This window comes from Xiphophorus hellerii, chromosome 15 (genome assembly GCF_003331165.1).
Source record: "Xiphophorus hellerii strain 12219 chromosome 15, Xiphophorus_hellerii-4.1, whole genome shotgun sequence".
In the NCBI taxonomy this organism is placed as follows: Eukaryota; Metazoa; Chordata; class Actinopteri; order Cyprinodontiformes; family Poeciliidae; genus Xiphophorus; species Xiphophorus hellerii.
This window is the reverse complement of record NC_045686.1, coordinates 14445007-14514661: the sequence shown is the minus strand read 5'-3', so window position 1 is coordinate 14514661 and position 69655 is coordinate 14445007. Positions and strand designations below refer to the sequence as shown.

General features: G+C 39.2%; 6 protein-coding genes across 14 annotated transcripts; 3 read left to right on the top strand and 3 right to left on the bottom strand.

Moving 5' to 3' along the window:
- Nucleotides 1–9291: 9291 nt before the first annotated feature.
- stx7l (syntaxin 7-like) lies at nt 9292–17314 on the bottom strand. Of its 2 annotated transcripts, XM_032585734.1 has the most exons (10): nt 17216–17314; nt 15734–15826; nt 15559–15628; nt 15252–15342; nt 15037–15174; nt 13706–13746; nt 13517–13607; nt 13346–13418; nt 11295–11377; nt 9292–10481 (listed from the first exon to the last, which is right to left on the bottom strand). In XM_032585734.1, exons 2-10 carry the CDS (start codon nt 15816–15818, stop codon nt 10386–10388), a joined length of 768 nt encoding a protein of 255 aa, XP_032441625.1. In that variant the 5' UTR covers nt 15819–15826; nt 17216–17314; the 3' UTR covers nt 9292–10385. The 2 variants fall into 2 exon arrangements, with proteins under 2 accessions (XP_032441625.1, XP_032441624.1); XM_032585733.1 differs by lacking the exon at nt 17216–17314 and having other exon boundaries at nt 15734–16080.
- Nucleotides 17315–18676: 1362 nt separating this feature from the next.
- leg1.1 (liver-enriched gene 1, tandem duplicate 1) lies at nt 18677–21254 on the top strand. The gene is made up of 8 exons (XM_032584601.1): nt 18677–19060; nt 19162–19248; nt 19340–19413; nt 19503–19607; nt 20090–20208; nt 20481–20622; nt 20707–20803; nt 20894–21254. Exons 1-8 carry the CDS (start codon nt 18763–18765, stop codon nt 21043–21045), a joined length of 1074 nt encoding a protein of 357 aa, XP_032440492.1. The 5' UTR covers nt 18677–18762; the 3' UTR covers nt 21046–21254.
- Nucleotides 21255–23630: 2376 nt separating this feature from the next.
- dpf3 (double PHD fingers 3) lies at nt 23631–44508 on the bottom strand. Of its 2 annotated transcripts, XM_032584599.1 has the most exons (12): nt 44351–44508; nt 35552–35712; nt 34175–34282; nt 31787–31920; nt 31378–31473; nt 30373–30445; nt 29928–29969; nt 28928–29065; nt 28722–28850; nt 26224–26336; nt 26044–26125; nt 23631–25885 (listed from the first exon to the last, which is right to left on the bottom strand). In XM_032584599.1, exons 1-12 carry the CDS (start codon nt 44380–44382, stop codon nt 25818–25820), a joined length of 1176 nt encoding a protein of 391 aa, XP_032440490.1. In that variant the 5' UTR covers nt 44383–44508; the 3' UTR covers nt 23631–25817. The 2 variants fall into 2 exon arrangements, with proteins under 2 accessions (XP_032440490.1, XP_032440491.1); XM_032584600.1 differs by lacking the exon at nt 29928–29969 and having other exon boundaries at nt 44351–44507.
- A 1028-nt stretch (nt 44509–45536) lies between these two features.
- On the top strand, nt 45537–51807 carry wdr21 (WD repeat domain 21). Of its 3 annotated transcripts, none has more exons than XM_032584597.1 (13): nt 45537–46110; nt 46228–46343; nt 46966–47117; nt 47266–47348; nt 47669–47771; nt 48370–48516; nt 48667–48716; nt 48881–48960; nt 49110–49202; nt 49685–49782; nt 49864–50040; nt 50166–50280; nt 50364–51807. In XM_032584597.1, the coding sequence occupies exons 1-13, from the start codon at nt 46031–46033 to the stop codon at nt 50588–50590; spliced, it is 1521 nt and encodes a 506-aa protein (XP_032440488.1). In that variant the 5' UTR covers nt 45537–46030; the 3' UTR covers nt 50591–51807. The 3 variants fall into 3 exon arrangements, with proteins under 3 accessions (XP_032440488.1, XP_032440487.1, XP_032440486.1); XM_032584596.1 differs by having other exon boundaries at nt 45537–46113; nt 48370–48513; XM_032584595.1 differs by having other exon boundaries at nt 45537–46113.
- A 103-nt stretch (nt 51808–51910) lies between these two features.
- zfyve1 (zinc finger, FYVE domain containing 1) lies at nt 51911–60426 on the bottom strand. 5 transcript variants are annotated; one of them, XM_032584591.1, is made up of 13 exons: nt 60207–60426; nt 58643–59146; nt 57864–58107; nt 57512–57772; nt 56708–56922; nt 56523–56629; nt 56133–56241; nt 55948–56045; nt 55707–55824; nt 55382–55552; nt 55083–55263; nt 54336–54449; nt 51911–53386 (listed from the first exon to the last, which is right to left on the bottom strand). In XM_032584591.1, exons 2-13 carry the CDS (start codon nt 59120–59122, stop codon nt 53154–53156), a joined length of 2331 nt encoding a protein of 776 aa, XP_032440482.1. In that variant the 5' UTR covers nt 59123–59146; nt 60207–60426; the 3' UTR covers nt 51911–53153. The 5 variants fall into 5 exon arrangements, with proteins under 5 accessions (XP_032440482.1, XP_032440481.1, XP_032440484.1 ...); XM_032584590.1 differs by having other exon boundaries at nt 60240–60426; XM_032584593.1 differs by having other exon boundaries at nt 58643–59129; nt 60240–60426.
- An 805-nt stretch (nt 60427–61231) lies between these two features.
- pigh (phosphatidylinositol glycan anchor biosynthesis, class H) lies at nt 61232–64684 on the top strand. Its single transcript, XM_032586223.1, has 4 exons — nt 61232–61742; nt 62258–62467; nt 62790–62873; nt 62963–64684. The coding sequence occupies exons 1-4, from the start codon at nt 61566–61568 to the stop codon at nt 63035–63037; spliced, it is 546 nt and encodes a 181-aa protein (XP_032442114.1). The 5' UTR covers nt 61232–61565; the 3' UTR covers nt 63038–64684.
- The last annotated feature ends 4971 nt before the right edge of the window (nt 64685–69655 follow it).

The window sequence follows — 69655 nt, the reverse complement described above, 5'->3', positions numbered from 1 at the left end:
GCTGCGTTTTATTACATATGTGCACAAAACTAATGTACAAAAACACAATTTGCAATTGCGGTGTTTCCATTGGATAAGAAATACAGTTAAAATCCTCAAAAAATAAAAATGCACCATCATCCTTCTACCACTTCTCGTCACCTTCCATGTCTTTTTTACATGCTTTTGCACATGACAGAGGGATGCGAAAGAAGTGTTTCCATTGCAGTTTTGCAAAATAAACTGGTGCCAAAAGACTTTTTTCAAAACTGCCATGTTTTCATAAAACAAATTTATGTTCGTAATTCCAGTTTGTGCAACATTAAGGTCAATGGAAACACAGCTGCTGACATGAATATTTTTGCTGGGTATTTTAACCAGTGCTATAATATATATAATATATAATATATATAATAATAATATAATATATTGATTGATTGATTGATTTCAGTTTGTTCTGGGTCTAGTAAAAACAATATGAAATGACCGTCACCTCAAGATTCCCCATTTTGGAAAAGAATATTAGTGCAACCTGAACATAGCGTGCCCATGTACACCACTATGGCTTGTTAAATTGTTGCTGAATCAATATAACACATTGGTTCAGATTTAATTTACAGTAAGCTGCTTTTTACTAAGAAGCTTGATAGAAGATTGAGGCAGAGTTACAGATTTGTTATTCTGGTAAGTGAGTCTGACCTTCTCCCCTCCCCTTTTGCCTGTGAGCAATTTCTGAACATCAAAATTGCTCTGATGGAGCGGCCTGCCTGGCCGACAGTAAGAAGCTGTGGTCGCACTCGGCATCTGGCAGGTTTCGATGTGTGTTGACCTGCCCGTTTGAACGTGTGAAGTGGGGAGTTGATGAAAGAGAGCATGTGTTCCTGGCAAATATCCTCGAGATAAATTAAAGCAAAAACCAAAGGTCTTTTACAGGAGGTGGAAAAAGAAAATGTTTTAATGCGGTGACAGACGTGAACCTTTGAGGGTTGGATTGATCTGTCCGGAACAGAAACATGGGGTTAGACTGGTCTGGTTAGATCCTCTTTGGACAGTTGTGTCTTCTTCTCTAATGCTTGAAGATTGATCAACAAATAACTGAAATTGCAGATTGAAAAAAAAAACATTTAGCTGAAGAAATCAGCTATTATGGTTTGTCAGGAGTAAACATATCAGTGTGCATGTGCCCAGAGTCTGGGAAACAAAACAAGTTGATACATAAAATAAATAAAAATAAAACAAAAACAGGGAAGGTGAAGTATTTTTGAACTGGCTGGTAATCTTGAAAACTTGTCAGAAAACTTCTTTTTACTGATAATTTAATCCAACAATGCAAGTTTTAAAACCCATCAAACCACAGCTGGGATACTTGAACGCCAGTTTTCTTCACTCCTGACCTGAACAAGACTGATTCCCTCCTGCTAGTGATTAAGAAGATTTTCAGAATTGCCCAGGAGTCTTACAAGGTACAAAACATGAAATCTCAGAGACGGAAGCAACCACTGCACAACAAATCAACAGCCGATACGTTAGTAATGGATTTCCTTAGACATGTAAGTAAAAGCAGCAGAACAATGTAAAACCTGCAATATGTTACAAACCTGCATAATGTACAATGCGAACATGATGCTTTTTCTAATAACATTTTATATTGACGTAGAAAATTCCCGTCAATGTCCAGTGATGGTTTAAGTAAAGGAGTAGTGAAGATGCAGATTTTGTATGAAATCTTACATTTATTGAACAATGACCTAATGAGTTTTAATCACACAGATCATTAGCAGACTTACTGAAGACTGCACACCCTCATTAGTGGTGGTTTAATATTGGCATAATTTGGTACATCAGTTAACACATTGAGCTGGAACATTGAGCGTCTTTACCTCCAAGCTAAGTTATTGAAGCTGATTCAATAGCATGCAACCGTTTTTCATATCTCGTCGTTTTCTTTTAACTCTGTAACTTTTTGGTGCTCTATCTGTTGCTGCCTCTTGGCCAGGACTGCCTTTGCAGTTTTTGATCTCGATGGGATCCTATCCTGGTTAAGCGAAGGTTGAATAAAAAAGCAGAAATAAAATGCAAAACAAGAAAGAGGAATCACAAGTGGGGCCAACAGGCAGTATCCGAGCCATCTGACAGTCAGTCAAAACTGAAAGTGAAGGTCACATAATGGAGATCGACGAGGTCATGTGGGTTTGGTCGCATTGTACAACTTACAAAAGGTCCAATGTTGAAACCACTGAGTGCTTAATAAAGGATAAGAGTCCAAAAAACGTTGACATGTAGCTGTCGATCAAGACAACTCAAATCTCGCCCATGTTGTTGAGAAACAAACAGTCATAGGCGCAATCATGGACTCTGAAAACATGGCGTGGAGAGTTGTATGGTATATATGATTGACTGCACATAACTACTTTCCGTTCATGTGAGAGACGGCACCACACAGGAACATGACGAACATATCATGACATCGTGAATAAACCCGAGGGCCTCCCTCCTTCAACGTTTCTCCTTTTTTTCCAACTTCCCTCACTCTCGTCTTCCTGTCTTGCACACTCATCTTTTTTCTGTTGCTGTCCGTGTAGTTTGTGTGTTTGTGACGACAAACTGTGTTTGCTGACCGGCTTTCACCCAACCACCACAGCGTCCCACCCGTCATTGCCTCTCGACTTTTGACCCCAAAGGCCCCACCTGCTCACTCAAATATGCTTGAGCTCCTCCTCGCACCTCCTCTGCCGTTTGCTTTGTCTTCTTCTGACGTCAAACGCTTTCCACCGCTGCAAATTACAGGAATAAATCACTGAGTGCTCCTGACAAGGATATGTTAATAATAGCAGTGAAATCCTGTTTTCAATAAGCTGCATGTTTTTGCATTTTTACTTCATATAGTCACATTGAAGTTTAGATCTACTAAAAAGTTAAATTCTCGAGAGCGCCGATAGTCGAAAAACAGAAAATGATGTGGACCTGGCTGATTTACTGCCTCAAATTACACATTTTGAGTGGAGCGCTGCTTGGCACACTCTTCTGGTATGTTTTTCAACTCCCTCCAGAATCTCCAACTCTGGTTTAGCAGGAACTTCCTGCTCCAGGCCAAATCCCTCCAGTCCCACCAAGACATACACCCTCAATTTATTACCCACCATTACAGAAACCAAGAGTCAAATACCTAAACATACTTATCCAGAATGTAATTCCTCTGGTTGTCCACCACAAAGTTAAATCTTACTCCTGCACATCAATAAGAGTTGCAGTTAGACATGACCTTGCTACTACGACTGGGTTGAGCTGTGTGCGTGTGCGTGTGGGTGTGCTGGCGTGTGTAAGCGTGTGTGGCCTGACCAGTGCCCACATCCTTCCTGCACAACATCATGGCCACCTAGAAGACACTCGTCCTGCCTTTCTCTGTCTCCACCTCCTTCTGTCCTTCATTCCCCCCTATGGCGAGGTCATCACGTCTGTTGGGCAGAGCGACTTTAGCTTACTTTGTCTTCCTGCATTTTCCCCCCCTGCTGGTAACATTTGCTGTGCACATAGTGTTGTGTGTTTACTGGAGATGATTCAAGAGTTGAGCAAACGAGGATGGTATTTAAGTCTGCAATATGTGAAGAACAGCTGACTTTAATGGCAGAGTGCAAGAAAGTCTTTGTTAATGTTACCTGTGTGTAAACAAATAATATTGTCCACTTGACCAGTAGCTTGGAGATGCATGTATGCCTTATTTTATTACTTTAGAAATAAACTGGGCTTACCGAGAATCTTTTTGTAATCATGCCTGAAAACTGCAATTATTTAAAGCTCGTTGGAGTTTTAAACCTTTGCTTTTCTAAATTCCTGCGGCAGCTAGCTGAGCAGCGAAGCTGACTCTTCCTTGTGTGTGAGCCTGAACAACAAATGAAGATTCAGTTTCAGTTTTTTTTTTTATTCCTCTCAGTGTTTTATTATTGCATTAGATAACGTTGATGTTTCTGAAGCCAGTTACGTTGCTATGTCCTTCAACCACCACAAGGTGGGGCTACTCATTGGCCACTTTATTAGGTACACCTTTCTAGTGAGAAGATAAATCTTTAATGAGAAGTATCTCATTAAATAAGGTATTGGAGATATTACTGCCTGGTTGAATGATGATGTTAGTACTAAAATACACCATTAATACATCACAACTGCAAAGATTACATCAAGCTAGGGCAAATAGTGACTTAAATGCTACAAATGCTTGTTAAAAGTTGAATTTTGCAGCTTCTTTATGTTACGGATCATTTTAGTACATGCATCCTGGATATTCGTCAGTCATTCAGAAGTGAGTGAAGACATGAAATATATCTAACAAAAACTTAATTAAGAATGTGAATTGTTATTATTTTTTTGTTCTGAACTTAGAACCTATCCCTCCAATACAGATAAGGACTATTAGGCAGCTTTTATATGGAAGCAGAGCAAACACTGACTGTCCCACGAACAATTTCTCCCAAAATGTTTTTTATCTTTATGTCTGGTGGATTAACAGCCTCTGGGAACGTTTTATAGCGTTGGTATTTTAGAAGTTCACATGAGCTTCCTGTTCACTCCTTTCCTTAAGCTGCACCAAGTGCTGAATTTGGCTCTTTGTGATTTTTAGTGAACAGGGGCCTCTTTCTGAGTGACCTTCAACTACTCAAACTACAATGGCCAGGCCAAGACAGCTACAATGTGTTGAAGAAATGCTGCACATTTACTTAATTTCTTGCTCTACTTGCAAAATGGACCCAAACCAAACTGAATGAAAGTGCTTAAATGTACCAAGCAAACACAACAACAGGTGAGTGCAGCGGTGATAAATCATGCATAGAACATCCTGTCTCATGGCCGAAGGCTACTTCCTCCTCTTTAAAACATCAATATTTACCAGAATAAAAAGAAGCCTCCAAATCCAACCCCCCCCCCCCCCCCCCCCCCCCCCACAAAACAAACAAACAAAAAAAAAACCTGATGGCACATTTTTCTGTTGTGCTGCCAGGTGTCATACCATCAGTGCCAACTGTATCTCATCTTTATTTATGACTTTTCTCTAAATATTCATGCACCACACAGAGAGGACATTTTCGAAGCAAACAGTGCATTCCTCATGCTGCACTCCAAAATAAATGTCACATTCCTGCGTCTCAGGTAGGAATGCTGCCCTCTACAGCTCCGGACATCCCCGAGGATTACAAGTGGACGGATAACACATGTTGTCAACAACACACTTTACTTCGTCTAGAGCTTCTGATGAAAGAGCTTTTGTCCATGTGTGCATTGATGAATTAGAATATCCTTAAAACAATATTCTCGTTTATTCTGTTAACGCTACAGTGATTTTTTAAATTTTTCTGGTAAGAGAAAAATGTTTAAAAAAACAACTTTAGACTGCAAGATATGCAGGCTGATTCAGCATTGCAGGTGGAGATTGGAGGAGGGCAGAGAAGAGGAATATGGTTAAAAGTGCAATAAGTTTGTGCTCTTTTCTCCAGAAACTGATCATCAGTTTTAGCCTCAGAGCAGACTGAAAATCCCTGTCTTGATCCAGGAGCACAAGACAGGGACTATGAGGAGTGCCACAGTCTTAGCGGGTTTTGAGTCAGATCAAAGCTGATGAGCAGACGTGATAAAAACCCATTGGAGGGAAAAATCAAAGCTCTGACTGACGTGGTTCAATTATCGGAGGATTGTTTCAACCAACTGGGGGGTTTTTTCTCAGAAAGTGCGTAAAATACGTTTCTGCTCTATGCATACTGTTGGCCATCTGCACTGCAGTTATGCTGAGTGGCTGTTGTCGGGGAAATCTGTTCAGTGCTGGTTGCACCAAAACATTTAGCTGTGCTATTTTATCTGAAAACATTCAATGAACGTTCCCATAGGAGGTTATAAAACTAGCGAATCTGCAAGTGATGCCACACTGCCCTCTGGTGGCTGCATTTCTTTTTTATTAGACACTGGCGCAAAACAATTCCTGTTTTTTTTTTGTTGTTTGTTTTTTTCAAGAAATGTTCACGTAAACAATACAAGTCTTCTATAAAAAGGTATTTATTTTTAATTATCTGCCGGGAACAAAACAAGGACCATGATAAATCATTTAATAACCTATTCTGTGCAAATTACCTGAAAAAAATATTTAGGAGAGAAAATGTAAATGTGAAATAATCTGGTTGCCTACGTATCCAAACCCTCAAATAAAGAATTTGGTACAGCATTTTTTGTTTCGGCTTCAGTGTTTAGTCACACCAGACGTCAAATATTGATTAATCTTTGTGAATATAGTCGCTAAACTAAAGTAAAGTTTAACTATCTTAGTAGGATTTGTCATTTGCATCCTTAAGGTCAGGGTCAGAAAACACACCCCACACTCACAGTGTGACATCATACTTTCCTTTCTTCAGATTAAATAGTTATTTCTTTTTTTCAGGTTTTTATTCCTAAACTTTCAGATGTCTGTCTAGAAAGTTAAAGCACACACCCAAATGAACAAAAAGCAGGAGTTTATCAGAAGAATCGTTTCAGCATGACTTCATCATATTCCATGACTCTATTAGACAGAAAATACTGCTGTGTCAGAAAAATGTAGGATGCTGATAGACTCCAAAGAAAAGAAGAAAATTATACTTCATTAAAGCATCAGTTTAAAAAGTGTGTACATATTGTATATTTTTAAGATCAGATTTTTATTTATGGTGTTTTTTTTTTTACATAACAAAAAATAGTATTTTAACAAGATTATATTCACTTCTTTGTACTGTATATCAAGAACACCTCTACCACTGCGCAGTCCTTAAGAATGAAGCGGGTTTGCCAGGTTCATGATTAGATGGAAATAATGTTTAATGCATTTAAGCCTTAATAAGTCATAGAGGAGAAATACCTTTTCATTCAACATAAAAAACCTTTGGACAGACATGGGTGTTTTAAGTTTCCAAGAAAACATTTAGGACTTTATAATTATGAAGAACATTTTCTATATTTGACTTTAAATACTGCCATCGCGCCAATTGCAAATTAAAGTCTCCTCTTTCTTGATTGTTTACATGGAAAAGAGTCACCTTCCATTAAACTGATGTTGCAGGAAAAAGCGTGTTGCAGCTTCCCTGTGGAAAGGAAAACTAGGAGCAGCTTGCCATTTCAACAATCACGTAAATTCAAGCCTGATGTCAGTGAGCTCAGTGTTTGTGCAGATGAGTTACTTCTGCTATTCATCACAAAAGATGACTTCAGACTTCAGGTAATTCTGCTTTGTCTGGGGTTAGTCCAGCTCCTGGGATTGTTTGTGGTTCCCCAGGGCATTTTGGAAAGACAGTAATTTATCACACTACCAAAAATAAACATCTGTTGATTCCAGTCCTACCCTCCACTTTTAACCTTTTTTAACACATTATCCGGTAAAATAAACATGAGAAAATTGTGTCAGTGACTCTGAACTCCTTAAAAGCTTTCCTGAGTTTCCACAGCTGCGAAAGTTTGGTTGGAAAGGAAAATCCTGCTCAGCTCTTCACGGCAACCTGCAACTTTCTAAGTTTGACCCCGAAAATATTCCCTGTCTTACCGACGCCAAACTGTATTTACAAACTCAAGATCCAAATCTGCCTCGTCTCTCATCCTGCCAAGGAAAGTTCTCCTCCTGCGTCACGGCAGCCTGCTACTTCCATATCCGAGTCCAACTCCAACACTGTCTGCTCTGACATGCATGAGGTAACTCCAGGCTGCTCCCTCACCCTGTGCTCTGTTGGCCATTACTTCATTCAGTTCATGCAATAAACAACGAAAGGACATAACGTACCGTGTGGTTTCCAACTCTTTGAAGCCCAAAAGAATAAGCGGGAATAATTATTAGCAGCTTCGTTTCAAGACCTTGTACAAAAATGTAAATTTCCTTCAACTTTAATTATTGAGCTGAACTCGTTCACTACAGATACCTTTCCTTCCTGGTTAATGTGTCTCTGAGGACATTTTTCTATTTTTTTCTCAGACGCTTCACCCTTCCTCTAGAGAGAAAGTATTTGTTATCTCCCCTTGTCTACATGCCTCATTATTTATACACTGCACATTATGTTAAACAACATCAGATACAAAGTGTGGACAGAAAGAAAATGTCAAAGTTTAAAGATCCTTCAAGGAGACTAAAGAGCAGCTGATCAAAACGTCTGCTTGTACAAAAAAATGAGGCTTGAAAGTAGTTTAAGAGGTTTTTGCGCGATGCAATATGAGTAAGTATTGCACCAGGAGATAAATCTCAAATCTGTTAGCATGTGTACAGCTTGTGACCAATGTCTGACATTAGAAAACATAGAGCCTCTCTGTGCTTGAGATCGTGTTTGGTGTGTACGTTCTTCTGTCGTTATTTGTGCAGTAGAGTAGTTATGGACATTGCTAAAATAGTTATTAAAAAGATTCATTTTAAGGGAGAAGTAACATTTGACAGGCCACAGATAGTTACCACACTTTGTGCAAAGTCATCTCACAGGATCAGCACAGATGTTCAGAAAAAATAATCCATCCAGTCAAAATATTTCTCCTCCAAAATGATAGGGAACAAATTAATTTGCTGCACAGAAAGTTACCTAAAGTCCAGATGCAGGTTTTGGACAGGTCCAGTTTAGCAAGGACTGTCTGTGCTTAAAAAAATAGCCCAAGATCAAAATCAGTGAAGCAAAAGGACGTTTCTTATATCTAGAGTTTATTTGCTTTAACGTCATGTACAACTGTGCTGATGTCAAAGTCCAACAGTCCGGCCATAGAGATGCTGCAGCTGAGGAAAAAGAGTGTTTAATGGCAAAAATCAAAAAGGTTTAGAAGATGGAGGTGGTTATGAAACCGCGGCAACACCATATTGGTTTTACAACTGTTTAAATGATATACAAGATCTGAGCTACAATCAAATATAAATACAATCAAATGTAAATAGCAGACAATGTTACTGTAGAGTATCATCTCTGCCACATTGAGCTGTTGGCCGTCATACAGCAACAGTCAGAGGCTTTTTCAGATTCATTGCAAGACTGACTGCAACTGGAGATCCTTCACCAAGAAGATTCCTCTAGATATGAATCGATGACATTTAATATCCTTTTTGGATGCAGCAGTTTTTCTATGCATCTCCACCAAGTTTCATCAACCACACAGACCAACATTTTCATTATCTGAACAAAAACAGCATTAAAATATTTCACTCCATGGGTGATGAATCTACTGCATGTGATTTTCACCATCTGAAATGAGTGATAACTATCAAACCTTTTCACAATATACTTAATTTCTGAGATGTCTATCTGTATGCAGTTTTTCTATCCAGTGACAGGGAATCTGCACTCAATTTGTTCTGTAATTTATTGAGAATTACAATCACATCTTAAACCTCCATATTATCATACATTGGAAAAAGATTTTACAAAGGCATTGGAACATTTCTGAAACTGTGGCATTAATGTCTGTCTTTTATTACAAGACTGTACATATAATATCAGGCCTTCATGGGCTTTGGCTTACGTTTGGGATTGGTCATGTACAGTATATGATACAACGAATAATAGGTAGTAGTCCAATTAATGGTCATCACACAGTTTCTACTGAACTACAGTACCGTAATTGGATATTTTCTTTTACAAATGAATATGAGATCAAATCAACCAAAAAAAAACAAACAATTATTGTAAAGGTGCACAGGAGTGTCAAATGTCAGTGGGTTAAAATAAACCACACACATATAAAATAAAATAAAAGGGGAAAAAAAAAATTCTCAGAATTGCTCAGCCCTCACCAGGTGAATTATGTACAGGATGGACAGTATATACATTATTTGACCAAGAAAAACTTGTTTAAATATCTATTTTTGATTAGAAATAAAGAACCTAAGGAACAAATCTTACCTCTATTGTCTGGAATGTTAGACAGCTTTATATTTTAATTTTAATTTAATGTGTTAAATATAGCTCAAACTGCTAAATGTGCATTCTCAAAATCATTTCAATTGCTGTACACATTCCTAACTTAAAGCATAGCAGGTATTGGGTGAATCTGGTTTGTCTGAAATTGTCATTTATAACCTGACAGGAAGAAGGATGATCAATACTTACCTCCATATTAATTCCAAGACTATACCAAGACGCTATCTATAATCTATATAATCATTCAATTCAAAAGAAAGACTCGGAAAATAATTGTGGCATCACTTATTAAATGAAGCAATAAAAAGGAAAAAAATATATATATCAACACTGTATCATCTAAATCAAATGATTCACTTAAGGCCACCTTTCACAATAAATCTACCATCATTGTCAAAAACAAGGCAAACAAATTTTGTAATAGGCCGACGAGGGTAAGATAGACAGACAACTTAGGATAAGAGGGATTGTGTTTCATATTTTGTCACAGCTGACAACATCAACAATAAGAGGAAGGTCTTATTTTCTGAGAGAGCCCCAAATAATAAGTCCTATTACGACACCAGCAACGGCCAGGACTATCAGCAGGATGCAAATCTTCTTCCGGGAGCTCCGCTGAAAAAAAGGAAGCAAGAAAATTAAAGTTTCTTGGGGATTATATGGATCAAAACTAGTTTTTTTGTTGTTGTTTCTTAAATTAAAATGCATGATACACATTTTACCCTTTATTTTGAAATTCCACATTTTTAACATCTGCTTTTAAAATCTGCGCCCGATTCAACAGTGTGGCAAAGAGCTGATTTGTTTTGTTTTCGACATCCTGACAAAGCTGGCAATAACTTTGGAGCCATCACATTTAGAAAACTGGTTCATTTGAGTTTAAATCCAAAGATCTTTAAATCACTTTGTGCTAAATGATATTACAATGTCACAAGATCAGGTCGAAATTTCAAATCCTTTATCCAAGAACTTTACGTCCAATTTAAAATCCAGAACTGAAATGATCAAGAGGCTAAAAAAGGCAATGAAATTCCCTGTTTGTATTCATGAATGTGTCTACAGCTTTCAGTAACTTAAAAAAAAAAACCCCAATATGATTAATAAGTAGAACACAAACAAAAAGAACATTTCAAATTTTACCCAAATGTCTTGAAAACAAAAGTCTAATTTTGTAGCTTTAAGACTGTTTAAGAATCCTGCAGATGGATGATCCACAATACTTAGTAGTGAGCGAGCTTCCTTTTTTCTGTGCCGTTATTTATGAAATCACAGTGACTAATGTTGTTGCTTCACAAGTCTCCCTCTTATGGGAGGGAGAGGTGATCCTACACTCTGCTTCATCATGATTAAACTGATGTTTTTAATATTAAAAGCTACTTCTGAGCTATTCATCTCAGTTATGTATGTTCTTTTTGTTTTATACTTTACCTGATATTCTGCAGCTCTTGCAAGTTGCTGTTGGCCAGACTGGACATGGGTATCTGCACTCTCCACGTTGGCTTCTATACTGTCTGCAAAACACAAAACATGCACACATACAGTATTTACACCATTTTCACATCATATTAGTTACTAGAGCTGAACATAATCCTAAACCATAAACCAGCTTTATTAACTCCAAATTTCCTAGACTCATTGTAGAGAAAACAAGTGAGCTGACAACTCAAAATCAGCTTTACCAACTTTTGCCAACACATCAGCAACGACACAGACTTAGTCTTCTTTGCATTTTTGTCAGTTGGAGTTGTACAATATATTGAATCCTAATTTCAGTGTGTGCAAAATTGAAATCTCAGGACATCTTGGATGCAACATTTCACATTTTGTTTGCTGATAATATATTTGACGAGTTGGATGAACTTTCAACTGTTACGTTTTTTTCCCCCCACAGCTGATATACAGTACAGACCAAAAGTTTGGACACACCTTTTAATTCAATGGGTTTCCTTTATTTTCATGACTATTGACATTGTAGATTCACACTGAAGGCATCAAAACTATGAATAACACATGTGGAAATATGCACTAAACAAAAAAGTGTAAAACAACTGAAAATACCCCTTATATTCTAGTTTCTTCAAAGTAGCAACCTTTTGCTGTGATTACTGCTTTGCACACACTCTGCATTTTCTTGATGAGCTTCAAGAGGTAGTCACCTGAAATGGTTTTCACTTCATAGGTGTGCCCTGTCAGGTTAATAAGTGGGATTTATTGCCTTATATATAGTCATGAAAATAAAGAAAGGTGTGTCCAAACTTTTGGTCTGTACTGTAGATCTTAGTGATCGAGATGCTCAAGCAATAGGAGAGTGGTGGAGAACAATAAGATAGTAACTTTATGTGTCCCTTCAATCATGGAGCCTTTGTTTAGATCAGGGGCCTGAACAGAAATAAAAAGGATGCCATTATTGTTGGGAATATTCTCTTTATGACGTAATTTTTGTCCGTTGGGTGCAATCTATGTGCGTTTTTAACAATGTTTTCCATTTAAAAAAAAAAAGAACAGTCAAATGAAGAAAATGTATTAATTCTCTTTGTGTAAAAGTTTGATAATTTTCTTAATATTTAAGCTAAATACAAAAATAAATGTGTTTTTTAACTTAAAAAAATCTTATGATTTTTAGTGTAAAAATAAGCTAATTTGTATTATGTTGCCTTTTTGGTTATCAACTAATTTTGTTCAGCTGGATAGAAGACAAAAATAGCTTTCAGGGTTTTAAAGGTTGCTGACACCTGGTCTACATGAAATTTGAGAATTTTTTATATTTAAAAAATCCTATATGAAGAAGGAAGTTTTAAAATTAGCAGAGCCAAACATACTGACACTCCTAACAATCTCTTTAAAAATGTAAGTGAAGCTTTTCTGATTTATATTTTACATTTTGAGTTGATCAGAGTTTCCAGCATTGTCTAACTAGTAATCCATAATGTTCTGTTTCTTTGTGTACAAACACACAAAGACCTGTTTTTAAGCCACAGGTCACTACGGTGAAGGACCCATATTTTATTTTGCCAGCTATCAACAATGGGCATGATGGAAATGGAGGAGTTTATTTTTCCAAACATCACTGTTAGACAACTGCAGCAAAGAGTGTCAGCTTCGGGTCAACAAATCTTAATAACGAGCTTTGCTAAGCTCTACTGGGATTTTAGCTGGAAACATTGAAATTTTCAGGTACAAAAATTCCAGATGGGATTGGCAGGAAGCAAAGGATTAAAAAGTGGGATTGTGTTTCTACTTATAGGTATAGCCATATGTGGGTTGCGCTTTTACCCCTGTGCCACCACAACACCTGGAAAATTACTATTATCCATGGGACTAGGTTATGGTACGTATTTTTAACTTATTCTATGTAATTTGCCAAATTTTATTACATTTTTTGGGAGTAAACAACCAACAAAGGGGCTCTTATTTCTTGTTCTTCTGTAGTTTAGCCTTACAACAGAAGAAAAATGACACCAAAAATAACTGATACTCACCTATCATGTCTCCCTGCTCATGAACCATCATGCCCAGATCCTTAAAGATGTCATTTATGTCTGTGATGTCGGACTAAATTCAAAGAACACAAGGCATGAGGTGCTGCTCGCATCTTTGGCTGCTAACACACAGAGCTGAGGAGTCACGCTCGCTTCATGTGTGAATCCTACCTCCAGCTGCCTGATGGCCGACTCCCGCTCCTGGATCAGCCTCAGGTCTTCTTCGGTGATGATCTCCGCTTGTGATTGCACCTGGGAGTAACTGCGTGGATGCATGCACAGAAATGTTTACTTTAAACTTTTACTACAATGGCAGCAGCAGAAGGAATATGAATCATTATTAAAAGCTTCTGACTCAACCTTGGAGGTGCATTTCCAAAGCTGTCGTCAGGCTGACCTCCCTGTTAAAAAAATAAAAATACATATTTAAGTGCCTTATTTTGAAAGTTTGATCAGAGAGCAGTTTCCTTAAGCCAAACATTGATTCAGTAAGCATAAAGTGTAATCTCTATAAAGTGCTTCATCAAATGTACCCTCATGTGGCATCAGCACTGCAATTCCTAAGGCGCTACGTAAAGCAGAAAGTCACTGATCCTGCTTATTAAAATGAAAAATGTCGGTACAGAGACTTCTCTGTCTGGTGAGATAAGCGAAGAGGGAAGAGAGTTGCCAAGCAAGTTGGCTCCCCCAAAGGAATCCAAGTCTAAACACAGTACTGCATGAGGGAAAGGGAACATGAGAGCCGCTTATAAAACTGAACTTCTCATACATCTGGTGTTATATAAGATTGTTACAAATGCTTTTTAGGGATGTAAGACGAGCCAAGTTATTTTTGTTTCAAAGATGACAGGAGTCCAGTTAGATGTCAAGTCCAATTTCCACATTTCAGCTAAATCTTCTGTGAGATGGTTGAGAAGTTAGGTGATTTTATTCAAGATGAGTTTGCACTTTGTCAGGCCCCAATTCACAGTGTGCCAGCAGCAAAAAGCAAATAGACATCTACTTGTAGCTTTCTTGGCCGTCCGATCACATTGGCATGGCGACAACTACATCTGCATTAAGCCGTTTCCATAGAATATGAGGAGAGTTCCCAGACATCAGTGATTTGTTTCTGAGCCTCAACCAGCAGTTCCAGAGCTTACTGTGGAGGAGGACACAAATTCACTGTATCGTCAAGTATACATTTTGCATGAGTTTACCCGTGTTCAGCATTATATCAACAGCTAGAGGGTCTGAAACTGAAAACACTCGTGCTGCAGAGCTCAAAGTAGTTTTTTATGAGTTGTGTTGCAATTTTTGTAAAATTATATTATAAACCTCAAGAGTTTTCTGCTCCTGTTTTGTTCTCACTTCTGAAGAAAGCACCATATACAAAGACACTGTTTCTACTTGACAGTGTGAAATACATGCAAGTAAACTGCAGTATAAAAATCTCCCAACTTCCTCTGATTATTTTTTTGGTAACTATAATGTACAAAAGGGCACAAGTCATGAAGAAAACAACTTTGCTGCTGAAACAATGTTCACAACAGTAAAATAAGACCAAATCTATTATTTGTACCATTACAAATGAGCTAAAAATGTCCTTTTGAACATTTAAAACAATGGAATCTCTACAGGAACACTAAAAGCTGCTCAGAAGCTCTTAAACTTTGACGGTCATCCATCCAGTGAGGAGGCCTCTTACTCACCGACAGTCTTGAGCTGGCTCGGACCCGAGCCACAAACTCCCGCTCTTTGTCGGCCGCCTGCCGCTGCGTCTTCTGCAGGCTGTTCAGAGCAGTGGAGAAGTCGTTCAGCAGCCGATCTTTCTGTAGCTTCCTTTGCCGCTAAAGCCACCAAAACAGAGTAAAAAATTACTATTATGATTTCTCACAGGTCAAAACAGCCATTTAAAAATGTGTACCTGATCTGGGCCAATAGGAAGGGAAGTGAAGACTTTCATCAGTTTGTCGGTGTCTTTTGCCAGCTGGTTGCCTTGCTGTTGTTTTTGTTGACTATTGTAGAAAAAAAGTATTTATTTATTATTTGAAAAAAAAAAAATCCTATTGTGGTTCTAAGTTAGAAGGATTTATTTTATCTACATAAACATGTGTGGGTAGGATTTTCCGTGGTACCTCAATGTACTTTTAGTCAAATAATTTTACATTAAAAAAAAAGAAAAAGAAAAAAAACAGACAAGCAACATCTCCAACTAAGCCTAAATTACTCACAGCGTCTGTCTGAGCTGGTTGCTGTCCTGGTCAGTTCCCAGCAGGAATACCGCTCTCTGCAACTCCGAGGCTGAGCAAGAAGGGAGAAATAAACATCACAATCTCAATTCTGTGATTCAGAAAAGTGGTTGTAACCTCAATAAGGGCGCCGCTGATGATAATGTGTCTGCATTACTCAGCACAGTGATCCTCTGGATGTTGGAGCTGATGTTCTGGACCAAAACATTGGGATCCTCCGGAATCCCAGCGTGGTACGCCATGGCGAAAGCTGCGCTGACACACGGCAACACAATCAGAGCTCATTCATGAAGTCACGCTGAGATCTCATTACCATAGCTACTGCGCTCTGCTGCTCTCGTGACTAACACATGACAGTAGCTTTTAGCATGTAGCCTTCATCTGTGGGAATATACACGGGAGTTTTCAGTGTCTACTGTGGTGTAATACCAGCTATAACTTCAGATGTATGTGGATCATCTTAAGAAACAGTTAAGAAACAATTTCATTGTTTTTTTTTGTGGTGACACCAATTGATTATGTTCTGTGGTTTATCTTCATTTTGAATATATTTATTTTAATGTATAAAGGTCCCAAACACCTTCAATGTTCCAATCTTATTTTGAACAATAACTGTGAAACACTAAAAACTTGGTTAAACTGCAAACTGCTTTTGGTCATTTTGTTCCAAACTGTCTATTTTTAAAACAATAACCTGTCTACAACACAACATTTTACTTTTCTTTTAAACTAGATAAAACCAGAATGAGAATGTTGGACTTAAAAAAAAATTGATTTCAGTACCAGCCAGTAAAAGGCTGATTGGTGCATATCACTTTTTTTTTTTTTTTTTTACAACGGACTTTAAACACAACAGCAATGGTGACCAATGTGCAATAAAAGCCGGTCAAAATGTACCATAAAAGTTATTCAAAATCAGCAGTCAGACCAACTACGTTTTACAATAACACAACATGAGTTTACACAAGGGAATGTGTAAGATGCAAACAACTGATTAAAGCACACAGACTCAGTGGCGCCCACCCACAGAAAGAGACTGCTTGAATTAAAACAAGTAAGGATTAGTTTGGTTTCAAGGATTTATCTGCTACAGTGTAGCCGGGTTGGGCCAGAGGAATCACAATGTGGGTCAGCCATGCACACTTCCTGTAACTTAAGGGAAGTGAGCCAGGCCTGCTGGGAACCAGCTGTTAACCTGTCGCATCCACCTTAGACAACCTTTCTGCTTCTTAGTTGCGTAATATTTCTCCCCTGACGTCATTTACGTCTCATTTTGTGTCATTTTTTGCAATGTCGGCGTGTCCCATTGGGAGCACAAGCAATGCGGAAATCACTCGAGGGATTTAAATCTCAGGAAAACGGGACAAATTCAAACGACTTTACCTCGCATGTCAAAAACGAATAGTTATTTTAGATGTAGAAACTATTAGTAGCAAACGCCACCAGCTGACACGAACATGGAGAGTATAAAAGTGAGTAATAAAGTGCATACTGCATTCCGTTTACCGAAGCCTCCATATTAACTTTCGTTTTGCTGCTAAATAATAAAGCGGCGATGTAAAAGTGAGTTCTAGTCCTAATATGTGGGCTCTGTCACTGCCAGATTCGGCTCGGTTCTGGAGAAGTTTTAGGACTTTACCTTCGTTGAGACTCGCAGCGGTGGTGTGTGTTTCCTGATTTGGAGCCACTCCCCTGTCACATGACGCCGTCTGCGCTCAGCCGTCACATCACCGGCTGGTCTTTAATATATATAGGCACAAAAACTCTCAGAAGCAGCAAAAAGAAAAAAGAAAAAAATTGGTCATAAAATGAAGCCCCATTCTAAAAGCTTATCAATGTAAAATAAGCAAAATAGGACATTTAACGAAATCCCACGTTGATTTCTGTCAAAAAAATATATATATATATTTTTAGAACGGACTTTAAAAAATATATACATATTTTTTTTAATTTAAAAAATTGAGGGAATGAACTAACGTTTTAAAATGTATACAAGAGACTTGGGAATCCATGCTTTCCTGTTTCGCCGCGCAACAAATATAACGTGACACAGAGGACTTTCCACTCTACAAAATGGGAAAGATAAGAGCACATTCCATTCAACTAAGATGAACTTGTGACATTTAAACAAACAAACAAAAAAAATAAATAAATAAATAAAAACAAACAAAAAAGTTGTTTATAGCATGCAGTGTAAAGGATACGAGGAGAAGTGAAAAAAAATCCCAGAAACTCCATGTAGTTAAAGTCTTTTTTTATATATATTGGAACTCATTTAAAATATTTGTTTTAAATATTACATTATTTCTGAAACATTAAATCTCGGGGGGGGGGGGGGGGGGGGGGGGGCTTAGCTTTTAGCCATAATCATTGAAATAACAAAACATATTTGAAGGTATTACTTTGACCTACCTAAACAACATTTGCTTTACAACCCTGTGTAACCGCTGGCTGTTTTGTGAGGGTTTTTTTTTTTTACAATCTCAGACTCTGCAGGAACATTCTGAGCACTGGTACTTTGGAATTAGTGTTGACATGCTCTTTAAAATACATTAGATAACACCACCTGTTCTTACATGCCGTTACGAGCAGACAGGTGCAGTGTTAGCACATCACAGTTTAGTAAGTTTAAGCAATCAATGGATCAGTCTGTCATTAATCATTACATAACCTCTGACAGACTATGATCACCTAAATGCAAACAAAATGTGGTCCTGACAGGTTGTATCGGCCCGACAGATCATCCTTTTATGTGACGATGCTGGCAGATCTGGTGTGGGTTTTAAAAGTTCCAAATCATGGAGGCGTTTTTGTTTTCTGTCTTTCTCTATGGAACCAAATGGTTTCAAAAGCCAGGGTTCTTCATTGTTTTTCTTTTGCTAAAATGTGTATTTTAAATGCTCAAAGAGACATAACGTGGCTAGTTGTACTTTGCACCATGCTGTGTCTGGGTATTTGGACAGTATTGAGCTGTGTGCACTCGAATCCGCTTATCTTTTTGTCTGCAAGGGTCCGTTGACCCGCGGGTCACCAGGCTGTAGCATTAAATTGTGTGTGTTTGCTTTTCATGTTAGTTAGAGTGTAGAAATGTGAACAGCGAGAGTACATAAACCCTGCTAGCTCAAACAGTAGTCAGTCCTGAGTGCACACTCTCAGCTCACTTGTTCTCCATCACCCAGGACAATCATGTTGCGCTTCACGGCCCTTGGGCTCCTCCTCGCTTCGGCGGTGACTTTAAGCAGCTCTGCTGTTGTTCTGGAAAATGGCCTGCCGAACCTTTGGTCTCAAACCGCCAGCCAAGCGACTGAACTACCTACGCAAGATGGGATTCTGACTCCCAATCCTTGGAATTACCTAAACCGCCAGAGTTTATATCGTCTGATGATTGCAGGTACAGACCCTTACCTGACCTACATGGGGACAACCCAGACTGAGAATCCCTTTTGGGGGCTGGCACTGCAGCTTGGATGGATGCAAACCTCAGGTAAGACAGTCTTTTGTTTCTTCTTAGATTGTGTTTTTATTATTTACCAAATGCCCCCAAACACCGGAAAATGTCATAATGTAAATCTGCTGCTTCTGTAGGTCGCCTTGCCGACCCGTCCGGTTCAACAACCTGTGGTCTACAAACAGGAGACGCCATGTGTATTTCACCCGAGAGTTTTTGGGGCTGTAAGTGTAACAAACGAAATCTGAACACAAAGCACTCACAGAAATCACTGCCCATCTCTGCATTCTTTCTTTCTTTTTTTTTTCTTTTCAGGTATGAACTACTTCACCTCAACATTCCCCTTCCTGTCTGCTGCACAACAGGGTTTTCTGGGAGAAAACATTCAGGTTTTGGGGCGAGGGGAGGGTTGTCACCATACAAGATGCAAACTGAATATTGATAATGGTGGATACAATGACTCTTGTTATGTTTCCAGCTCAAGCTGCAGGTGCCTGCAGGTGTAGAGGGCTTTTGTACTACCTACACTGAATGTTCAGCTAGCTACTCTGATGCCATTACCAAGTGGGATGCTTTCTTCCAGGTATTAAAATGACTCCGGAAATGTACTGACTGTTGTTTGTGTACCTTAAACTACCAACACTTTCCTTTTACTAAGCTTTCCAATAATATGCAGTATTATGCGAAGACACATTTGGGCGTAACCTTTGCTGTCTTACCTGGCTTGTGGAGGGTTTCCACGACAACATTAAAGCTGTCTTCCCATGAGTTTGAAGGCCGCAATATGGCAATAACAACATTTCCATTTTGAAAATCCCTTTTTTAATTGGCATAATGTAACATTCAAATGTTTTTAGCTATAAGTTTAAATTATGTGGATGTAATGATAATCAAAAATAACAGAAAGAAATGCTTGAAATAAATCACTCTGTGTGGCATGAATGTATATTATGTGCATTTCTCATTTTTTTATTTGAGTGACCTAAACACTTTCCATATTTGATGATGTTCCAAGTTATGGAGCTGTACCTGTATGACTTTAATGATCAACACGTGTCTTTTAAGGCTCTTAAGCCAACATCGGAGTCAACTCTACCTGACAACGAGAAGAAAGACTCCATCCTTGGTCTCTACTGGACAGCTCAAATGGCTACGACTTACTCCTCTTCAACATGCAGTGTCAAGTAATCCATCCATCCATGAATTTGGATGTTGGCCTTTCCATGGAATTTGCATGTTACACGATTTAGTGGATGTTCAAAAATTTTAACAATTCAGTGAATACCACTTATGATATTCGTTTTTACTCAGTTTACTAATTGCAGTTGTCTATCTCTGAAAAAAAAGAAAAACTTAATAGAAAATCACATTAATCACATGCTAAAATATCTTCAGCCTGAATATTTCCAAATATTTTATCTTTCCTTGTGTCATCTCCTGACTTTTGTTCCTTCAGGAAGAGCCACTACTCCGCTGAGGAGCGGTCATTTGCAGACAGCTGGTTGGACTCTGCAGAGTATGTTGCGGCAGCTCATTTCCACTCTAACCTGGAAAAGTCTGTGCTGTTCCTGAATCCTCTGCCAAGCCGAATTTTAAGGGTACTTACATCGTCACTGACGTATTTATTTCAACGTCTCCATTTTGCTGATTATTCATCTATTGTTTTTCACTCCCGTCTACAGGCGGGAGATGCATCTCCAAACATTGCTGATCTGACTGAAGAGGAGAACTACTCACTGACCATTTTCTCCTGGATGAAAAACATCAATACCATTCTTGGTAGGACACACAATCACAAACAAAATGGAAAACATCTCCAATTTGGATCACTAAGTCCCAAAGGTTGATAATGATCTCATCTTCTACCAGGTGGATCAATGGTTCGCATGTGGAAAGGGGCGATGTGTTCGGTGACTACCAGAGAGAAAGGCAAAGAGCTGTTGGAGCAACTTCTAACAAATCCCAGCTTCCCCACAGCCACTTTCCTGTCCTTCATCACAGAGATGACTACCGCCTGCTGAGATGAACACAAAAATACAAAATCAGGAAAAACTGTGACATCAATATGATCACAGTTCCTTTAGCGCCTAAAATTTTGTTTTTTTTCATGAAATCAGGAGGAAAACCTTCACTACAGGATGTTGAGCTGCTCTGGATCAGAGCAGATGTTCTTCATGTAAGCCGTGTCAGTTTATGTAAACCCTTAAAACATAAACAAGTGAATACTTTGTCTTTATTTGATTATTTTGGAATGTTGTCTAGAAAGTCAATACTGGAAAGGGATGTCCTGGTTAATGTTAAAAAATAAATTTAGTTTAGTTTATTTAGGTAGTGCTGATTCACAACACGTTGTCTCAAGACACTTTAAGAAAATTATTTTTACAACCGACATGTTCACAAAAGGACCGTTCAGAAATACAGAGTAACCTTTTTTTGTGTTGCAATTGTCATGAGATTTTACATGCAAGGCAGCCATATTGGATTTTAGGGCAACAGTCGTAATTTCAAAACGTTGTACTTCCTAATGTGCTGCTTATTTTAAATGTTTTGAGAACCACTGACATAGAGATCTTCAGTAGCTCATTACTGACCTCTGGTGGTAATGTACAAAAAATAACACCATGTATCTCTTCAAGGAAAATTATGTGTATTTTAGGGAAAGTATGATGTATATATGATATATTTAATACATACGGACATAAATCCTTCATTGACCACTAACAACATTTCTAACAGGAGTTATGGAGAAGTCTTTATTCAGACACAAATTTAACAATTTACATTAACAAAATGCTGCACAAAATTTCATTTAGTGAAATTATTATACAAAAGAACACATTGACTTATTTTTTTTTAAAAACACAGATTTTATTAGCCATAAGAAATCTTTCGTTGTTATTAATATACTAATTCTATGCTACAGTTTGATTGTCCGTGGAAAGCAGTATCAAAAACAAACACACAATAACGAGACACAAATACAATATTTATTTTTTTCCTTTTTTTCTTCCTTTTTTGGTGCTTATTGGACAGACTTATTTTTAGACAAGCATTAGCTTTGTCACCAGTTTAGCTCAGTAGAAAAACAAAATTTCGGCCGAAGAGTTTTAAACGTCTAGTGAAGCATTTCACGTACAACTAGAGCAAATGTTGTTATTTTAAACAGACAGAAATGCATTAAGAAGAAACTTTTTTTTTTTTTGAGAGCCTGAGGTTAAAATGTATACTTCCACATTGATTAATTTAAAGCAGTGGCATCAATAAAGTAAAAAACAATCCAGAAAAAGGATCTAAAATTATAATAAACTTTCTAAAGGTGTAACATCTTACATAACTGTTCACACACAGACATGTCAATATATGGGCAGTGGGTATTGAGCACATGTCTTGTTAAGCATGTTGAAATGCTGGATTTGTGAATTTTGGTCTTCAAAAGACTAAACAGAAGACTGCAGTTAAAAAGCGAAATATTCCAGATAGTTGCTTGATCCACACATCCCTTCAAACTCACTGCATCCTCTCTTTAGAGTGTTTGAAGGTTTTTCAAATAGATCCATCTTTTGTTTATCTTGGCATCGTCTCAGATAATATAATATTAACAATGATGGAAGTCTGAGTCTATATATTTAGCAGGAGAGGAAATCCCACGTCAAAGTAAATCAAGCAATCCACAGAGGTGGGTAAGAACTAGTTATGTTTACTTGAGTAACTTTTTGGAAAACAATTACTTTTAGGAGTAGTTTTACTATGCCACGCTTTTTACTTCTGCTTAAATAATACTAATATGAAGTACCACTATTCTTACTTGAGTAAAATTTTTGCATACTCTACCCAGTGTGAGTAACTTCACAGAATAAAGAACAAACATATGTCAACCAAAAATATTTGAGACACAGAGACAAACCTAGGGTAGATGTCGAAGTGATACCTCTTGTTTGTACAAAAGCTTTGTTTTAAGGTTATTTTCCGTCTGCCGAGCCTGTTGTGCCATTTGTAGGTTAAAAAAGATACAGTAAACACTATTGTCACTGGAAGTACTTACATATATATACATTTTGTACTGTAAACATTAGCTTAATAAGTTTTATATTTAAAAAAGATTATTTTGAAATGTGTTTCTTTTGTCATAATTTCTCATGATCAGTTACTCAGTATTTAAATAGCCGTGTTACCAAATACATGAGTACTTTCTTGGGGAAATACTTTTTATTTTTACTTCATCCATCCATCCATCCATCCATTTTCTGTTCACCCTTGTCCCTAATGGGGTCGGGAGGGTTGCTGGTGCCCATCTCCAGCTACGTTCCAGGCGGGAGGCGGGGTACACCCTGGACAGGTCGCCAGTCTGTCGCAGGGCAACACAAAGACATACAGGACAAACAACCATCCACACACACTCTCACACCTAGGGAGAATTTAGAGAGACCAATTAACCTGACAGTCATGTTTTTGGACTGTGGGAGGAAGCCGGAGTACCCGGAGAGAACCCACGCATGCACAGGGAGAACATGCAAAACTCCATGCAGAAATTCCCGGCCGGGAATCGAACCCAGGACCTTCTTGCTGCAAGGCAACAGTGCTACCAACTGCGCCACTGTGCAGCCCCTTTACTTCCACTTAAAAAAAAACATATTAAAGTGGAAGATCTGTGATGTTGTGGGCCTGACTCTCTGATTCCCTGATTATTATTTTAAAAAATCTGGTAGACTCTGTCTGAACTGAAACTCAACTCAATATTCACTGATATTATGATATAAATAGTAGACAAATAAACCCAGAAATGCTTAAAGCAACCATTGTCTGTAGCTGCCTTTGGTTTTCTAAGCGAAAAATAATAAAAATAAAACTAATAACAGACATACCAATTATTGTGGCACCAATGATTGTGTCAACAAGAATGATTTCTTAATGTCTTTTTTCTGACTGAATATATTCAAAGTCAAGATTTTTCTTTTCCAAACTTTCAGCATGAGTTTCTACTTCTGCTAAAAAAAAAAAAAAAATGTGTAGAGATGGATAATTTCTATTCATCATTGCCTGAGGGTTTTGGTTTTTTTAAGCTGCATATTCCAGCAGCTTTTGCTCCTTTTAACCAAGAAGTCTTGCTTAAATCTCAGTTGCTATGAGAGTTTATAATGAAGAACACATTTTTTCAGAACTGGAGTTTAGTTCGCTGTATCGCTATGGTTCCCACCATAAAAATTGGGAATTAGCGTTAATTAAGGAGGCGTCATCTTTGGGCTTAACAGAATCCAGCATTACGTGTAAAATTAAACGATTTGACAGAGTAAAGCTTTAACTTAGTGATGACACAGCTGATGAGTCATATTTACAGTTTGTCTTTATTCATTTATGCTGTGGACATAATCTAAGCAATATTTTCTTGTAAATTGAACAAAATGGTATAATTTATCTGTAAAAGATGACGCAGTTGTGTTATAAATAGTATTTTGTTGAGATGGGAACAGTAAAAGTTTGGGAATTTGTGACTTAGAGTAAATGAGGTCATTGACAGCATGACTTAGCGATTATCAGCAATATATAAACAATTATAAAGAAAGGTGAAATCATCTGTTTGCTGAGCACCAGAAATAACACTAACTCTAAGGATACAGAAGACAGACGTTGATTACAAAGAAACAAAACAAACGATAGTCGAAGCGTTTTCAATCCCTTCATTTCCTTTTGGCTCTGGACGTAAATTTCCAAGGTTTGACACGACCCGGTGAAAAACTGGGAAGACTAGTGCAGAGTCTTCCCAGATATAAGCCAGGAATGTCACTGCAGAGTCTAAACATCGGAGCGGAGCTGGAGGGAGCACTTTAAACAGAAATCAGTCAAACTAACTCAGCTTTCTCCTGGCTGGACACCACAGAGCAGCAGAGGAAAAGAAGTGATCCGCCGTAGCAGACACCTTCTAAACACTTATCACGTATGTCCTAAGTAAACCGAAACACAACAGCGGGTTATCGGTTCTGACTTGGCTCCACTGGGTGGTGAGGTAGAGATGTGCTTGAACGGTAGACCTGCTGTTCGCTGACCTGCGGTCGAGGTTGCACGCTGATGACATGTGCATCTGTTGAGTGTTGCTTGGCTACATGAGAGGTAAGAGGTTTTGTCTTCTTAAACAGGAAGCTGCTAATGTACTGGAATGTGTGCATGAGGGGGGTTTTCAAGAGCTGTTTGCGATCTCTGTGTGGGTTTTAAATTCTGTCTAGAAAGTTTGAAAAAATGGCATAAAGGTTTCCACATCAGGCCAAAGTAATGGCCTCACTTAAAGTCTTTTTTTTTTTTGATTGGCCAACACATAGTAGTGCATAAATGCAGTGGGAGGAAAAGCAAATGTGTTGTTTGTTTGTTTTTTCAAAATAAAAGGTTGTATTGTGTGGAATGCATTTGTATTATGAAACCCCCTTTACTTTGATATTGCTAAATAAAATCCAGTGCAGCAGATTCTCCTTCCAAAGTCAGCTACCTTTCAAATATCACTAAGGTCGAGATAGAAAAAGATCACAAAAACATAACCAGTCGGCAATGGCGGTGCTGAGGGCTGCCCACCTAGAGGCGAGAATGTTAAATTTGTTGATAGAAAAGCCACCAGAAGATGCCACAGATGAATGGTGTCATCAAAAGACTTGAGTGTGGACTTGGCTAACCAAGAAGTGAAAAGAGTCAAACTAAAGTTTGGATTTGGGGCATGCCACACTTTTCAAGGTTTTCTAAAGGGGTGTCTGAAGGGGTAGCATTGCTTTTCCATGGTGCTGTGTGTATGTGAATAATCCGATGGTTTCTATTATGCTTCTATGTGAGCCGAGGCCTTGTCTTTTAACAGGTCCAGACACAGGTGACAGCTCCAGCTCCCTGGAAAGACACAGTGAAAAATCATCTTTCCTCTCTTTTTCCTTATATAGCCTTATCCTGAAGCCTCTCTCAAACATAAAGCACATGACCTATATACATAGTCCACTGATGTCTTTGGTAGACAAAACAAAAAAACCCCTTCAAAAACAGGCTCTCACCTTCAGGAGGTTGGGTCATCGGAGGCTTCAGGCAGTACATGTGATATCCCCGATCGCAGTCATCGCAGAACAGCAACTGGTCCTGAATGGAAACACACACACACACACTCGACATCATGAGAAGAAAGAGATTTTCTGTGACGGGTCCGACACGACGAGCCTTAGCGTGACGATGCTCACATCGTTCTCGGAGGTTCCGCACAGACTGCAGGACTTGCACTCGATGCACTGCCACTGATACGTCCTGACCGCCTGCATCATGTTTTCTGTGAACTGCAGACATGTGGGGTGACCTTTGGAGGGGAAGCAAGGTAAAAAAAAAAAAAAAAACACAAGGAGAGACATTATTGGACATATTTTACAAGATGTTTCCACCTTAAGTGATGTTTATCCTCTAGTTTATAAAAATACTTTCTGTCGTTCGGGTTTTTGAAGCCATTTACAAATTAATACAACTCTTATTTCACCTGTGTGAACATGTCTATGCACCCTTGTGTAAGTAATTTGTGTAAAGCATCCCTACAATCACAATTCACTGTACCGGTAGTGCATTCAGACGAACATCAAATTTAGTGTGTTGCATGGTCAGAAAGGCTTTTTTAAAATCTGACCACATCTCTTTCTGCAGGCTTGAGAAGGCTTAATACCAATAATTTTTTATGTAATAAATAAAACTTCTCCCATTATTTTAAAACAATGTATCCCTGTCCATCTACTTTGTGATTATTTAACTGTTTGTATTGGTTTATCACATACAATCTTAACAAAATAAATTGATGTTTGTGGTTCTAACTTGACTAATGTGAAGATATTAATGTGGTCTTCCAGCCAAAATGGAAACCTCAGCGTCGGAGGAACACAGGCAACGTCACACTGGCTCGCTGTTCTCCTGTCCTGACAAAGCTCATTCGCTCAAATGCATTTTTTCGCCTTCTCTCAGCAGGTGATCTGAGATACGATTTGCAGGGATGAACAAAGCAGAGAGGGGGAGGGGGTGACGTGGAAGAAAGAGATGCAGACAGCTGCGGCATCATAATGCACGAAGCTGAAGAAAACAAACAGTGATGGCATGTCATCTAAAAGCAGAAATCCTTGCAGAGGGATGGAGCCAGAAGAGGCATACAGAACGGAACCAAGCAGCAGATATTAAAAATGGAGAATATCAGTTTTTCAGCTGTTCAGTCTCACTTATTGAGGTCATTGATAACCCAGAAAAATAGAAATGCTTGTTTTGTGGCAACTTTGAAATTGATCTTGATAGGCACTTTTCTTCTAACCTGACTGAGCTTTATTTATTTATTTATTTATTTATTTATTTATTTATTTATTTATTTATTTATTTATCTTAAATGTCTTAATATTCAAGCTAATATTCCCCAAAAACCTGTAGCTAAAGATTATTCTATAGGTTGTTGACTCAACATGGCTAAATACGAATGCACAAATAACTAATAATACGTGACATCACTACCTCAACTTGTATTTCTCTATAACATGAACACTCCACAATGTACACTGACATTCAAGCAGAGCTTAATGGATGCTAAAACATTTAGGGTGGGTAAACAGTCAGGGCTTCTCTAAAGGGATGAAAGCCTCTTTAAAGTTCAGACATTGTCAAATCTATGATAAATCTTTACATTTTTCATAAATCTTTTGAATCTTTTGTAGTGTAACTTTAAATTGTTTCACACACACACATGCCCACGCCCACCCCCACACGCACACAAAATGGGTTTACTATTTTAGAAACAAAAATAATTAATCCAATACGCCATCTACACCCACTTGTCCTTGAATGGTCACAGGGGGGCTGGTACCTGTTTCCAGCAGCCATTGGTCAAGAGGTGGGGTACACGCTGGACAGGTTTCCATTCTGTCACAAGCCATCAAAGAGAGACAAAGGACAAACAACCATGCACACACACACACATACCTAAAGGCAATTTAGAGTAATTAATTAACCTAACTTTCTTTGTGGGAGGAAGCTGGAGTACTGGAGACAATCCACACATGCATGGTAGAGGCATTAATCCAGGTCTTTTGTTGTGTATTAAGATAATCCATTATTAATGTTGCTACCTTATGTGTAAAACTGTTTGGTTCTCTTACATAGTTCTTCTGTTTTCCTTTTTCTGTCACAATTATTCCAAAAACTGCATCCAAACCAACCTGGCCCAAGATGCAGAAAATAATTGCCCTCATTGTTAAAATGCGATTAACCACATTTTTTATTTACCACATCCAGACCTAATTATTGCCAGATCTGTAGAGTCAAGACATTACTTAAACAGAAGCTGTCTGACAACAGCAAGTATTCAAAAAGAGCAGCATGTCGCAAGCTACAGCGCAATGACTTGTTTCGAGCCAAAATTCCTCTGAACCGACGTAAATCCGCATTTAAAAAGAATCATAGAAGGAAGATCACATTTTGTGTTTACTCCGGTTATGTTTTTCTAGCATTAAAATGTATTTGACACTGAAACATTCACAATTTTCACAAAATCTGCGAGGAGGCAAATACTTTCAAGCGTTATATCGGTTGTGCTCGTCAACTCATCTCAAATTCTAACGGTTCTGGCACCTTCTGGGGTTTGCTTGTTTTTGTTGTCTTGCTTTAAAATGTGTAACTCTTTCAACGTTCTGGGGAGCAAAGGAATCCTGGGCGACACACTCACCAGAGCGACCGCAGTCGGAGCAGGACACCAGCTCCTCTGCCTGCCCCGTTTTCCTGTTGGCGTCCTGGTCTCCCAAGCAGAAGTCACAGTAGTCGTTGGGAATGATGCTTCCATCAGAGCCCTTCTGAGCTGTCCAGAGGAACAGGAAAACATCATAAAGGAATATTTTGATAGAGATGAAGTCAGATGTGAGAGCTGCGTCTTACGTTTGTGGTTATCCGAGCTGTGAGGCGACGGTGGAGCCGTCTCTGTGTCCTTCTCCTCTTCTCCTTCCTCCTCGGCCAGGTGAGTGTGGGTGTAGTGGTAGCTCAGGCCCGGACGGTTCTTGTAGCGCTTCCCACAGACTGCGGATGAAACGTGACATGTCCGTTAGCAATTCACCAGCCGCGGTGTGTATTGGCTCAATGAAGGAGGATGTAAAAACAAAGCCACAGCAAACCGAAAAGTTAAAAACTACCTTTGGATGTATTGGTAGTTTATCTGGTTCAATTTTTGGTTTTATTAATATGAGCATGAAAACATGAACTCGTTAGACTGTTTGATGATTTTTCTTTTTTTATACCCGCATCCAATTGTGTTGAACCCATTAATCAAAAATAAAAAATAAAAAAAAAAACAATAATGGAATCATTTCTATGCCAAAAATATTGAAAGCTTGCCGGATTGCCTTGAATTCTTAAATTAGCACATTGATCCTCAATTAATTTCAATTTTCAAACAGCTATTTGGTGTGGCGTAGAAAAGCATAAAGGAGTTTCAACTCATCAAATCACATCACCACACCTCCACCACCGTGCTTAGCAATTGCAATGTGGTGTGTGTGAAGCAGCCAATTCTGTAGAAGATGTAGTTTTTCCCCACCCAAAAGAAAAAAAGATTTCTTGATTTGAAAGCACAATTCAACTTTCATAAAGTTCACAAAGCAGTAAATAATCGCACCCAGTGGAAACACTTCCTCAGCGGTTTTAGAGAAACCGACGCAACATGCATCTGTCGGTGAAGTCACACCAGAACTTGCAACCGGTAGCGACAGAAGCTCATGGCAAAGCGTTAGTGTCATGCATCGTTTGCACTGAATCCACAAAGAGAAGTCCAAGCATACAGCATCAGAGGTTTTCTCTCAGACATTCCTGCGCTGTTAGCAAAAAGGCTGATCACTGCGGTATAACATGGAGCTGGGAGAAAGAAAAGTTCAAATTCAGATACCTTCTTCAGCCTTTTTTGAGTTATGCTTTTGTTTGTACCTATCTGGAACAGAGGAGACACAGAAGCAAACCATGATGGAAAGAGAATGAAACAAAAATGGAAATGAAACCGATTCGCATGAGTTTCAGTGCACAAACAACCCGACTCCTGGAGGGGGGGGAGGATTTCGTCCAGGTACAGAAAGGGGGCATGCTGGTCAATTCTGCATAAACATCAGAGTCCCTTTACATGCTTATTTTAGGAACAGGAAAAAAAAGGAGGGATGACATTAAGAGACTTGAGAAGCTACATCTGCTCTTCATCAACTTGTATTTTCTCTTTGAGCAGACATTTTAGATCTTTTTTTTGTCATGGGAACTTCTGCAGGAAGAGGGCGGGGGGTGTAATAACAGCGGGATGACAGGGTAAATGATAAACTGAGGAGACATGTTTTGCATCTTCTTACTGTCACAGATGTAAGGTTTATCCAGGTCTTCTGCATTAACAGACTCTGTCCTTCTGCGAGTTGATCCTCTGCTCTGCAAGGAAACGACAAATGTTAATCACACGTGCAACCCTGTTACGCTTACAGGTTAAAGCAACAATTATAGCAGCTTAGTTCATGTTATTACTCTCATTTATAGAACTCTATATATGATGTTCCTGTGAAAAAATATATTATTTCAGGCTTTTATTGATTTATTTCCACCTTTCTTCCACACATTGTCAAAATTGTACATAATAGCAGCAACCGGTGTCTCTGCAGCTGCCTGAGGCTTGTTGGACTTTCTGCAATGGCTCTTAATAGCTTTGGTTAAAAATTAAAAGGAATCAGTTAATGCTTTTTTAAAATACAGATGTAATAACAAATACAGGTTTTTAACCAGTTTTCAAAATTTCCCTGCACTGAATTTGTACTAAATTTTAACAACGAATGTCATTAAAAGTACCAGTAATATGTTTTAATCATTAAGTTGGAGTCTGTGTGCCTTTTAAAATAAATATGTATATCCTCTTTTATGTTTATCTTTATTTTAAACCATAAAAATAGAAAATAAAATGCTGGTTATATAAAAATAAGAAATTTCCTAAAGCAGATATTTGTCTGAAAAGTTGTTTTTTTTTTTGTTTTTTTTTTTCATGCGACATTTGCAGCTCCAAACGAGTTTCATTTGGCTGTCCTGAGAGCAAAACGGCTCTTTGGGTTGTAAAGGCTGCAGAACAATGATAAGAACAAACCGGTTAGCACCTTTCTAACCACTCGTCTTAACAGAAATGCCAGAGCTCATTTAAATTGGTTGTTTTTCTGGACATAGAGCCCATTTAAATCATCTCTACTAATTCTGATGAGAAGGATGATCAAATGCCCAGCTTGGGAAAAAAAGCCAAGTGTTTTAGTCATAATGAAAAAAAGCACGTGAATATTTAAGCAATGTAACTGAATGACATATTTTTGGCTTTTGTTACCCACTTTGCCTCTATTCCTGTTCTTTTTCTTTGGCGTATCCGCTTCAAACTCTTCATCTTCGTGAAAACTGTCCCCGTTTTCCTCTGCCTCCAGAACTCTCTACAAAAAAAAAAAAAAAAAGCAAACACACCCCTAGTAGGTTCAAATAAAACAAGACGAGGAAAAACAAGCTAAAAATAAAAATACAGAACAGAGGTTTGTGTAGACTTAAAACACATCATGGTTGCAAGGCACTATTTATTTTATTTTTTTTTCACATTTTGAATGGGTTTTACAGATTTTGTCATGCAGGAACAGCAGAAACGTTACTTTCACAACTGACAGTCATTCGTCAGGCACGTAAAACCAGGCAGATCCCACAAAGGTGAGAAAGAAAGTCATTCATTTAAATGCTGGGTTGGTTTAAAGTTACCTGTATTTCCAGAAGCGTCTCCTCATCTTTACTGACGTTGTTTTTTTTCTCCAAAGCGTTGTCCCCCCTCAACAGTGCCTCCAAGGCGGTGGCCTCCCCCGGAGGCCCCTCGCGTTTGGGCGCCAGATCAGCTTCTGTGGAGGAAGGGTGAAGGACGAAGAGCAACAGAAAGAAAAGATTTGGTTTCAGTATGTGTTTCCGTATGTCACAAACCATTGTTTGATTTGTGTTACATGATAAGCCAGGGCAACTGTTCTTCCAATACCAAAATATAAACTCAGTTCCAGTTGCACTTCAAAGACCAGGTAAGCGGCACATCATCAGCTCCGTCACTCCTTACTTATTCTTTCCTGTGAAGGTGGATTTGTGAAAGCCCAAACTCACTACATCACCCCTCTTTGAACTTTAAAAGCGGAATGAAAATAGGATGAAAGCAGAGATGTGTGTTTAAAGTTTCCTTGTGTTTAGCATGCGATACACCCTTAAACCTTTAGTCTATTTGGTATCTGACGACTTCAGGGAAAGACTTGCAGGGCATTTTCTTTATCTGCTAACCCCCACCTCACCTCCAGCAGCAGCATAAACATGTCTAACCTTTATTGCTTTTCACCTGTGGGAACTTCCATCAAATACCTCAAGTCTTATGTCTTATGTTTTCCTCTATCGTCAACCCTTAACGTTGAACTCTAGTGAGAGGGAAGGCGGTCATGTGAAGGCTTGTGAAGTTCTAGAAGCTTCTCAAGCTTGACTCAGAATCCATCAATTTATTTAAAAATTGCTTTTGTAGTAATTCAAGTTGTATTTAATGCACTAGATCGAGCAAACTTTTGCAAAAATTATTTTGTTTTTCCTTAATCGGGGTTGGGCTAAGAGGAGACTCATTCAGAATATCTCTGTAAGGTAGAGATTTTTCTATCAGCAAAGATAGAACAGATCCACTGCATTGCTCTGTTGCAAAGCAAAACTTTTGTAGCAAGTTCTACAGGGAGTGTTTTTTTTTTTTTATTATTATTATTATCTTCTGTTGCAACAATTTTCACTGTTTTGAAATTCCCCAGCACAAACTTGCTCTGTCAGTCGGGCCAATTGTATTTCCCTGCTCATGTGTTGGAGACACCAACTCTTCACTGTCTGCACATGCAAAAAAGTTGTGACCATGCACCCCCTTCCTCATGCCGCCCTGGGCAACCGCTCATGTTGTATGTCAAAAACTGGCTCTGACAGCGAAATAGAATCGGTAAGCTTAATATTTAAGATTTCTCTCATACAACTAATTATTCTCAAGTACACTGCTATAGTCTCGTGCATTTTCCTGGGCCTGAAAACAGCAAATTGGTTCCAGACTCTTTAAGATGAGCTCCGATAACACAGTGCAGCAAATGTACATAAAGAAGGACTGAGAAATCACCATTATACATCCATTCCTAAGGAGATCCTCTGTGTACCACTGCATATAGACAACCCTTCATTCAGAAGGTATTAATGAAACGAAGCACTTGATAAAACTCTGGAGGAACAAATTCACATTCCTCTGTCGTGGTATCATATATATTTTGCCCGAAATGCACAACAATATCCCGCAAATGCTTTCCAGCTTTAATAGTTAAACAACCAGTATTGCTTTTTCATCTTTTGGCATTAAAGGTTGGTTGGTTGTAGCTCTGGGGAGTTTCTTATACTTTTTTTTTTTTCCCCCACAAAGAAGGACTCCCTTTTCCGTCGCGTAAAGAAAAAATCATTCTTCACAGAACGCTCTGGAGTATTATATTGCATCTGGAGGACACAGAAGAGGGAACAATAGTGGTAGAGAGCAGAAACAAAGAATCGCCTTCATTCCTCCTCTTATCGGGTTCCTTGGTATTCCACTTCTAAAATCCCCCCCAAAAGACAAAGCGCTGTGCGCACGAAGGGATGAGAACTGACAAAATAAAGCATGTACTGCCGTCTCATAAGGCTAAGCTGCATTTTAATGCCTCATGGACAAATGATTATAGAGGCCCAGTGAGGGTGCTCCTGTGCTGGAGTTGGGGGGAGCAGGAGTCATGTGTGGGGGTGTATATGGGTGGGCGTGGGGGTGTGTGTGTGTGTATGTGTCTACAGCAACAGAACAGTGAGAGGGGGCATTGATTCGAAGGAAACAAAAAAATGAACCTGGGGACCTGGTGAGAGAGAGGCTAACCAGAGCCAGATGGCCTGATAGCAAGAATTAATAAAACAAGCAGAGTGCAGGAACACAGCAGCTCCAGGAAGCACGTCAAAGTGAAAGCTGCATGTAAAAATACCTCGATGCGTGGATCAAAATGGGATAACAGAGTCGCAACTTGCAGTGTTCAGGGTTTTAATTGAGCGTCTGTGTGTAAATCTGCCAGGCTGTGTTGTTTGAATTACCTAGCCGGAGCTCACACAGGCGGAGCTGGGGATCCAGGGGTGGGTGGAGTCGCCTCTTTTTCCTCCAGCAACGAGCGGGGTACGTATACATCTGCCCCGCCGCCTGGCCTGGACCAGGAAACAAAACACACACAGCCATATACTCGTTAATGCAGGCACTGTGGAGGAATTTTGAACAACCTCTGCCAACATTTTAACAATTTATGCACTGAGTCCAAGCACAACAGACACACGGAAAAACACTTAGACTCCTTATTTTCCCCCCTGTCTCCTCCCTTCAGCCCCCCCAGCACTTATTGTGTCCAGATTTCAGCAATGTTCAGTGCAGTGGTCAGCATCTTGAGAAAAATCCTGACCCCAGTCAGATGCCATTAAAATTTTTGTCTTATTTTAGATTTTTCTGGTTGGTTTTGGAATTTCCAGTTTGTATCTTAGTGGGACAGAAACCCATATTCTAAAGAAAAGGAATGAAAATTTTAAATCTGACTTTACTCTAGCAAATTTGATCGTTTCTCTGCCTTTAATCCTCATCCCCATTATCTTGGAAGAAAACAGAGAAGAAGGGAGAGGGGGTTCAGTTATGTCCACATGAGCAAAGAGAAAAAAAAATCAAGAGAAGGAGGTGGAGGCATCAACCCAGAATAAATGCATATATTGCGAGTTAGGTCTGCCACAAAGTATAGGGTGTGGCCTGAAGGGCTTTGCATACATGATGGAGCGCGGGCTATTTATGTCCAGATCTCAGCAAGGAGCAGATTGTTCCCTTTGGCTGCACAGAGGACCAACATGTGCATGGCGAATTCTGAATACTTGATTCAGGATAAATCACTGACGGGCACCTCATCATGAGATACACCAAGTGCTTCATATGAACATATTAGTTGTAGGGTACCTGTAATTCCCCCAAAACTAAGACAACGACACAAAGCACTCACTGCATCAGTCACCTGCTTTCATGCTCCTGGCGTTGCTAAAATGAATAAAAGATTAGAATAAAACCTAAAACTACTTTACTAATTTGCTGCAGTAACAAGCTGTGCCGCAGGGCTTGCGAGTTAGCACTAACAACTCTTTTGACTTTTGTAGTAGCATCTATTTTACCATCTCTGCAAAATGGTATGTTTTTTTGCTGAGACTTTATCATAGTTTCTTTTGGAGGTCTTGGACTATATCTAATGAACTATCTCAAAAGACAGCCTTCTTCCTCCAGTGCAGAGGCTCCACAGTAACACATTACAGGACAAATCAGGTAAAAATGAAATACAGATATTTTCAAGTGGATTGCCAAATGTACCCAGATGCGATTCTGCAGGGGGGAGAAACTGAGATTCTTTTTTTTTTCCAGGCAGACTTCTTGGCCCTTGCAGAGTTTCTTACCTGGTCGGCGGTGGCGCTTTTCCATCCAGATGTAGCAGTTGTTCTGTGCCACGCCAGTTTGCGAGTCCAAGAAGGGCATTCGCACGCTGCGCTCAGCACAGAGGCGGGCGTTGTAGCTGCGACAGTGTTCAATGGCCTCTTTATAGAACTGGTCACCCAGCCTGAATCCAGGAAATCGCGAAAACAAGAACACAGATAGTCAAACGACACTTCATGTATACAGTTGTGGAGCCAACCGAGAACACAGCAAAATGCATCAGGCTCATTTACATTTTGTTCTACAACAATTACCCCATTCACTCAACATCTGTGCTACATTAAGAAGATGTTTATTTGATGAAAAAACACTTACCCGCAACTTTATAGTCTTATTTGTGCTATCAATCACAGCAGTATAAAGCATGCTTCTGTGATTTCTGTGATGACATGCTGTTGTTATTACATTCATAACATGCAAAAGCTTCTTTCAGAATGGCAATACCATGTGCTGCAAATCACCTTAAGCTCAAAACAATTTTAAGACTTATGCCCAAAATATTTCTCTTACAGGGTTAAATCAAATCAGTCAGTCACTTTGTTTAGACTTAAAATAGATGGCAAAAATCACGTTTGTAGCCTGTCTGATTGCATTGTTCATATTTACAGAGCCTTGCAAAAAATAATTGTCACCCCTTTTCTAATCTAGAAGCACCCAAGACTCTGGAGAGGCTGCAGAGATCTACAAATCAAGTGGGAGAATCTGAAGACAAGAAAAATATTTGTGGGAAGCAGGAAAATTGTCAAAAGGAAAAGCCTTCCAGAAGGAACACAGCAAGCACGTTGAAGACGATGCTCTGATCAGAGGAGAATAAATTCATCATATAAGCCTGCAGTCAAAAACATAGTGCTGTGGAAACAAAATATTAACGTAGTAAAAAATAAAGTTGTAGCAAGATCGACATGTTTATTGCTTTAATGGGAAAATGGGTGGATTTCTCACACAGATTTCTTGCATGTTTTTCTTCTATGTCAAACCTAGATGTTTCAGATCATCCAACTATAGCTTTGATATCAGGCAGAGACAAAATACAAGAAAACCACAAAACCAAGGTTTCAAACCTAACTTGGCCCTTTGTGAAAACACAATTGCCTCCTTGTTAAATCAGGAATTAACTGCATGTGATCAGCAACATTTTTTTGCTCAGTTTCACAAACCACACACAGGCCTGATTGCTGCCAGACCTGTAGCATAAAAATACGCGTAAATCCTGTCTGACGACATAGTGAAAGATCTCAAAGAACGTCATAGCTCAAACTAAAGAAATTCAAGGGCTGAGTCAAACAAAAACAGTCTGCAAAGGTTTAATTGTCAATTCTATGGTTTTGGGACTCTAGCAAACAGCAGCATCTGTCGTTATCTACACATGGAACAGGATGGAGCAATGGTGAACGTTTCCAGGTGTGAGCATTTTACAAAAATCACTGCAAAATAGTGCATAAATAAATCAACAACGACTCAGGAGATCACAAAATAACCCCGGAAAACATCAAATGTACTGCCTCAGTTAAGGTTGATGTTTGACAATAAGAAACACTGGACAAAAAATGGCATCCACCGCATACTTACAAAGTGAAAATCATAAAGCACATCTTGATAATTCCCAAGCTGTTTTGGAAAATATTCTGTGGACTGGCTTAGATTCTTCAGAACATGAATGCGTTTCTAATTATTGATAAAACCATTACGTTTTCTCTCTTTCAAAAAAAAAAAAAAATCCAGAAAAGTGATAAAATACAGCTTTACTACTTTCTACTTTGTATTGCTCTATTACAGGAAGTTCTTAGAAAAAAAACTTTGCAGTTCTGTGTTTCCTCCAGATAACTTGCTAATCCCGGTGGTAGGGGTTAGCAATGAGACACCATGCTTTTGAGATAAAAAATGTTTAAAGTTGACAGGAAATTTGAAAATATCACTAGGTATTGGAAGGCATTCCCTAAACACCAACTGTGAAGTTTTAGAGAAAGGCAAACATTAAAAAACCTAAATAAATAAACAAGCAATGCTTAGTCTGGTGGGGGCACAAGAAAAGTCAGGTGGCCCGCCAGGCTTATAATACACTAGGGGAAACCCTGCAGTGTAAAATACAAAAAAAGATCAAAGTGTTTTGCAAGCAAGGCAATGTGTAAGGCAATAAAAACTTGAAGATAATAAATAAGTTCACTTCAGGGCTTTAGTTCTACGTACTACAGAGTCTGGACTTAAAAGATTTAGAGTGAAGGCATTAGAACTGACAATTAGACACAAGCAGAGAAGAGAAAAGCATATAAGAAAGATGAACCAAGCAAAGCTGTCAAAATGAAACATCAGTGGGCATGTCAGATTTATAATCCTGCTGAAAAACGGTCTTCGTGCCAATTCAGCTTCATTCATCGAGGTTTCAGGGGCAGAACAATTAAAGATAGAGAAATGACACCAAGATCAACACCCTCTGCAAACTGTGTGATGTGAGAAATACACAAAGGAGACTCTGCTGTTGATGTCATGTTGAAGATTTTCTCTACGTGACATTGTTTAAGCCAGCAGATGCAGCCCTCTGAGAGTTTAGTGTATCCAGTCTGTCAGGGCTGTGTTTGGTTTTCGGTTTACAGAGTGCACACATGTCAGTCTGCTTGACCATCACCGGCGCAGAGGAGGAGTCTGGGAATACTCCGAACAGATATGCACAAAATGGCACGATGGGCAAAAACAAGAACATTAGCTCCTAATGGAGAAAAATATGCAGTATGTGGAGATGACAGAGGAAAGAAAGTTTGTTGCTGAATCGAATATCTCTCTATGATTGCATTGTATTGGTATGAATCTGATTTATAGCGCAGTTGGTGGAAATATTTTGGACACATTTTCTCGCAAAGACCCTAGAGATGGGATCTGTTGTAAATTGGCTCTTCTAAAAACAAACTGAATTTAAATGATTGAATTAAGATGACGGATCAAGAGGATTTGGGGTGGGGGGGGGGAACTCATATTACTGATGTAAGTATTTATCTACAGAAGAAGCTAAACAGAAAAAAAATTACATAAGGGGATAGCCATAAGGAGGAAAGAAGGGAACACTGGTAAAATTATGCATGAGACATCTGGAGAGCAGACTAATGTCCCTCTTATCAGTTTTCCTTTTTTTCCCAATGCAAATTATAGCTCAGCATTTGCTACAAATGACAACAAAATGCCCTGAACTTAATCAGAAATATTTTTTTAATCTACCTTTTGGAAATTGGATGAATGAGGATTACAATGGAATGAATATTTGGGAAAATAATAAGGATATACATAAGAAGTATTATTAAAATGTGACTTAAAATAGAAACTACAGAAATCACTTATTTTCTAACCTTACTTTCCACTAGAATAATGTGCTCTAGGCCATGGCTGTGAATCATTGGCTTGACCCAAAGATATTTTGGTCCTGATATATTATTAGTAATGGTATTAATTACATAACACAACAATTACTTCAACTGCTATTTGAAAAGAAAAGACCTTTTGGGGGACATTTTCTCTGTTGCCATCCTTGATTAATTGATTGTATTGCAGTAGCATAGCATCACACTGACATTCTTTTAAAAATGATAATAGTTCTCATTTTTCTGTAAACAAATTGTACAGCCGCATATTTTTACTGAGAGAAAATATTTTATGAAGCTGGAATTAGAATACAAATGCACATTCACAGCATTCAGAGAATCCTTTTCCATCTCGCTGAGAAGTCAATTTGCATATCTTGTGTGGCCTTCAGTCTTCAGCGACTCTAGCAGTTCACAGATTGAACAAGTTTGATCCCCTTCATACTATTCACCTCAGAATTCAACACATTTAAACTGCTGCTCCTTGAAGAAAAGCCACTTGAAATGCCAGAGAATTAGATGAGTTTAACTCAGGCTACAATATGTCTGTTCCCAGTTTATGAATCTTTAAAAGAGGCGACTGTAAATAAGAGAAAACCCAAGCTGCTAGTTGCTCAACCTCATGTGGTTTCTGGCAACAGATGCATGTGGAAGTTGTTGGCAGACGTTTTGGGTCATACAGACCTACAGAAACGCGGAATGCAGCTGGTGATTTTTGCCAACACGTGTTTATACAGTACGAGAGCAGCAGTCACAATGCAGATCTTCAGAAGAGACTTCCTGTCACATAACTCACATTCCCAGAGGTTAAGACGTTATATCAGCTGTCGCTATTTGTTGCCTGTACTGAAATGTGTGTGTGGAACCTGCAGGCATTTTTCCTCATCTCTCTCTTCCCATCTTCTTCTTCGTCTTCATCACTCTGGCTGGATGTTTCTGTCCTGATTTCAACAGCCGAGCGTCTGTGCAGTCTCCACAGGGGAGCTACGTAGATTCTTACATAAGTGAGCGGCTGTGCATTTGTCTGTGAGGTGTTTTCAAAACTTGAGCGGAAAACATATGGAAAACCATTTTGGTCACTAATCGCACGTTGTCCTACGCCACCTGGCGTCTGACAAACCGCATTAAAATAGCCATATATGCTTCACTTAGGGCCACTAGATAGTTAATACGTGACAACAGATGTTTTCAAAAACGCCATTTGGACTTAATTAAACACCTGGTTTAACAAGTGCCTGGTGATGTATAATTCGTAATTCCACCCTCCAATTATGACGGCCAGTAGGTGTAAACAGCTCTCATCCAATCAGTAAAAAGTGAAGTTAAATCTTCCAGACCAGGGGAAAACCATATGTCCATTACATGCATACATTGTATGTCAATGTATGTAATTGACATACATTTATGAGGTCAATTATAGTTAAAGATGTATTAGGAATTCACTTCCTCGCAAGCATACGTACAGTCAAAACACTGAGAATTTGAGTGAGAGCACACGGGTATCATGTATGCCTCAGGTGGATACAAAAGAACCCTTGAGAGTTTTAAATTACTGTTAATTTGTTGCTCCCCAATGTTAAAAAAAGGACTTTGGGGAAAATAAATGCCCGTGAAAAATGTAAGAGTGCTACATCTAACTGTAAGTTACATTACTGCACAGAGATCTGATCTAGATAAAGGTCATTTTTAGACAATTAAATTGCAAAGCATGACCTGAGTGTAAGCCAGATGCACATGGCTATGCAAAGCAATGACAGAGAGTTGTCAACAAGGAATGTTATTACCAGATTAGAGAGTAACAATGAGTTCCTGTGTTAGTTTATAGACAAAAACATAATTTTCTGAATCAAGGGCCAAATATAAAATATGATAAAACTGTAATAAATATTAAGGCCAGGATTTTAACACATCAATTTTAACTAATTAATTATACAGATTGTAACATTTTAAAAATTGTTAACGCAATTAATCAGATTTTTATTTATTTATTTTATTTGCTTTTCAGAATTCCCAAGCTGGAACCTTTATATTCAAATGGTTCCGGTAGGCCCTTAAATCCAATTTATTTTTGGTCCAACATCAGTGTCTGACCGTACAAATGTATTTCTGAAAAAAAATAAACAAATAACATCAAGCAGTCAAAGTTTCAAATTGCATGCTGATACATTAAAACCCTATGAATTAGGTATGGGACAAGTAAATATGTTTGGGAACGTTGTAGACATACAGAAACATGAGCAGCATGTGACCCTGAATAAGTGCGAAACCTCAGGGGAATCAGAGGGCAGACGCTACATATGGGCAGCTGAGAAAATTTTTGGAGTCTGAAGACTGGGAGAAACAGAGCGGGGGTGGGGGGGAGCTGATAAGGTAGAATGGCAGCGGGGTGTGGGGGTGGACGGGGTCTGACATGACCTGGGGCACACGTGTTCCCTTTCAAACCATGTCACACTCATTCCTTCTCAAATGCACAGATATGTCTATGCATGAATGCATTCATTCTTTTTACGCCACACACTGGGAATGAAAGGGAAGAAAAAGTGAAGACGGAGGAAGGAAAGAAGATACGGAGGAGCTGAAGATGATGGCCTTGGGACCTAGATTGAGATGATTTTGCTGCAACATATTAAAAAAAGGAAAAATGCTCCCACAGAAATGAATAAAATTGTACAACATGATGAGGTGATGAAAATCGAGCTGTTTCTATGTGCAGAACAGGAAAAAATACATCTATCCGTACCACCAAAAACTCTTCCTGAGCGTTCTGGATAAACAAAAGCCGGGGTTCAATCCTGTACTCTGGGTGCATTATGGATGTATGCAGTACGGCCTAAATGCAGCCAGACACACACACACACCCCCCACCACTTCCATCACTCACTCCCCCTTCTACAAACCGTGAGGGGGAGGGGCGACACATGTAAACAACAAATACAACCCCAATATGTGAACACTTCGCTCTACTTGCATCAAGCTATTTCAAATCTCAGCCCACGTCTTCTCAATCCTCATGGAAACGCCAGCAAGCCCCCTTCCTACCTGAGCTCTTTGTTACGTTATAAATCCAAACCTGACCACGGGATGTCGGCAGGGCATGCAATATGCACATCTCTTCTCTGCATATAAATTACGGTGCTTATTTAAATACTTCTCATGTCAGCTCCTCATTAAACCCCAACCCTGCAATGCCTCTCCAGGTTTCCATCACAAAGGCGTCTTTGTACCTGCTTTTTTTTTTTTAAATACCCCAAGACAATGTGTATGGCTAACCATGACTGAGAAGGCCAGACACACATGGTGACTGTCAGGCTCTGATAGTTTTAATGAATCTTTCAGAGAATAACAGGGCAGATTATTATTTTAAAGCAGGCAGCCTGGTTGACTGCTTCAAACCAAAGTTGAGAAGATCACTCCTCATATATTTTGCGAAAATACATCACGCGTGGTTTGTAATGCACAGTGTTTTCCCCCTTTTTCTCAGAAATCACATGTGGGTCCAATTCACGTGAAAAGCAGATGGATCTCCCTCCCTCAGACCCCCTTATGACTCTCCTTTTTTTACCCAGTACCTTTCTCCTGACAGATGGACCCAGGAAAAATACTGGGACACTCTTAATCTGCTGCTCTACATACACAAAAGCTATAAACTGTCTACATCCTAATCTGCTTTGACGGAATACAAGCATTGTCTTTTACCCTGGCAAGTGCAGGGATTACAGTATTTTGTGTTATAGAAAAATAAATAAATAAATAAAAACACAGAACGTGTGCATCAAGGGAAGGGGTACATTATTGAATGATGTTGCAACGCAGAACGGAATTCAAAATGTAGTGACTTAATTTCAGCTGCAGGATAAACTGATAAACCTAACTGGAACTTTTTATGGACACTGCAAAGAGTCATTACTGTAGGAACTTGCACCCTTCTGGCTATTGATGATTATACTAAAAACTACTGAAAACACTCTTACAAAGGACTTTCTATGGAAAATATTTGGCAAAGTTGCCAGAAACTGACCATAAACACCCCAACAACTTTTGGTATATAAGAGTTTTAATCTGCTACTTTTCTAACTTCCTGGACAGCTAGCTGTGCAGCAGTAGTGAAAGTAGTGTAGAACTGGAATAATAAGAAATGTAATTTTATTTTTGTCATTAAGTGTACAGAAAAGGCTAAAGTTATCACACCTATGACAGAATTTATTTTGAAGTAGTTTTTAAATCACCCTAGAAGTTTGCTTCTGTCAGGAAATCACACAAACGATAACAAGCTAATAAAAGGAGTATAGAGTTGGAAAAACAACAACAAAAAATTAGGCATCTTTATTGGCATTACAACAATTAATGTAATTAATTGATGGCAGGGTTTTCTGTATGTTTCCACTGGTATTTATCTGTGGTGATGCACTCCAACATCTTTGAGGCTGGAAGACCTCCATGCCATCACCCTAATCTTTAGCTCCCTCCCCTGATTCTCAATTAACTCTATTCGGGAATCTTCTTGACCAAATGTATCCATCAGAAGAAGAGTCCCAATAAATTTCCAAGGCAATAGATGTACCAGAAAACGCAGTGAAGACACGTCATGGTCAAGTGGAGAACAAATACCAGTGGCATTACCAAGGACTGGAAATTACTCCAGAAAAGGCTATTCTAATTTATAAATTTCGAATTATAATTCCATATAGTATGTTGAATGTAAAAACAACCCTGCACACCACTAAAAGAACATCATACCAATACTGAAGAAGCGTGGAGGCGGTGGGGGCATCACGCTTGAACATTTGTCACGATGGAAATGATCAACAGTTCCAAAGGCCAGCCAGAGTTGGCATTAAACATTTAGGCTTCTGGCATGAAAATGAAGGAACCTGATCTTTCATCCAGAAAGTAACTCAACGCATTCAAATCAGAAAAAGAATGGCTTCTTTAGTAGAGGAGTAAAGTGGGGACTATGCACAGGAAATACTCTGAAAATGCTACAGTTATAGTTTATCTTATTCATATCTGATTTTTCCCACATCACAAGCAGGTGGGCGCAGACTTATTTTCCATTTAAGGATGAGCTGAAGTTTGCACCAGTGCAAGTTTTGCATTATTTGCATGACAGTTCCTATGCAAATGTAACTCGTGTGGTTTCTCCAATGCAAAGTTGAGTCCGTGCCGCCTTCATAAAGTGGGGAACTTCCTACCAAGTGCACGATTCCGATCGCATGTTGTGCATGCTTTTATATTACTGGGGCTGCACAGCCATGCAAGACGGCAGGAGACCTGAAAACATCTGAAGCCGTTCAAGTGCGCGAGAAGCCTGATCTATATTTATGAGCTGCACAATATAAAGAAATCATCGCCATCCCTCCTTAGTCTGTGACAATGATACTGTGGTCCTGAAACATATAAATAAATACTACTTACGATTTTAATGGATTATGAATGACAGTCGCCATCTTTCGCTCTGCAAGGCTGTAATGTAATATTCCAAATCTCTGTGCAGTTTCGGAACGTCATGAAAAAAAAAACTAGAAAGAATACAACAGCCAATGCTGTCCTGTCTACTGTGCTCCGTGCCAATACAACCCCAGCATGAAGACATTGGGCGTGGCTTCACAGAAGTATGTCAACAGACCCCACACGGGACTCATCTTGTGAAACAAAGTTGATTAATATGTATTTAAATTAACCCAAAAACGTAGAACCGATATGAGTAATTAACATTGTGGGCTTTCCTTTATAGCTTTGTTGGATCGTCTAGTCCTTTAATGGTTCTGCCAGACGAAAAGGCATTAACTTATTCCTATTTATTGTATCTTATGTCAGAAAATAAATGAATGAAGCACGGAGGCAGTGGCCTGTGTTTGTTAGAGTCTGGTTTTATTCTTCAACATATTTTAAAAATTTTATGAAGCAATTACTTAGGGAAAGCATGCTGCATTCAAAGACTCTCGGATATCACACATCCTAACGGAAACCTAGATTTTGTCAAATTATAACTAAAACCTTGTTTCATTATTAAGTGAAACAAGGATAAGTATAAAACTTAGTGATCATCAGTAGCCCATTCATCACATTTGAAAAGTTTTTGCTCTTACATAAAAATAGATAGATAAAAGTCAGACAAACGTCATGATTATTCACAAAAAAAAAGTCGTCAAATTAATATAAATTACTATTTTTATGCTCTGGGAAAACATTTGGGGGAAAACAATCAAGCCTTTTTATTTTACTGTAGAGGTCAAAGATGCTGAAATTGAAAAGGCTTATTTTGTTCAATTGGGGGGGAAAACTGGCGATTTCCAAATTCACTTCGGAATAAAAGAATAGCAAAATTTCTCTATCTCATTAAATTCGCCACCCTCCAATTTTACTACGGCTTTTATTTACCCTATCTTGTTAACTCTTCAGCCTCCTGACAGGTTAGGTTAAGAATCAAGAATTTCGAGTTACTTTTAAAGGCAGCAAAACGCTTACAGCGATATAGCCAATGAATACATGATACGTCAGAAACTCTTTGTTAAAGTTGTCCAATAAATTAACTGGAGGGCGGGGCAACAGTCTAGAACCTGGTGTTGCATTAAATTACTTATTGATCAACGGAAAACACACAAATAACCAGAAAAATGCAGAACGTGTATTTTTATAGAGTATGCTAACAAATGACAACGTTAGATGTTTTAATCTAGCATTTTTTTAAGAAGGTTACATTAGTGTTCACGATCTTTATGATAAAGCAAACTTTGAACATTAGATCTCGCCATTCTTTAGTAAACGTATTCCCATTTCCGAGGTACATCAAAGTCCTCACTACGTTTAGCTACGGAGCTCAAGAGATTCAGTTTCGATAATTAACGTTAACATTATTATATTGACATGCTTAGGCATATTTTCAATTAACTGTATTATCAAAGGTTTTAAAACCTTCCAATATGCGTTTTATTTGCACGCTTTGAGCTCCTGCGAATAAAATCAAACGGCTCTCGTGAGAACCGAAGCTAACATTGCTAAGCTAACGATTAAACACATTGCAGTTCATCACCCAGAAGTGAACCACGGGCTACGTGGAATGATAAATCTGGCTGTAGGAGTCAAGGAGCAGAGATGAAGAAGTGGAAATGGCGACAGGATCGTCGAAAGGGTTGGCACAGAGGAAACCGACAGAGACCATCCAGCGACGAACAGTGGTAGCCATGTTAACGAAGCACAACACACAAATAAGACTCAAAAACGCACTTTATTATAACTACATATTGTCTCTCAACCTAGAATTGGCTTTGATTAATATCTGCTGTTTATAGGCAGGAGTATAATGATGCTGGGCCGTCTCACAGAGCATCTCAGAAGGAACATGATAACCAATCTGCCTCAGCTTCTTCAACCTCTTCTTCCTCTAAATCCAACAGCGGAGTACCAGGTATCCTAATGATTACATCCTTTTCGGGGGACTTTTGGTGCAACTTGACAATAGAAACTCAAACATTATGAGCAAAATGATAATAGAGATATATTGGACTGTCATCTTGATGTCCAATATTTTTAGTAATTAGATTCAAAAGTGCAAAATGCATACTTTAAATAGGTTTATTACAAACATAACAATATGCATTAAGTGTTTGTTTCTGTTTATTTTGATGATGATGGATTTCCAGCAAATAAAAACCCTGAATTCAGAAGACTAGACTATTCAGTTTTACAGACGTACTTACTCAAAATACCCGTAAATGTTTCCAAGTAAGCAGGTTGTCAAAAAAAACTTAATTGCTAAAGAAGTTTGCTGTTCAGAGTGCACCATTCAAGCATATTCATGTAAGGTTCAGTGGAAGGAAAAACTGTGTAGTTGTGTTGTGAAGGAGTCTTGTGGCTCTCCATGAAGTCAACCTGTCAATAGAACCACGAAAAAAGGCACCAGGAAAAACATAACACCGGTTCACTACATAATGTATTGATGATAAATTGGTTTTGATGTTCCAGTTATAGCTAATTGAGGGATGAAAATACAAATTATGGATGCTTCAGTTGTTTCTCTGTTCTGTCAGAGCTGCCCGGTTTCTACTTTGACCCTGAGAAGAACCGTTACTTCCGTCTGCTTCCTGGACACAATAACTGCAACCCACTGACCAGAGAGCAGCTGCAAGAAAAGGAAAGGGAGAAGCAGAGACATAAGAGACTGGCAGAAGATGAGTGTGCAGTAAGTGTGCTGTGAATGGATAATCTGCTTCTTCCAGTCTAATAACGCATGAAGACGTTGCATTTGTAAATTCAGCTGAGCAACATTAGCAGATTTTTCCTGTTAAAGACTGAGCCTCTGCCATTAAACCTGCATCTGTCTCTTACAGAAGGCCCCAAGAACTGGATTGAACACATCCTTGTTGCTGCACAAAAGGCATCTTGGGCTGTTACCTGAGAACTCCTATTGCAGGTATGCAGATCACTACTGTGTGTGCACTATTCAGGGGTCCACACATTTCAATTCCCACAGCTTTACTGCATTACAGTAAGTGGCACCAGTAAAACTAAATGCAACTTCAGAAATATTTGTTGTAAAAGAGTTTTATTATAGATATATTGGCCACTATTACTGTTGCTGGCCAATTTTTGATGTTGGATTCTAAATGCCCATAAAACCAACAAATCGGCTTCAACAGGATTTTTAAATGAATCAAAATTCAAATCATGGAGAAGAAATTATTGTTTCCGTGGTGGGACAGATTGTTAATGTGGCTTTACTTTAATAACCAGGCTTGTCCATGAGGTAAAAGTCAGCGGAATGACGCGCCACAAGCTGCAGATTCAGAGCACAGACAACAGCAACCCAAACACAGACAACTTCAGGATCATCGTGGTGAGAGCACTTCAAAATTGGAACTGCAATATATATCAAATCATAATTGTTACCACAATATCAATGTGTGCATTGTCACAATCACATGAGACTGCTTGGTAAGGTAAGGTAATTTTATTTATGTGGCACATTTTCAGCAACAGGGCAATTCAAAGTGCTTTACATAAATAAGAGGGAAATACAATAAACCAAAGGAAAGAGCAAAAGAAGAAAAAGAAAACAAAAAATGTTTAGCCCCATGTTGCTCGGCTGCAATTTTTATTGGGGTTTTATCATTTCAGGGTTTTTAACTTTCTGCACAGTTAAAACTTGACTTGTCCAGATGGATGGACTTCACTGCCCTTGACGCACAAATTAGATACAGATTCAAGTTGACAAAATGCTTATCCCGACAGGAAGTGGCTGGGTTAGGGGGGACTGTGATGATGGAAAGCAAGAAAAAAAATGAGAAAGTTGAGGTTTGATGACAATTGTTATCAGTGTTGGAGTTTTAAACAAAGGCAACGATTTGTTTTCCTGCTATTGTGTAGTTCAGCTCAAAATTAGTATCAAAAACCCCCTCATTGGTTATCTCTTTTCCTTTCCTCATCTCTCTCAGGGGGATTCTGTGTGTGAGCGAGTGTTCACCGTCAACGACGTGTCTCACGGTGGCTGCAAGTACGGCATTATGAACTTCAGCAGTGGGAGCCGGGGCTCTTTGTCCGTGGAAATGTGCGATAATCTGTACTTCACCAACCGCAAGGTGGTAGGGCATTCCTAGAAGACATTCATATAAAGAGATCTACCTCGCTGTTCTGTCTGGTTTGCTGCCTTTAAACATTTATCAATGGTTTAGATGTGAATATTGTTCTTAAATGTACCAGTTATATTAAGGAGTCTGTTGTGTGTTTTTCAGGTGAACTCCATCTGCTGGGCCTCGGTTAACTACCCCGACTCTCATGTTTTGTATCCTTCCCCCTCAGCCTTCTGGTTTTATGTCGTCAATATTGTACATTTACAGTAAAAAAAATTTATATTAAGGCATAACAAAATCAAGTACATTGCTTGAAATTGGTTTTGTTTTTTTTACCACATATTGTATTGTACCTTCACTGATGGGTGACCATTAGGTTGTGTCTGGTGGGAGCAGCTGACACCCCCGGCTGTGTTAGTTTACTCCCCGCGTCGCTCTTCAGCAACTCTAACCCAGGTTTGTCAGCTCCGTTTGTAACATTGACAGTAATATCGACATCTTTAACCAGATGATAGCATTTGTTGCGGTTTCTCATGCTTAACCTCAACACATTAGTGTAAACATAGACTGTAATCTCTCTTTTTTTCTGACTTTTTTCCCTCCAGATCAACCAGGGATGCTGTGTAGCTTCAAGATATCTACAGCTTGGTCCTGCGCTTGGTGCTTCAACCCACAGTTTGATAAGACCTTCAGCACTGGTTTGTTCCGCAGTCATTATTTTTCCTTTTAATACATCTGATACCGTGGTCAGCCATCTGTATGCATGTGGAAGGTGAACCAATGTCACTTGGTTACAGATTAGCTTTGGCTGTAGATCCCTAAGGATCTACAGCTTATGGTTAGGGTTTAGCTACATGCAAAACAGTCCATTGATTGGGGTACAGAAAAATGTTACAGCTTGCAATAAGCAGGAGACAGACTAGTGCGTCACATTTGTCATAGCACTAGTCAAATTGCACTGGAATTTATTTAGTCTTAGCAGACTAAAGTGGATTTATATGAATGCCAAATAATTTGTCATTTCCCTTTCACGTCACAATTTTACCCTAGTTTGTGTTGAAATCCTTATAAGATACACTAAAGTTTGTTTTTGTAACTCAACACAATGCGAAGATGATCCGGGATATGAGTACCCATGCAAGCCGCTGTGGCTGTGTTAATGCCATTGTCGTGTTTGCAGGCCTGACTCGTCGGGTCATCGTCAAGGATGCAGAGACGGGACGGACGCAGACGTACGGCGTCGGCACCGACGTCTTGGCACAGCATTTTGCTCTCAGGGTGAGATTTTTGTCCTCTGCTCTAATGTAAGAAGAAGAACAAACCGAGGCACTGGAGTTAAGATTTCCTCCACGTCTCCAGGTTCCGGTCCTGTTTAACGGCTGCCGATCGGGGGAAATTTTCAGCATAGACCTCCGGCAGCGTGGCCGCAGGGATCACAGCTGGAAGGCCAGTCGCTTCCACCATGAGTCAGCCATCACCTCCGTACGAGTCCTGCAGGATGAGAACTATCTGCTGGCGGCAGACATGTTGGGTCAGGTCAGATCAGTTTGTTTCTTAAACTCTCGTTGGCATTTTAGTTCAGCTGATTGCTTTTTGTTTTGTTCTTTTGAAGAAGTGGAATATTGGTTAATAACCAAAGAGCTTTTTGAATTTCCTTATAGATCAAGATGTGGGATGTGCGAGTTAGGAAGCCTGTGCTGGAGTACAAAGGGCATCACAACGAGCATGCCTACCTCCCCATTCATGTCAATGAACATGAAGGCCTTTTGTTAGCAGGTAGGAGAAGATAATGTATTCCTGGTTGTTAAATAGCAATAAAGCAAACTAAAACTGTAACTCACCAATTCACATTCACACAGTGGGCCAAGACTGCTACACAAGGCTGTGGAGCCTGAAGGATGGTCACCTGTTGAGGACCATCCCGTCGCCCCATCCAGCGGCCAACGACACGATCCCAAGTGTCGTCTTCTCCTCGAATCTGGGCGGCAGCACGGGGCTCCCCGGACTGCTCATGGCCGTCAAGCATGACCTGTACTACTTCCCATACAACACCGACTACCAGGACGGAGGAGAGCCATCATTTTAATTCAGGCGATGCCATAAAAATGGTCCCTTTAAAAAAATGTCTTGAAGTTGTAGTAATATTGTCCAGGAGACCGAATGTAGTTCTGGATTTAGCGGAAAGTCGAACGCAACCAGAGAACGTCCCGACTGTTGACCACAGCTGGGTTTGGGTGACGCACTTTACAAGTTTACCGTTAAATATCCAGTGTACACTTAGAGAATTGGTGCTGTGGATGTTTGACTGGATCGTCTCTTGTTGTTAGGAGAAAACAGAGCTACGAGAGCTTAAACATTGTTTATTTTTCTTACGTCTCTTGAAAAGAGGAGCTTACAATAAACTTTTCCATAATTTTGTTACATTACAACCACAGACGTTCCTCAGTTTTATTGGGATGACTGACCAACGCAAAGTAGCGTATTCTTGAAAAATTGAGGAAGGATGCTTAGTTTTTAAAAATTCTACAAGTGCAAATCTGAAAAGTGTGGCATGGATTCCTACTCAACCTCCATTAATAACTTAGAACAACCTTTTAGTTGCAGGTGTTTTGCAAAATGGCTCAAATTCATTCAGACTGGACGGGGAGCGTCAATTTTAAAGTTTTGCCACAAATTCTTAATTGGATTTAGTTTTGGACTTTGACTAGGTCTTCATTTTGACATGATTTGATCTAAATTGTTCTATCCTCTAGCCCTCTTTGTGTTTTTAGGGTTGTTTTTCCTGCTGGAAAGTCAACCTCCTCTCTAACCAGATTCATCAGAGCATGATGCTGGTGCCTCTGTGTGCTTTTGCTTTTATTTTCCACACAGGACAGAATGTTCTAATTTGGTTTCATCTGACCAGAGCTGGTTCTTATAATAAACTTCAGACTAGTTTTAAGGCCTAATTTGTGGACTCCCGAACTAATCGATGTCCAATATCTACGCAGCTCCTCCAGATTTACCCCATAGATGCTTCCCAGATTAATAGTTTTACTTGGGTAATTAACTTTGAAAAGCTACTCTTTTCAAAGTTTATCCATATTTTAAAATAATTTATCAAATGAAAACAGTGGTGTGAATAAGCAGACTACGCTCCAGCCTCGTCTGAATCGTCTTTCTTTAAAAAGTTCTTCAAACCGTAACCCTGGACAAGCAACATGATCTCAGTGGCATTTAAAATCTCAGGGGGAAACATTGTTTTTGTAAATGTGTTTGTGCCAAAATAAAGTGCTGCATCATTCAGCAAGTGCATTTACTAAAGATGTTTCTGCTGATGTGTCTTATGTTATTCAGGAGGATAATCCAGTTCCTAAAAGGACGGAAAACATTTCTCACATGTAACATAAACACACATACCCAACAGTTAACAGAAATGACACATAAAAGTGTTTCTTCAGTTTAATACATCCTGAATGAGAAATACATGAACACAAGTCGATGATCGGTTCCATGTGATATCTATATTCAGTGATAAGATCCGACTCGGGGTCAAAAAGTCTGTTCTTTTACCCGAAGGCTTTGTGACCAAGCCAGTTTCCGTACTGTCAAGTCTTATAATTCCCAGGTATTCTGCAGAAGAAAAACAAAAAACTGACCAACACAAAGTTGTTAAATTCGCCGGATCATTCCAGCTGCAAACACTGCTCACTAAAAGCTACTAATATATCTCCCAGTTTGAGGAGCCAGCCTCAAACAGGTCTTTACTTCTACTGTTGTTTCTGTGAACCGGTGACCCAGTAAAAACACTATTGAGTTTTAACCTCTGGGTTTATTTTTGCTTTAACATAAAACAGAATCTTATCTAAAAAATATCCTTGTTACAGTAAACCTTTTCATTGTTTTATATACTATATAGTCCTTATAAAACCTAAACAATTGAAATGGACAGCACAATTAAGGCTGTTGCATTGTTTTGGGTCACTTGAGTGTACACCAGCAATGACTTTAATTACCGTTATTAAGTAGTAATTACTGTTATTTATACATATAGTTATCTATTAGGTAAAGGTAACAATTACTTGCATATTAACTATTAGGTTATTGTACTGTTTGAAATGCATCTTGATGCAACAGAACAACCTGTCAGTCAATCAGGAATAAAAGAGTAAAGTTTTCATCATTTCTCTTCATGAAGCACACAATACTCCTGGAGGAACAAACTTGCAGGCAATTACTAAGTATGGTTCATACTTTGCTCTCCAAATCACCCATACAACTGGCTCCGAACTACACAAAAGGTGCTAAACGTATGAGAATGTCATACTGAAAAGGATTGTCGAAGGGCTACAGAGCCTAAATCTACAGTAAAGGGAGATCTACAGATAGACAACGAAAGTAACCTGAATTCAGCCTCAAGCAGGCATCACTTAGCCTCTTCTCAAAATTCAAGTTGCGTCTATTTTCAACTGGTATTCACAGTGTAAACTTTAGGCATACTGACGTCACTTCGATCAAACAGAAGTGATGTGAGACCAGCAATAAAACATAATTAACAGTCCCATAGTCCTGCAGCCTCGAGAATGGTGCAACATCCCATTACTGAGGTTTTGTCCTCCAGTGTTCCTGGGAGGCTTACATCTTTAACCGTTCCAGCTCTTCCCGTCCTGCTAGAGTTCCCCGGATTTCTGGCTACAGCCGTTGCAGACGCGCACCGGGTGGTCCCAGCCTCGGGACGGCACCGGGCGGCGCTCCTGAGAGCAGTCGTCACACACTCCCTGGCCGCAGGCGCGGCAGTGGTGGATGGACAGTCGTGGCGTGAACTCTCTTTGGCACTCGCAGCAGGACTGAATGTCCTGGTCTGGGACCCAGTAGGCAGGGCGAGCAGCGTCCTTTACTAGACCTGGAAGAAAGAAATCCTTAGTGGGTAACGGGATTTCTAACCCTAACCCAAATTTAAGACTTTTTAAGACTTATGAATGACATTTAAGACCTACAGCTCAAACAAAATTTATGAATTTCGCCCTGCCAAATGGCAGTAAATTTGGACTTACCCATAATGTAGCTAAAAAAGCTATCAAGCTAGCAGGGGCATGATAGTAGTGAGTCATATGCTGCGCTCCATCTACCCTGGAAGTTGGAATCTGGAGCTACGTGTGATGCCAGACCCGAGGTAACATCATACTAGATAAGAAGTTGGAGTTTCATCATGGCGGCACCCATACTCATTGTTTGCAGCAGCTCTTACAAGCATCATTTTATGTTTTACTTTCCATAAGCAAACACTACTTTTAATTTATTCAGTTTATAGTTACAGGGGCTACATGTAACATTGAATTTAGAGACACTCTTACACGAGCCTTGTGACATAAACATGTCTCCTCCCCTTAACTGTTGATGCGAGGAGCGGCCATATTGAACTTCACTTTAAAAGTCGTGACTTGGGGTAGCCTGAGTTGGCCCCAGTTTCCCAGTGGCCAGTCTGATTTAGGATGGACTTCAGTTGATTTTACTGACTGAGAGGTCAGTAAATTTTCCAGCCCTGAGTACAACTGGAACACAGCAATCAAATGCAATGAAGATGTCTGTGTGTGACTCAAACTTTTGCAGGACAAAAAAGTCCCACGAGAAAAAAGGAATAGAATATACGCAATTAAATAGCCCTACCTAGACAAAATTTAAGACCTATGAATATCACATTTAATGCCTTCATTTTAGATGCATTAATTTAATACTTTTTAAGGCTACCCTTATACCTGATAAGATGCTAATAAAAATATAGTTAAAACATTTACTATATTTTAATCAAATACACGTTTTGGTCTGAAATCTTTGAACAACTTAATGCTCACCTAAAGGTATGTCAATGGCACCAACGACGGCACCCAAAGTGTTTTGAACTGCCTCGCCAACCTTTCTCGCTATCAGGGTGCCTCCCTCTTCCTCCAAGGCAGCATCCAGTAACTCTGAAACAGAAACCATCCAATCAGACACAAGATCCCAATATAACAGTGAACATAAAAGGACTGGGGTGTCTGTTTGCACGATGGTTTCCTTTGCCGTTGGATACAGATAGACAGTCCTGATCACAAGTTTACATGCAATTATTGTTGGCATGATTCCCATATTGACCCTTAAAAACTATTTAGTGCACAAGTTGGAATTTATGCTGGATTTTCAACTATCCACACAAGGCCAATTTTATATTTACAGGCTCAAATGTATACATATATAGCTCAATTCGTATCAGGAGCCTAGATTTTTGGGACTAATATCCAGTCAATCCGTAGTGCCAAACAACCAGCTGATAAAGAAAACAATGAGTCAGACCATGACGTCTGTTTTTAAGACATACGGTACATTCATCTCAGACTTTGACCCTGGACAGGTCAAGCCAGGAAAGCAGCTTCAATAAACTCTACCAATTCTGCCAAGAGCCATTAGCTATATGTGACCGTATCCATTCTAAATTGGTATGGATGAGAAAGAATATGCAATAAATTCAAACTTCTACACCCATTTCTCATTTTTTATGATCATTAAAGTTGTTTGTTGCACATAATTAAAAGCCCAAATTGAAAGTTTTATTGTTTTTTTACCCGTTGGAATTCCTCGATTGTGAAAACAAGCATCGCAGACCCGGACCGGCGCGAGCCCCCAGCCCCTCTCCGGGACCGGCCGGGTTTTGGAAGAGCAGACGTCGCAGAAACCCTCTCCGCAGGCGCGGCAGTGGTGCTTGGTGTCATTGGGCTGAAACTCCTCCCCACATTTGTGACAATTCTTGAACCGGTTAAAAAAAAAAAGAAAAAAAAGAAATATCAAAAAGACAAGTCTGACATACAGTATATAAGCAAGTCTGTACCATATGGTCAGCATGCTTTATTTTATAGCTGCGCACCAAGATAAGGGAATTAGGTTTCCAGTAGGCAGGAGCAATCTGGTCGGTCAACCAGGAAGTGACCGCTTTGGCAGGTTTGACGCTGAGTTCGGAGACGGACTGAGAAATGTATTTGACTCCATCCAACAACCTTTGGGCCGCATTGTTGTTGTCTTTCAAAAAGCCATCAGACTGAACAAAGGGAAAACAAACAAATGTATGATTACAGAAATGACCGCTTCCAAAGAGGCATTAGCTTTTGATATCAATGAAAATTTTTTAACAAAGTTTGATTTAATTCACGTTTCCTGCTGATATTTAACGGTTAGCTGAGCTTAGAGCTTACCCCAGGCCAGATGTGCTGGATCTCTGTCCTCACCACTGTTTCCACCGGATCCTGGTTTCCATACCAGTACTGTCTGCTTCTGTAGATTACTCCGCAGTTCGGGCACTCGATTACATATCTGGACAAAGGTGTTGGTGTCATCACAGAAAAGATAGATAAGGAAGCTCCATTTGTATCTAAATAATATACAAAAGAAATTGAGCCATTTCCAAGCATCTTCTGAAGGCTTGTGTAGACTCACCCTGACCAGGCGTAGATGGCCAGGCCAAACCACGGTGAGTCGGATGAGGCCGTCGTCTTGGGAACCACAATCACTTCCTTCCCGCCCTCGTAGCAGGCCTGAGCGAGTCCACACAGAAACTGAGAACCTTAACAAACAGACATCTTATCATAATCTCAGAGGCGTTCTGCTCTGCTTGCACTTGCCTTGCAAGTGTAGATGCGGTTGTCGTACTGCGCAGAGTAGCGGCAACGATGTTTGGCTTCATGGTCGAGTCCCTCTTTTAAGTGATTCATGCTTCTCTTGCAGCCTGACCTGCAAACAAGAAAAAGACCATGTTAATCTTTAATACAACAGATTCTGTTTGAGTCAGAGATTCACTTTTCAGCAGGATGATATAATTTTTTGCAATATCCTGTAAGTCCAGAAATGCTTGGACACTGAATTATTTACAAATATTTAAGGTAGTTTACTACTGACTAATTGGTCACTCGCTTGGCAGTGACCTCCGACATGGGGAGGCGTCATTAACAGTAAATTTTATGTTTTTTTGTTTTTGTTTTTTGTCATTAATGATCTTGTAAAAACATACATACCCACAGCTGAGGCAGATGCTGGAGCAGGTGAAATACTCATCTGGGAAAAAGGAGTTACTGGTCATTCGTTCATCTGGGATCTCCCCACAGAAACGCTCACTCAAGGCCTGACCAACAGAAGCAGGTTAGTTTTACAGGAAGCACAGCAGCGGAAATGTGCAGGCGCCGTGATTAAGACAAGACACCTGCAGAGCCTTGAAGATGACGCTTGCAGAACGCGGCGATCGGGTGTTGTTGTTATTCAACTGCTGCTCCAGGCTGCGCAGCAATCCGCTGAAGTCTGTGGGAGGGTTGTAGGTGCGAGTCCCGCGGTACTGGATGGAGCTGAAAGCCTCAGGGAAAAGCCCCAGTTTCCGGAATCGTTCCTGGAGCAGACGCTCGGCCGACTCAGACAGTTTGTCTAAATGTAGAGAACACGGACAGAGAGGAATGGGTCACATTGAGGAGTTCCTGTCCTTTTGGACTAATACAGGGTTACTGCGGGTTTTAACAACTCAAATGTAAGACTTTTTAAGGCCATTATGAATGGAATTTAAGACAATTTAAGATACATGTCTTAAATTCCATTCATATGAACATGTTTCCACCACATCTCACTGCTGTTGATGCGAGGAGCAGCCATATTGAAACGAAAGTCGTAACTTGAGGTAGTCAGAATTGCTCCCAGTTTCTCCGACATGGGGAGGCATTGCAACTGATTTTACTGACTGGGAGGTCAGTACATTTTTTCAATTCCAAGTACAATGAAGATGTTTGTGTGTGACTCAAATTTTTCCTGACAGAAAAGTCCCGTTAAAAAAAATAGATACAATATACGTGATTGAAATTTAAGACCTCTGAACAACATATTTAAGGCCAACTTACTTTTTAAAAAAGTATTTAAGATATTTCAAGGCCTTAATTTTAGACATATAAAGTTAAGACTTTTTACACTTGACCTGATGCAATGTAATAAATCTGATTCTAATCTAATCTGGCAGGCTAGATACCTGATCCTAGAAGCTTGGTGTGGACGGTCTCATGGAAAATAATCACCGCTGGACCCAGCGTTGACAGCGGAACGTCCAGACCGCAGCGGGCCGTTGTTGCCTTCAGCTCTTTTGTAAAGTGTTTCAGGTAGGCGTCTGACGCGTCTCCGAGGAACTTAAAGAGATCGTCGTGGAGACGGTCCGCATGTGTTCGGTAGATAACCACGTCAGAAACAGCCAGGACCTTCAGAAGAAGACGCGTTCGCTGACCTTGGTTAGCTCCTGATGAGTGGAAAAAAAAAATTGGTTAACAAAGGCCAGGTGACAGCGGTGGAAAGCAAATAACTAGGCAATTAAATAATTTGTCCCATACCGGCCCCAAGCAAACCCTCTGTGTCAATGACTACAACTCTATGGATAGGGTCCAAAGCTGCCCAAACACCCACGGTGCAAGACTCTTGTGTGGGGGAGGTCTTAAACACTTCTCTTCCAAGAAAGAAGGTGTGGTTCAGGGTGTAAGATTTGCCCTCCCCGGTGTTGCCAAAGATGGAGACCACCTTGAGGAGTTCATCAGGGGTGCAGCCAAGTCTGCTGACAAAGTCCTCCTCGTTCTTCACCTGAGAATCCACATTAGATCATATCAATTATTATATCATGTAGGACCCTATTAATCATGATGACTTGATTATTAAAATAATTGTCAACAAATTTAGTAATCGATTAATCAATAACTGGAGTATAAAGACTCAAAAAAGGCAACTTTCTGAAAGTAAACATTAAGCCAAAACCGTACAAACAATATATATTTTTGCATTTAAGTCCTAAGTCCTCATAATGCATTTTGCATTCCTTGAGTGGCATAGTTTTAGCTTTACCCTGTTCTAATTCGATATCGCATTTTAGGCAATAAAATGTTTTTTATTTTCTCATTTAAAATGGGAATTTAATTGTTTATTTGCATCTTTTAGCAGGAGATCATACAATTGTATAAAAAGGGCTTGAGTGATTAAAGAAAACTTCTCGAGAATGTGCCAATTTTTCTATCCGATCAGAATAATCGATTACTAAAATGATCATTAGTTGAAGCCGTTATATCATGTAAAAATAAAGAGCTGCTGTTGGAAAAAAAAAATCTATTTTTATGGCTGTTACCTGCATTTCCTCCCTCTCGTCAACCAGCAGGAAGCTGCACACTTTCTCCAGCTTCGACTTGAGGATCTCCATCTCCGACTCCCCATCGGTCACGCTGCTCTCGTGAGGAGCCTTGGCGGGGGGATAAGGCGTCAGAGGGTGCTTCCGCTTGTTGACTCCGCCATGAGTGCGTTTCTGGCAGTCCAAACACAAGTTGATCTTACAGCCCTGGCAGCGCACCACCGCTCTGAGTCTGCCGGCGCAGCTGTTGTCACCTTTACAGGCGTCGCAGAAGGGAACGTGACCCGCCGTGATCCGAACCCGGTCGTGATTCCTCATGCGCTCCTGGCGGTGGAGCTCCAGTTCACAGCGGGTGCACTGCAAGCTGCCGCATTCATCGCATTCGAACGCAGCCTCGTCTGACCCTCCACAGGCGTAGCTCTCCTGGCAAACCAGCACTGTGTTCATTCCTTTATCCACCGCCGGACTTTGGCCACTCATGGTAAACCTGAAAGGTTGATTCCCCTTAATAAACAGGAAAACTAATGTACTCATTAATATTTAAAAAACTCAGCCCTTTAAAGAGAAGCAGCAAGATTATTCATACATTATTGAAGTGAAAGGAAATTATACATGGTTTTCCTTTTTTTTTTAACCACTAGACTATCTGAAAAGTGTGGATTCCATTTGTTTTCATCCCCTTAATTCTGATACCACATCAAATGCAATGTGACCAACTTCTTTCAAATTTAGTCGAAGGTGTCGAAGGTGTCGCAATATAATATATAGTATGCAATATAAAAACAAATGTTTTGGAGGAGCAAACAGTAACAGTCCTGCTAACAAGCAGGATCATGACGATCTGCAGAGATCCACAGTTCAGGTGGGAGAATCTGCTGACAGGACATTATTGGTTATGCATTCCAGACATCTGCTCTTTATGACAGAACCGTATTTGAAGAAAAATCATTAGACGTCTTTGTTGCAAGTTTATCACAAGCCATGTAGGAGACACAGCAAACATGTGGAGGAGGGGAGACACCAATATAAAGCTTTTGGGGCAAACTCCATATGTGGCAGAAAAAAATGCTGCAAATTCATCTAAGCACACAACACTGAAATATGGTGATGGCAGCATAAGACTATTTTCTAATGGGAACAGGAATTTAGTTAGAGTTGATGGGAAGATGGGTGGAGCTAAGCTGATGTTTACCGATGTTCTTTGTTGATCTGAATGGAAAGCTAATAATTGTATTTAGAGGAATCTATGACGCATCTATGACGTGCCAATTCATATTTATATCTCAAAAAGTCTTAAAAATAACAAGGTCATTTTTTAAATTATTCTTCTTATTATTCATAAACATAACTCAGTCTCAGGCACAACAGTGGTAGGAGACACTTTCCAAGCCTATTAAATATAATTTTTCATGATGACATAAAAATCTGTTAGGTAACATTAAGAAACGCGGCAGCTCACCAGATGGTGCTAAGTTTCAAGTCAGGGTCCTCAATAATAAACAGCCGTAAGCTAACAGCAGCTACTACACAAAGAGACAACTCACTTCTGAGGAGACAAACAAACCTAATTTAAGTCAATTTATCCGGCAGTTCTCACCCACTCGTAGGACGGTTCTCAGGTTGAAGACTCGGTCTAAAACTGGACCTGTCTGCCGTCCAGGACCATCCTGCCTACTGCCACATATAGCTGCTCCGTCGGCAAAGCTAAGCTATGTCGTATCAGCAGCCACTGGTTAGATGTTGTTGCAGCTGATCGGCTTGTTTTTACACAAGGGTCAAGAGTCAACGTAACGCAGTGCATCACGGGAAATATAGTTTGTTTATTTTGTGTGTTATGACCCAATTCACTTCGAAGGAACAATCTGCATAATTGTAATTTATCGTAAGATCAAAACAATTTAGCCCCTGCTTAAACTCTACTAACAGTTGCAAAAAGCGAATTAAAAACTTTCTGACGCGGCAGCTTGAACATTTTATACTACCCAAAATGCTTTGCGCCTCACAGCTGCTGTACGGTTCGTTTGTATTAAACATGGGCGTACACCGAATAACGCAGCGGCGAGGCGTGAAAATAAAATAGCTGTCAGTGAGTAGAGAAATTCACAGTAGAACAGCAGCAGAGTGATAAATACACGAAATTACACACAATTTAAAGTATATACAGTGGTCCAACAATTTCAGTAATGTATCCTAATTGTTCAAAGTAAAATAAATTAAAATATAACAGATACACCGAGAAATTTATAATCTCTTGTTATAGTAATCACTGATTACTGGTGTTGAAAGTAGCGTCTAATACTGTACATAAAAACAATTGATCACAATAAGTTCCACGTACAAATTTGTTTGTTTCAGAAAATGTAGGGGAACTTGCCACTCACATTATGGCGGACGTCTAGCGTATGCTTTTTACTTGCAACGAAGCCAATGCTGTTTACTTTTTATGCCAACGCTGTGTCTATGACTAAACCCATGGTCAATATCACGTGATGAAGGTAAATTTATATTGTGCTAATTAATGTTGTTAATTGTGGTTCCTTGATAAAGCACATTAAAGGGCCGCTTTAGTTAAAGCTGCAATTCTGGACGCGCTGGTGTACAAAACATCGCGCCCAAAATTAAGATTGATTTGAGCACCAACATCTCCGCACAAATCTCTGACTTAGTTATTTTATATATTAAATTGCGGTGTTTTATTTTTATTTTTATTTTCCTCTTATGTTTCGATGGGAGCCACCGTTATCCTTCAACGGGCGTTTTCCTCATCGCTAAGTTTTACTACCTTTTGTTAGCGTAGCCTGCTGTTAACCTTGGCTCCAAGCGTATACCAGACGTTAGCTTGCTGCTAACTTTAGCGCTGATAAATCACTCAAAGAAAGTAGTTCCTTTCTTCGTCTATCACTCTGTATTAGTTTCATCCGCAATGGAGGACGAAGCCTTCTCTAATATAAGCGGCAAAGCGATATCCCTGGATTGTCAGACTCACTCCAGCTTTTGCAGGGAGTTCACCGTTAGCTCCCCCAAGATGTCCATCGGTAAAGTGATGGTGTACACTTGTTCTGTGTGGCTCTTAGCTTATGCTGTGTTCTTCTTCACAGAGGTAAGACGGTGTGTTTCAATTATCACTTAATATTGACCAGATCACAATCACAAGACTTTTTATTTTAAACCAAATGAGAGATCTTTACTTCACAAGGATGTGCTAAATGTTTAGTTAATCGGTATGCAGTTTAAAATGTCATAAATATGACCACATATACACGATTTCCCCCAGAAAACTTGCTAAGTCGGCAGTCATTCATCCAGCGGCCGTGTTTTTGAGTTAAAAAATGTTTAAAGTTGACAGGAAATTTGAAAATATCACTTATATTATGTGTTATTGGAAGAAATGAAGATTAATGGACACCAATTATAAAGTCTTAAAAAATGCAAACGTTTAAAAAAATCCTAAGTAAATAAGCAATGCTAAGCCTGGTGGGGGGACAAGTAAAGCCTGGTGGCCCGCCAGGCTTATAATGCACAGGGGGAAACCCTGCATATACATATAACTAATAATAAGTTGTATTGTTGTTACTTTACTGCCTTCATGAACCTCACTGTCTGTCTCTCCTGCAGAACACCGCAGTTCTCTCCAGTGCTATTCTCATCACCCTCACTGGCATGATGCTTCACATCCACTTCGTGAAGGTGGACCACGAGTCTCTTCTTGTCATTGGCTCCCTGGGCATCCAGGTGTCCTCCAGCTACGCGTCAGGTCGCGAGGTCACCACTTTCATCGAGATGAGCAGGATCAAAGACATTGTCATTAATGAAGCTGTTTACCTGGTGAGTGGGTGCATGCTCCAAAACAGGAAAAATAGTCTTTTGTATGTCTTTTTTTTTTCCCCATTTTTTTTCTCCGAAGAGTTTTTGCGACGCTAGTAGCTCGTATTTTTTTGACAGTAGGCAGACAGGAAGGAGGGTGAGGAGAGGGGGGAAGACATGCGGCAAAGGTCGTCGGGACCGGGAGTTGAACCCGCGGCGTCCGCGTCGAGGACTAAGGCCTCCAAACGTGGGGCGTGCTAACCCCCTGTGCCACCACAGCACGCCCCGTCTTTTGTATGTCTACAGGAACTCTTTTAAATGGTTATTTGCGCTTTTATTTCAGAATCAGATCATCTACTACCTGTGTGTGCTGTTAAAGGAGCCTTCAGAACCCAACGTAGTCTCAAGTGTTGTCCCATTGTTTCAGGTGAACTCGAAGTCTGTTAAGGCAGATATCACATTTAGCAGGACTAACAGGAACAACGTCATGATGACTGTCTCGTCTTTATCTTTCAGAGTTCCAAGCCGAGGCTCAACTGTTTAGCGAAGGTTTACGAGAGCTGTCAAGAGATTCTGTCCAAGTGCCAATGACCCATAATTTGCATAGCATCACAACATTGTTCATGGGCCTTGTTTGTTTATTTAAAATGTCTTTTTAACGGATGAGCGCAGAGAATACTTTCTTTACCCAGAATATCTTAAATATTTGCGGGATTTATTTCCTTTATGAATACATACATGAAATCAGACAGATTTACTTTATTCATAAGCAGTAGTTTAAATGTGTTACTTTGTTATAACGGTAGTTTAATACTTGCTTTCAAATGAAAACATTCCATTTTTTTCTAGATGTTAACTTATATAGTGTAATGTATATATATATAGATATATCTATATATATATTGTACACAATTTGTGTTAGTTAATAAATTTTAAAACAAACTTCAGTTCACTTGCGTGCTTCTTTTTCTAGAGCAATAGTTTCATTCGACAGTAGGGGGCACCAATGCTTTATAAAATTGCCAAATAGGTTTCGAAATATCTTCCAATACTTGCTTTGAATGTAAATGCAACTTATTTTAGTTTAGATGTGAAGAGTTTAAGAGAGGTTTACAAGCTATTTCAATTTTTTATTTTAAAATGCCATGTTTAAAATAAAGTATACCCTTCTGCTGACTCGGCTTCTCTAAAATGTTAGCATTACTTGCGTTCAGACGAAAAGTGTTTGTGAAATTACCTGAAGCTCAAGCTTCCTTCAGCTTCAGCCTAATTTTGGGCTTCAGTGGTAAGCCCAAAATTATTCATGCTCCTTTCGTATGAATAATTTTGGGCTTACCGGTTCAGATATTTAATATTTTACTTCCTTGTTGAATTGCACATCTAATCTTGCAGTTCTCTTAGTTGGCCACGTTTCACAAGTCTGCCTTTCTGTTCGTTAACGAGACTTGTTTGTTGAGTTATTCTTACCTCAGATTACAGCTGCAGTGGGTGCAGTGATAGTTTCAGAGCCATGCTTGCTGCACAAGCATTATATATATTTTTAGTCAGTAGTTTCATAATGCATTATGCTAGTTATGGTGTCCAATGGGGGGGTGGGATACCCCAGGACAGATATTTAAATGACTTCCATTCTCTAAAAATTTAATCTTAACCTACTTTTTGCAGAAAAACAATGAAATTAATGCACAGAACTATATAGTCAATTTAATCCAATCATGTAGGCAGATTAAAACTATTATATTTCAGTTTACTCCTTGTAAAAAAAATATGCATATATATATACTTGAGTTCAGATAATTGTTCCAATTGGTAAAAAGTATTCTATCCAAAAAAGAAACCAGTTTATGGCAGCAATCTCTCCTCCTGAATGAGTCAGATAAGTCAACAACTTTGCTGCAATTCCTCATTCTGATCATGCATGGTGCAACAGTGGAAAGAAAGACTCCCATTTAACAGGAATTACCTTTAGCAGCTTCTGACTCCGTTTTAGCAGTCATCTAAGATATATGTTTTTGTTCAGTTTTTTTAACTTGTTTTCCAGTTTTCAAAATAACTTAAATTAACGTTTTCCTACATTTCAAACCAGGCCAAAGAAAGATTTCTCAGTTTCCATTTTTACTCAGTCATGTTGTCTTATGTAGTAGTGAGTTGTTTTTTGTGTGTTTTTTTTTTGGTGGGGGGGTTGGAGGGTAGGGGTTGATATGTTTTTCTCTGTTTTGGATTAAAACTTCAGAACCATCTCCGACAATTAATTGTGTCTGTATGTGAACTCCATGTTCAGTAAAACGTGATATTCATGGAGTGAGGCTTTCCTCTGATGGGAAGTGGGACCTTCTGACATAATAGTCCCTCCTGGAGGTGTGAGACAGTTAGGAATCAACAAGAAGGGCGAGGCCCCGGAATTAGCAGGAGCGACACCTTGGGGTCTCTGAATAGGCCTCGTAAAGCAGCAGCTACCCCCATAGCAAGCTGAAAAGATCAGGCAGAGCAAAGACACAGCAAGGCTTGCTTTAGACTCAACGGTGATCTACTATCACCTTACGGTAGGGCTACAATCCCGACTCGTGAATTTGCCATCTTTTTTTGTTTTAAAGTTGTGTGTTATAATAAGATGTTCACTGTTCTTCAGTATCTTAAGAGTGCACGTAAAGTACAAACAGTTTACAGTGTTTTGGGTGTGAAGATGTCATGGCTTATTTTAGGTGGAGGTACCAGCGACCCACTGAGAAGAGGAGTGATCCTTTTACCACCTGCAGCGCACACACTCTGCTTCACTGACATTAAAACAATACAACACAGTCAGAGGTAGAGAGTTTGCATAAATGCGATGGGCACGGCTCATCCTTTTGAATCCCTTCTGTCCCCTTCCACTAACAGATTGAATTATGCTTTTAGACGTCTGTCTTCAGAACAACGCCACTAGGATAGGTCACAGAAAACAAATGATATGGAAGACGCCTTGTAAGGAAAAAATATTCAGAATATCTGTCTGTGATCTTGTTATGTAGAGAACTGGAAGGTTTGTTTATAACCTCAGTGTCTGCGGCACGTCTGTTGGGCAGTTCTTCCAGTGCTGGAAACTTCTAGAATATGTCACGCTGTATCTTACATCATTACATTTTTTTTCACGTTCTTAACAACACAGTTTTAATATTTTTAAAAAGCGTCTCGATGTGTACGTCTGCGGTAGTAGCTATTTAGCTGCAGGCAGTAAGCATGGCAAACTCTGCCTGCTAGAACATCAGAGGAAAATAGCTTGTTTTGAACTTAATAAATATTAAGAAAAGTTACCTTAATTTCAGTAAATAAAATTTTTCACATAAAACTTTTGAATAGAAAACTAATAAGATGAAAGCAATAAATTTTAGCAGTGTCAGATTTTTTTAAATCTTGTCTTGGTAACATGCTAGTTCCAGCTACATAAGGACCATTTACAGCTGAAACCATATTTACAAACACTGTCTAAAAAGCCCACTGTTTTTTGTTTACTTTCTAACATTAAATTAGACTTGAATATTTTACCAGATTACCAAAATTAATAATTTTTCCTAAATACCAGAATTATATAAGGACATTTCAAAAATCTTTTCTAAACTTAGTCTACTTTTATTACATAATTCCTCTGTATTTTTATACATTTCCATTTTTAAATAGTATAAATTCTGTCAAACATTTTTTTTTTATTATTATTATTTATTGTATTCTAAAAGTTTCTCACAGTTTGCTCTAATTTTGACAAATGTATTCTACCAGAACTGATATAACTGGATCATATTTGTTTGCTGCCCTGCTTACACACAACTTTTCAGCAACTGAAATGAGGTCATTGAGACAGCCACTACTAAATAGTAATTTTGTTGTCCTTAATCCACTTTAAGCAACTTGCTGGTATTGGTTATCCTGGCTGAAGCTTAGAAGGTGCTCCAGCTTTTATACTTTTCCTCAAAATGCAATCAAGATTCAGACCACAAGACATACAATCAAATATTAATGTCTTATCCCTGTAAAAACTATAATCTTGTCCTTTATGTGGCTTTTGAAGTACAGTACTGGCTTCTTCTTCTTTGAACAATCTTTCAATTTATGTTGCTACAGAGTTTCACTTTCAATAATGATACTGACGTCAGCCAGTGTCTTTACGAGAATCAGACTTGAGGATGATATGCACGTCTCAACAAAACACTGCAATCACTGGTACACAGAATCCTTCCATGTAGTGGCCAGCCATACTTTCACACAGTTGGTGAAACAAATGAAGGTGGCACCTTCAGGCATTGTGTCCAAGGATGAACCAGACGTGTGATTTCATTTGCCAGAGTTCTCTAGAGTCTTCCACATTGTCACAAAAGAAAGCGGGATGTTTACGGCGTTAGCCTAAAATGCAACCACGGGTGTGCCCCCATTTAGTTCAAAAGTTGTGAACCTATTAGAAGCTTACAAAGTCATGACTGATTTTTCTCAAGTTGTTTAAAGGCATAGTAACATTTGCAAATATAAACTTCTGTTTTTGAAGACAGTGAAGTGTTTTCTTTCAATTGTCCGACTTTTACATTTCTGAAAAATTCTTAGTTTTAATGTCAGAAATTGATGTCTTTAATTAATAAAAAATAACGTTTTTCTTGAGTAAATAAAAAAAATTTTTTCCTTCTAAATATATAAAATTAATCTGTGAACATGAGTTATTTTTTTCCAGAAATGTACTCTTCCATGGCCATTTTCTTTTTGTTTGGTCTCAAATGTCCCCTAATGTTAGCGTGTTAGTGTTTTCATTTTTGAACAGCTTCATGCTGTAGTTTTGAGCTAAATACAATGGAAAACATGGTGTGTCAATTTTTGGCAGCCGGTATACGCCGTCATCTCTTTGCATCTTTAATATGTTGAGTTCGGGAGCAGAAGGGAGAAGCGCTTTGTGTTACTGTTTTTAAAGAAGTCTCAGTTAATCTGGTTCAGACAGGTAAGAGACGCATGATGTCAGTTTAGATTTGAATCTTGAAAAAGAGTCCCTAAAGTCCCTCCCTGCCTTTCAGGCAATGTCATCTTTAAAAACATGTTTCTGTTAGATGCTGCAGTGAGATAGGATGAACATTTATGTTTCCCTTGCTTACATCTACACAAGGGCCACTTACCTGTATATTGTCCCACTGTTCTGCTGCCCCAAATAAATCTGATTAGCTCAACGTAAAATAAATAAATAATTGTTCCACCAGGAAAGTTAAAAATAAATAAATAAAAATGTGGATGGTGGTCAGATAACATGATATAATATTAAAAGTTTTGATCACTGGCAAAATATTAAAGAACATTTGCTGTCATAAATGAAGACTTCTAGTATAGTGCATACCACCCATTTTGACTCCTAGTGGCCTGATCAATAAAACCAGTAAATAAAATAAATATAATATTGTCCTAGAAATAAAATATAATATAAATAAAATATTTCTAATATGGGACGAAGCAAAGGCTAAAACAGGAGGTTTCAGACTGATGCGGGGCTCCATAAATAGCTACTAAGCTTTCTAGCTCATTTAGAGATAGGTCATGGAAGACATTTGGCTGCTGGAAAGAATAACAAATACCTAAACAATGACAACATGCGCAGTAGAAAATTAAAAAAATATATATTATCACATTGCAGTTCCTCGGTTTGGCCTGAGCTTTTAAAAGGCTTTGACTATTCCTCATTGTGCAACCTCTCATGCAGAATCACCTCTTGTTTTCTCCTCAGCTTAACCGACAGATTATTTTTCCATCATGGTGAAATGGCGTTGCAAAAAAGTTGACTTTGTGTCTCGTGAACCATTTCTGTGTTGATTAGGTCCCATATTTTTGAGAATTAATCCTGTTGGAAGAGACAATGGTGTCTAAATTTACTGGTTTTATTTCAAACTTGCCACCTGGACACACATTTCAATAATTACTCATTGGATTCTCCGCTTAACAGAAAGTATCAGTTGAAAATAAATATTCATATACTTTTATTTTAAAGCATTTGAGTCCAAACAGTTAGCCATGCTGATCGAAATTCTCAAATTGAAAACATTCTTCATAAACCTAATTTTATGGCTCCATGTTTTTTATTTTCAGTGCTAAGTATTAAGCCAAATATGGAATATTATGGTTGTTATACCTTTTTTCTTCTTTTTTTAAATAAAGAAATCTGTAAATCCTTGTAGAGCTAAAACATAAAAATGCTCAATTTTTGGAGGTTGATTGTTTTCTCTTTTTTTGTCTATCCTCAGCCACTGAACTAGACAACAGGTTCTTCTTCCTTTTAATGTGCTTTCTGTGTTTTCTCAAGATTAATGAATAGCATGGTTTAAAAAAGGCAGATGCATTATGGTGTGCGAGAGATTTTCCATTTTTAAAAAAGCCTTTACTTTGTCTTTGAAATCTTTGGAATTTTAACCCATGCGCTGGCACACAGCACCCCACAGCTGATTTTATTAAAACCATTTCTCAAACACTGACTGCAGACTGAACTTCGCTCATTGTTTTTGTGTGAGATCACGACACTGCTTAACATTTCGGACCAGATTCTTCTGTCTACAGGAAAGTCCCAAGCCACGTCTTGAGTAAAACTGAATTTATGACCCTTAATTACCTCTGCCATTTTCTCTTTTGCTTCTTCTTCTACTGTTCAGTAAAACTTTCTGCTTAACTCTGCAAGCATGTTCACCCCATTGTTCCACAAATCCCTAATCCCAAACTCCTCTCTCTCCGACTTCCCAGCCAGTTTAGATGCAAATCCACTTTTCTTTTCTTTTTTAACCACAATGAAAACAAATGGTTCTTTTGTGGCCACACCTTTGCAAGCGTCACCTGGCAGATGTGAGGTAAGTGAGACAAATTTCTTGTCAGACGGGCTGGCAGCAGATAAGAGCGAGAAGCCTGCTCCACAGGTCGGTCGGGGCGCCTGACAAGCAGAAAGCTCTATCTGCAATCGCACATCCGTTTCTTTCTGTTTGCCTGCACAGAAAAAAAAGGGAGACCGGAGCCATTGTCATGAACCTCTTATTAGCATGTGGTTTTGTGTATAAAGGCAGGCCTTATAGCCACCGCATTCAAAACTGCCTGGACGTTTCGTCCGGCTGGTTATAAGTTGAATTCCCTTTCCATTTATTGTTTCTATTAAAAACACAATAAGTGCAGTATGAGTCACAGACGGCCGAATGATGACAGACTGTGAGCGCGTTCACTTTTAGAGGTGCC

Coding starts and splice junctions, on each gene's coding strand:
- stx7l (XM_032585734.1), bottom strand. CDS start 15,818: ATGGCGTACCACGCTGGGATTCCGGAGGATCCCAATGTTTTGGTCCAG. Junction 15,629..15,733: donor CCAGAGGATCACTGTGCTGA/GTAATGCAGACA, acceptor CTTCTTGCTCAG/CCTCGGAGTTGCAGAGAGCG. Junction 13,608..13,705: donor TTTGGAAATGCACCTCCAAG/GTTGAGTCAGAA, acceptor GCATCCACGCAG/TTACTCCCAGGTGCAATCAC.
- leg1.1 (XM_032584601.1), top strand. CDS start 18,763: ATGTTGCGCTTCACGGCCCTTGGGCTCCTCCTCGCTTCGGCGGTGACT. Junction 20,209..20,480: donor TCTTCAACATGCAGTGTCAA/GTAATCCATCCA, acceptor TTGTTCCTTCAG/GAAGAGCCACTACTCCGCTG. Junction 20,623..20,706: donor TGCCAAGCCGAATTTTAAGG/GTACTTACATCG, acceptor TCCCGTCTACAG/GCGGGAGATGCATCTCCAAA.
- dpf3 (XM_032584599.1), bottom strand. CDS start 44,382: ATGGCGACTGTCATTCATAATCCATTAAAATC. Junction 30,446..31,377: donor AGAACAGGAATAGAGGCAAA/GTGGGTAACAAA, acceptor GTTTCCTTGCAG/AGCAGAGGATCAACTCGCAG. Junction 26,126..26,223: donor GCGGAACCTCCGAGAACGAT/GTGAGCATCGTC, acceptor GTTTCCATTCAG/GACCAGTTGCTGTTCTGCGA.
- wdr21 (XM_032584595.1), top strand. CDS start 46,031: ATGAAGAAGTGGAAATGGCGACAGGATCGTCGAAAGGGTTGGCACAGA. Junction 46,114..46,227: donor CCATCCAGCGACGAACAGTG/GTAGCCATGTTA, acceptor TGCTGTTTATAG/GCAGGAGTATAATGATGCTG. Junction 47,118..47,265: donor TGGCAGAAGATGAGTGTGCA/GTAAGTGTGCTG, acceptor TGTCTCTTACAG/AAGGCCCCAAGAACTGGATT.
- zfyve1 (XM_032584591.1), bottom strand. CDS start 59,122: ATGAGTGGCCAAAGTCCGGCGGTGGATAAAGGAATGAACACAGTGCTG. Junction 56,242..56,522: donor AGCATCTGCCTCAGCTGTGG/GTATGTATGTTT, acceptor TCTTGTTTGCAG/GTCAGGCTGCAAGAGAAGCA. Junction 55,553..55,706: donor TCCAGCACATCTGGCCTGGG/GTAAGCTCTAAG, acceptor CCCTTTGTTCAG/TCTGATGGCTTTTTGAAAGA.
- pigh (XM_032586223.1), top strand. CDS start 61,566: ATGGAGGACGAAGCCTTCTCTAATATAAGCGGCAAAGCGATATCCCTG. Junction 61,743..62,257: donor CTGTGTTCTTCTTCACAGAG/GTAAGACGGTGT, acceptor TCTCTCCTGCAG/AACACCGCAGTTCTCTCCAG. Junction 62,874..62,962: donor GTGTTGTCCCATTGTTTCAG/GTGAACTCGAAG, acceptor TTTATCTTTCAG/AGTTCCAAGCCGAGGCTCAA.